This window comes from Ruditapes philippinarum, unplaced genomic scaffold (assembly GCF_026571515.1).
Source record: "Ruditapes philippinarum isolate M1 unplaced genomic scaffold, ASM2657151v2 ctg1385_1_1_1_1, whole genome shotgun sequence".
NCBI classification, from domain to species: Eukaryota; Metazoa; Mollusca; class Bivalvia; order Venerida; family Veneridae; genus Ruditapes; species Ruditapes philippinarum.
Window position 1 is genome coordinate 18,526 of NW_026854172.1, and position 64,212 is coordinate 82,737.

Genomic DNA, 64,212 nt, shown 5'->3' on the forward strand with positions numbered 1-64,212 from the left:
TTGTTTGGGTCTCAGATTGTCAGAAAGGTGAAGGTTGTGAGATTATAAACCAATTTGTTTTTGTATGGTGCCACCAATGCTTTCCAGCGTTTTAATTGTAGTAAATTGGCTATAAGACTAATTGCAACACTGATATTCAATTCAATATTTATTTGACTTAAACAATTTGAAAATAAAAATGAGTTGCCTTAACTGGGATTTGAACTCCAGACCTCTCGCTTCCTGGGCGAGCGCGCAAACCCTTCGGCCACGGTGAAGTTATAATTTATGTTAAAGACCTGAAGAAAACCATATTATTCTAAATTAGGGTTTGTAACAACGCTAACTGTTGTTTAATGCAGATGTATATAATCATGGAGTATACTATAAGCATGTATATCTATAAAGAATTAAACAATATTAGAAATCTTCGACTATTTTCCTTGAAAATTAATGCGCCTGTCATTTGACCATCTTTACGCAGTTATCTCCCCTGAATTTTTCGGCGTTAGTGTACATATAAAGGGAAGTAACCGCTTCAAAAAAAGCGGACTACTTTCGGCATTTGCAATTAACAGCATCAGGGTCTGAAATTTCGCTACCATTATTTGTTTGGTCAGACGACCCAAACAAATAAAAAACAGTATGAATTACGGAAACTAACGAAAAGGCTTCCGAAAACTCCTATCAATATTCCAATACAATATTTCAATTGTCGTGGCGTGTATATTCAACCGCAGGAGCTTGACATTCTATAAATGATTGAAAAATACAAGCGAACAATCAAGAAATAAAGGCAAATATGCCCATACTTCTAAAAAATAATTAAACCCGAGGAATGCAACGCCATTTCATTTTCAACTTTTAAACACAATACAAAATTAAACCTTAATTATTCGTTATATTTTGAATATCAAGCTCCTGTGGTTATATATACCCTAAAACCTACGCAATAACTACATGTAAAATGTATTAAACGTTATTTTTATGAAGTTCGCGCTTTCAGATAAGTAATTAAGACTAACATAGAATATAGAGTGAAATAAAGTCTTATGAAACCCTGAAGCGGAAACTATAAATACTGCGCAAGCGTAACAAAATTGAAAGTGCGTCGCAAACCTAGGATATATCTTAAAGGGACTCCACTGAGGTTTTTTCAAGATAAATATACCATTTGATGTAGGTTAAGACCACTAATCTGTGTGCAAAATTTCAGATCATTCGCGCACTTCGTTTTTCCAGAATAGTTACTCAAATTGTAAAATATGACCCAAAACGAAAAGCGTTTAAACACTTTTCACTTAAATCGGGCTAAGAAAATCATATAAATACGATTTTCAATTTATTTCTAAGTATATTTCTTACCTATCTTTGAAAACATTTCTGTTTAAAGTGCCCCAGCTCATTTATGTAAGAAATTCAAATGTTATGTTTTTAGGCTTTTAAATCTCAGTGGAGTCCCTTTAAGAGAAGAATTTTGACTTACGATTGGTTTAGTGAAAATTACGTATTGACATACTATTAAAGTAGACCAATCGATTATTTTGTATGTGTCAGGAGAATGACTGCCTTGATGTTATTTAATCTTTGGAAAGAATTAGTAGTAAAAACTAGAACCAATTTCCAAAATATGGAGGCTGGGCAGCACCGCCTGACTTCAAATCGAAATATTCTCGGGTAAAAAAAGAGCGTGTAAATGTTTAGTTAACACTATTTTTTAAAGTATTTTTATCTTTTTATATCTCAAATCCATATATACATTTAAACAACAAACTCTGATTTTTATTTACACCCAAAAACAAAGAACTTTTATCATTATTTACACCCAAAACAAACACACATCATTTATCAGCCTCTTATACGAAATATCTTTCCACGTATACGTCTTTTATACGAAACAATACTAGACACCTGGCGATCCCAAGCTCTAATAAAACAAAACAATAAAATCACCACAAAAAGAAGAACACAAAAATGAATATTTTATACAACTCTAAAATACAGTATAAACCACAAACATTCAACCAACAATATTAACTTCCCAAAATCTAACCCAGCATCAGAAAATATGATAAACAAGATCAACAAGGAAAGGCGGCGTTCAATGAACGCAAGCAAATATTTACAGATATCATCAAAAACAAAGCATCAACTAATATAACCTTGTCAAGACAAATCACAAATCAATCCAAACCTTCAACTAATATCAATCAACTTGAAGTAAATCTTGTCAAACATATATAACTCAACAACCAAATGAAATGCAACAACCAAAACAAGTAATTACACAAGTGCCTCCGTGGCCGAGTGTTTAAGGTCGCTGACTTGAGATCACAGGTCTCACCGCTGTAGATTCGATCTTAACTCGGGTCGAAATCTTTCATGTGAGGAAGCCATCCAGCTGGCTTACAGAAGGTCGTCGGTTCTACCCACCTGAAATAATGCCTGAAGGGGCACCTGGGGTCTTCTTCCTCCACCAATAAAAGCTGGAAAAATAATCGACGAAAAATCTCGGCGGGACGCTCTAGGATGGCCCGACTTGAGTGTACGGTCGCCCAGATGGGCTCTCCGGCGGCGACCTTAAATAAACGCATTAAAAAAGTAATTACAACCAATGAACCCTGATCAATTAAGATCACCACAATTATATTCAACCAACTTCAACAAATCAACAGCAAATTCTCTTCTCAACAAAACAAATAAACGCTACACACTACAAGTGTGCCTTTTCCCTAACTAATGTAAAATCTCTCCCAAAACTCGCATATTTGATACTCGAAATTCATATGTAGATAATTTTATACGCTTTAAACACGATATTTATACTACACCGATGTATCGCTGTAGAAATAAATTAACCTAGTTGTAAATAAAATATCTTCAGTGAAACTGTACGATTATTCTGACTGTGTGAAAATAACTATCGAAAACATTAGATCTCTAGGATTTGTTAACATTTTGTACTTTTGAATAAAAGATAATGGAATTTAGCTTTCTATCTGATATAAGTATGGATACAAGTTTGGATAAAGGGTTGAATATGGAACATGACAGGACTGTTTTTATCAAAGTTGGAATTGAAACGCTAGTCACACAAATAATTGAGAAGCTTGACAGTGAATTATCTGACTTGATAAGAAGTCTTCTTGATGAATTTAAATTAAAAAATCCAAACTACCAAAGTATTGATCGATCTGGAGAAAAAATATTAGAAGTTGGAAGTTTTTATGAAGATACAAAAATTATATTTCCAGATGAATTTGACTTTATCTATGTTATTGCGACATTTAGAGTTGTGGGATCATTGGCAGACTCAATGTGGAAGAAACATTACTTTACTCTCAATAAGTTTCACGACGACATTAAAAGAGTTATAACTGAACAGTTTATTGACAGAAAAATAGCATATGAATCCGAACAACATTTTCTTCAATTTGAATATTATGACAGAAGTCAAGGACCTTCATCTAAGCTCCTCTTTACGTATGTAGATAAAGCCAATGTCACAGATAAGAGATCAATATCAGTAGATGTCGTACCCGCTTTTAAAATATTTGACGACCACCACCTACAACAAAAATTAAAACGTGTTTGTAACGTAGAAGGATTTGTGGATGAAGTTATGCAGACGAAAACCTATTTAATCACCAACGAGATCTCTTTTACTGAGGCAGAATTACATTGTATGAAACATACATTGTCCAAAGAACACCTCAGCGTATATAGAGTACTAAAATTTATGATCAATGGTGATGGCGATGGAGAGGAACTTAGAAAAAATGTTCCATCAGCTGGTATTTCAACGTATATGCTGAAAGTGGTTACAATTAAACACCATTTCACATGTTCCGGATACCAGAAAGAATCACAATGTTTATTAGATATTTTAGGATACCTTTTAGTCTTTTTCAGTGAAGACATTGATAACAAAATATTATGCAAATTTAACGGGTCACCATTCAATATCGTTGAAGATGATCGTCCTGCAATTGTAACCTGGTTGCAAAACACAATTCTAAAATATAAAAAGAGGTTTCGACGGAAAGTGGGTCAGACTAAAGTCATTAGCCTCTCTTCTATAGAATTCTCAGACTATGGCATCGTCTCTTCTCTCAGCAGCTCAAGTGTAAGGTTAGTTACTCTTTCAAGGTGTGTCAAAGATGAAAGAGAAAGCTTGGCATCCAATTGTTCTATATTTGAACAAAGAGAAGAACAAGAAAATAAACCACCGGAGGAACAACTGCAACAGCATATCAAACAACTACAACAATGGGACAGGACATGTATCATTTTATGATAGGTGTATGATTATCAGGTTAATACTGTGAAATAAACATTGTTGACGGTAATCATTATGACATATTTAATTGTGGATGATCATATTCTCATCAATACCTAATAATACTAAAATATGCACATATACGCGTTTCTTATAAAACAAAATGTGTTAAATAGTGTTTGTATAAAATGTAAAATTAATCCTATACATATGTGTGAATTATAACAAAGACTAATGTAAGATAATTGAGCCTCAGCAATTCTTCTTGTTAGAACTTATTTTCTTAGTGTATGTACTTCATACTTGAAGTCATCAAATTGTGAAAATGGCGTCGACCCATTTATGCTATTCGATGATTTTAAAGTTGTGCCAGTAGTCTTGTCCAATGCATCCTTAAACAGTATTTCGAAAATCAAACAATGCGCATCCGACGAATCGTCTGCTCCAATTCACACCGTGTTTAAGCTACATTGTAAACCCGGTACAATAAAACACATTTATATGTTTTAAATTCATAACAGCATGACGTACAGTTCTAAATATATCAAACATGGCGGTTCCAAATCAAAGGTAAACAACTTTTAAATTGTTTTACATAACCGCCATATAAAGACATCTGCAGATGTTTCCAAATTCCAAATTTGACCGGTTGCGTGATTAAATGTTGTTGTCCTATATTTCACTACATACTATATTTTTAGATAACATACCACACTTATTTGGCCAGAGAGGATTTCTTGGTTATAGTGACTATTTGGAAACATATGCTGTCAAGGCCGCCATTTTTTTAAAACATTGCTTTTAAACAGCATGCTCGGTAAAAACAAGAATATTTTCAACAATAATAAAAAAAAACTACAAGACGAACCAACTGTTTAATTCTTTGTAATATTATAAATGTATAGGGAGTTGCTACAGCAGAGACAGTGTTTCTGTAGCCCGTGTATCTTTGCCAGAAGAACAAAATGTGTTGGTTTCAGACTCGGACTACAGTAGATTTTGGGCTTCAACGGAATGAATTTGAAAAGTATTAATTACCCTATCTGTAGCACATAGGACTATTTTATTATAGATTTGCTATGTTATGACATATATGTTCTTAATAAAATAAGTTTTCATTTTCGAGGTTTTGTAGTTTGGAATCAGAATTATAAGTTAATAAGACATTGCTTATAGGACTCTGACGGCAGCATAAATTTTGCATTATTTAAACTACATTGCCTATTGCCTATTTATGTGGTGGTTAGAACCTAAACGTGTACATGCGGTGATTTTTTCTCAGCACATAATAAAATGCTAAGTAGTTTTTGTTTTAGCTACTTTTATAGTTGCAGGAAGTATGCAAAGCCAGTGATTTAATTCTGAACCAGTATAACCTGCTCTCCGCTAATAAATGCCAAATTGACATAAATGGGTGAAGTCCACATTATTATTTCGTGCACACCGATTAAATGTTAGTGCTTCAAACTCATTACCTCGATCTATAGACCTATACTGCTACCTTCTACTAATCTAAAGCTTTATTTCTGTGTTGAATGTTGAATTTGAATTATGTAAAATGTAAATTAAAGATAAAGTATTCTACAATAAATAAATTATGACCACCCAAATACATGTTATATAAAAATGTATACATGTAATTTCAAATAAAGATTAAATTACGATATAGCGTGCCTAGATTTTTTAGGACAATTTTCAGAAAGGTGTGACAAGTTGATTGAACTCTGATGTTTATTGTTGCATAAACACGTTATGATTTTTAGTCGAAATGTATGTTTATATGAAAAACGCGCAAATTCCTTTTATAACTTTGAAACCATATATGATACATTGTAATGTCACAATGTAAACATTAAAAATCTGATCCACATAGTAATTTGAGACCGCGCCGAAGCGCGACGCCCTACATGGAATGAAATCAGATTTTGTGAAAGGGCAATTGCAACTCCTCGGACTTTTCGTTTGTCATAAAGCCGATAATTCCGATTGGTATGAGAGTTTGATTGTCAAAAATAAAATGTCGCGATATGTACAATGAATAGCAAACTGGAGAAATTCAAAATGAAAACTTATTAAAATGAAATTATCTTATCCGTCAATTAATCGCTTTGGTTTTTTTTTAATTAATGATATGGGTTATTATGTATGTAACTGCTGTACCTATAAATAGAATGATGACCTTAACATTGTGAAAGTCCGAAAATATATTTATAGAAGTAGTTTTAGGTTAACGGAACGGTCAATCGTGTCGCACTATGTACTGGAGAATTTTGCAGGAAATAAAATGCAAATATATTCAATTAATTGCACTCTTTATAAATCTATAGAAAACATTAAAGAAGGCCATTTTTACGAATTGTTATATCATAGTATTATCATTTTGTAATTGCCTTTTCCGTAGGTCCCTCCGGGTTTCTTTTTTACGGCCCTGATTGCACATGTATGACATTTTTACCGTAAATATTTAAATAGACCTAGTTCATAACCTTTAATATTTCTTTTATTTTGACGTTGTGCGAGAGTTAACAGGTCTAGCAGTAGTATACTATAGTTCAAGTCTCTTTAATAACTAACTGTTCTATATTTTGTTTGAAGGCAATCGATTTTATGGTAGTTTGAGTGGAATGTTCATTTGCCGAATATTGTGACATTTTAACAACAGAAACTTTCGTCTGCAGTTGTTATGGGTTAATAGATAGGAATGTAAACACACTGGTGGGTCAGACGAGGTTTTTGAAGTAATTCATTAAAATAGTAGATTGACCGCCCAATAAATCAATTAACAGACTTTGCTCATTTTGACTACTACAATGTATTTTGTATGTTCCAAAGAGAATACCACATGAACTTGAAATTCTATCAAATAACCAATATTAATGTTAATATCCAAAAATACCCCCTATTTATTTTATGCTTTTCAGTGGATTACTGATTTATCCGTGAAAATTATATTTGATAATTTCACAGTGAAAATTATCAAAATATAATTTCACACTTTTCAATGACGAAACTACTTTTTTAAGATTTTCCCCATGTGGTACCTCAATTTTATTTTTGCTGACAATTCTGACAATGTCAGGCTGTTTTAAGAAAAAGTAAAGCTGAAATTGATAAATAACTTAAATGTCAAAAGTAATAAAAAGAAGAAAACTTACTTCTATTCAATCAAATTCCAATCACCAAATTTTGTCTCTAATTTTTTTTTGTTTTCATTTTTACAGTCTGAAAAATACATTCCTTCCACATGCAAAACTGCTCTTGATGACATTTGGGCATATTAAAGTATCCTACGAGCAATAGCTGCCGTATGCTTTATGAAAAATTGAAAAGCAATGTCACAGCCATCACTCGAAGAACAAGTTAAAACAACCCAGCGTTCTTTAGCCAGCTTCCAAGTTTTCCATTTTCATAGCTGCTTTTTTGAATGTTTTCACATCTGTCAACACTTATTTTTTGTCTGTTGCAATCCTCAAATAAGTTTTCTTTCTTTTAAAAAGGTGTATGACTAACAAATCCAAATGACATTACTCTGAATCAAACACAATTATTTTCCTCCCGTGAAATACACAACTTTAAAAAATGGCTGCCGCTTACATTTTACAAAGCCATGTCTAATATAAATTCGCAGTAAGTAACAGAAATATGGATGGATGGTTGGACTTTTTCTCCTACAAGAATTGTTTGTTTTTATTAGTAAAACAAGCGATAATTCATATTTTTTTAATAAAATGAATAATATTACTGTCATTTAACGTCGATTGTCGGACTTATTTTTCAGCTCAAGACTTCTTGTTTTTGATGAGAAATTCCGACTAAATGGGGCTCTCAATGGGGAAAACAGATTTTAATATTTACGTTAATATTATGGAAATTTCGTTTTAACTTGTTTTTAAGCATAAAATAAAGTTTCCTTTTAAAAGGAAAGGCTTGCACTTGCGATTTGAAATTTATTCTCTATTGTATAAAACTAATAAAGAAAATGATCAATCGTAAAAATACTAACGTGATACTGAAGGAAAACAAGTGTGCACATTTCATTTCCCCTTTTTCGCAGCGAAATCATTCCTTTGCTTTATAGACAAGTAAATGCACTAAAATATGAACTATGTTACACGATCACAAATAGACGATATCAGCACCAAACTCCTCACAGCTGTTACGTCACGCTTTGCTACTTTAACTGTACAGATCAGGGGAAGTAACCGCTGCGAGGAGTGGGAAGGTTAATGATATGCATGGGCTATTTTTAGATTACCTCACCATTACGGTTTAAACCGATAAATCAAGTAAAAATAGAAATCCTATTTATATAAACAAACTGGGATTACCGAAGTAACTAAAATACCTTAGATTTCCGTAATATAACTTCGTCTGATTCCGCAGTATAACGGAATCGCCCGAATTGTCACGATTGCAATCGGAACTACATCGGCTATTAGCATTAATCCGAAGAGTGACGGAAAAGGCCAAAAAGTTGCGATTGGCACGATTGGAGCTGGTTTCCCGTTCAATCATGCACCAACAGATGTAAGCAGGAAACACCTAACCGGAACAAGTTTTCCATATGAAATGGCTTGCAGCCGTGGCTGCAAGCCAATAAAAAGAAAATTTGTTTGTTTGTTGTGTAAGATGTAATTTTATTTCATCTCGTGAACTTTAAAAACAGTATTCTCACTCGTGGCTACGCCACTCGTGAGAATACTGTTTTTAAAGCCCACTCGATGAAATAAAATTTCATCTTACACACAAACAAACAAATATCCTCTATATAATACAAATAAACTTATACTACATGTATATAGGGGGTATATTTTGAATATTATAGACTGTATATTTTGTATACTATCGTCATTATTGATAGCAATTCAAGTTCCTGTGAAAAAAAAAACAATTTAATATTGTAATCTCTAACATGCCTACCAAAGTTCATTATGAACAACGTCTTTTGTCTGCCCATTCATAAATGATATACAATTCTGGTAAAAACCAATTAACCACTGAAACGTTTATAAGAGTATCTGGTCATCAGATGTCTACTAGTTCATCTTCACTTGCTGCATTTCTTGCTTGGACGCCCTTTGATGATTTGCATCAATGCTTTTCTTGTTTCTATTTGTTACCATATATAAGTAACTATGTGTAACTACATTTTCATTTGTTTGTCATAGTTCGTTCTGAAAATCCTTAATAATGAGCTTATCATGTATCTTATCTAAGCTGACTAATCAAATAGCTTGTTAGTGCCTTTTTATATTCAAGTTAAACTTTTAGATTTCGTTAAATGTGTGAATACAAATGAAGATATGAGATTTTAATAGACTAATAAATAAATCAATAAATTGTGCAATTGTTAAAGTCTTATTTATACGTATTTACTTCTTTTTTAAAAAAATCGATAAAGAAATATATTGAATTATTTCAAATTACAAAAAAAAAACGATATCAGAATATTCAAATTTTTTAAAAATTGTTCACTTATATTAATAAAGTTATGTGGTAAAGCGATCATAATTACTGAAATGTTTGTTCAACATCAGTTGACGTCTTAAAAAGCATAGGAACTGATCAGCCTACAACATTTAAATCGGATACATTCAAATTATGATATTAAAACAATTCGTCATGTAGTATTGGAAATACTCTTTGTTAAACTTACAATAATTTTAACTCGCAATTATCATAACCGATATTAGAAATTTTGAAGCAAAAACGATTGAATATATGTTTTAAACTTCAGTCACGCTCCATGACTGTACCTAAAATATCTGCTTTTACCTCAATCTATCGCCAAGACATCGTTTACTTACTTGATGTAATGTTAGTTTATGTTTAAGCACTACTCGAAGGTCTGCTTCAAAATAACACCGCTCCTGTAAAAAACATAGTCAGTGCTTAAGAGAAGAGTGGTATAAAGAATTTAATCGCGATATTTGTAAACATTTCCAATTACAGACTTAATCGCTGTGTTACTACAAAGTTATAGTAGAATGATACTCTCTATGACATATATATCGCAGAACGCCAAATATTAATATCTTGTAGAACGTTTAACCTTTTAACTAATATAACTAAAACCACTTGGTAGAACTACTTTCAATCCGCATTAAATCCGAGGTTATTCTAAAGACTAGCCGAGATGTTCCAAATGGTTTTCTTTCCTTTTCGTTCTTAACGTGATTTTTCTGAATCAGGAGAATCATTTACAAATGGAAACAACTTAGATTGTTGGGACAATGCTAAATGGTCGATATACTCTGTTTATCGTTAACAATAGCGGGGGGGGGGGGACACCGTATTCAATTTTTAGGATGCGTGCTTCCTAAAGCACCAAATATTTACAGATATCACCAAAAACAAAGCATCAACTAATATAACCTTGACAAGACAAATCACTTGTAAATCAATCCAAACATTCAACCAATATCAACCAACTTGAAGTAAATCTTATCAAACATATATAACTCAACAACAAAATGAAATGCAACAACCAAAACAAGTAATTACACAAGGGCCTCCGTGGCCGAGTGTTTAAGGTCGCTGACTTGAGATCACAGGTCCCTCACCGCTGTAGATTCGATCTTAACTCGGGTCGAAATCTTTCATGTGAGGAAGCCATCCAGCTGGCTTACGGAAGGTCGGTGGTTCTACCCAGGTGCCCGCTGGTGCCTGAAATAATGCCCAGAGGGGCACCTGGGGTCTTCTTCCTCCACCAATAAAAGCTGGAAAAAAATCGACGAAAAATCTCGGCGGGACGCTCAAGGATGGCCCGACTTGAGTGTACGGTCGCCCATATGGGCTCTCCGGCGGCGACCTTAAATAAACGCATTAAAAAAGTAATTACAACCAATGAACCCTGATCAATTAAGATCACCACAATTATATTAAGCCAACTTCAACAAATCAACAGCAAATTCTCTTCTCAACAAAAAAAATAAACGCTACACACTACAAGTGTGCTTTTTCCCTAACTAATGTAAAATATCTCCCAACACTCGAATATTTGATACTTGAAATTCATATGTAGATAATTTTATACGCTTTAAACATGATATTTATAATAAACCGATGTATCACTGTAGAAATAAATTAGCTCGTTGTAAATAAAATATCTCCAGTGAAAACTGTAAGATTACTCTGACAGTGTGAAAATATCTATCGTCTAGGATTTGTTAACATTTTGTACTTTTGAATAAAAGATAATGGAATTTAGCTTTCTATCTGATATAAATATGGACACAAGTTTGGATAAAAGGTTGAATATGGAACATGACAGGACTGTTTTTATTAAAGTTGGAATTGAAACGCTAGTCACACAAATAATTGAGAAGCTTGACAGTGAATTATCTAATTTGATAAATTTATATTAAAAAATCCAAACTACCAAAGTATTGATCGATCTGGAGAAAAAAATATTAAATGTTGAAAGTTTTTATGAAGATACAAAAATTATATTTCCAGATGAATTTGACTTTATCTATGTTATTGCGACATTTATAGTTGTGGGATCATTAGCAGACTCAATGTGGAAGAAACATTACTTTACTCTCAATAAGTTTCACGATGACATTAAAAGAGTTATAACTGAACAGTTCATTGACAGAAAAATAGCATATGAATCCGAACAGCATTTTGTTCAATTTGAATATTATGACAGAAGTCAAGGACCTTCATCTAAGCTCCTCTTTACGTACGTAGATAAGGCCAATGTCACAGATAAAAGATCAAAACCAGTAGATGTCGTACCCGCTTTTAAAAAAATTGACTTCCACACTGAAGGCAAATTAAAACATGTTTGAAACGTAGAAGGATTTGTGGATTAAGTCATGCAGACGAAAACCTATTTAATCACCAATGAGATCTCTTTTACTGAAGCAGAATTATATTGTATGACAGTCTCGACTGTATGAACATTTTGAAGTGTCATTTCGTTTTCTCTCAACTATATAATCTTTTTGACGGGGGGGGGGGGTGAAATATTAGCAAGACGGCAGTTTTTCTGCTATCGTCTGGAGGTCAGCTACTTTAAATTATCGTGAAGCTTTGAATCTTAACATTTTTATATTAGCTGTACTACTTGCCACGTTCAACTGATATCCCTACATACTGAACTCTATCCCCCTTTTTTTCTTTTCTTTTTATTGAATGTTTTTCTTCTTCTTTCTCCTTGTGCATTTTTCCCTAATTGATCTACTACTAGTATCATACATTTTGGTTTGTAATTGTCTTATTATTATTAGATAATTCCATATATCAGGGAAGAACCGTTTGCTGATGTTGTAAGAACTCGTGGTTCAACCCTTTTGCTACTTTTGTATTTATATTATGGTAATATTAAGTTATAAATGTGTAAAAAGAGCAATAAAGTATGTTTAAATCAAATGGCGGAATTTTTGAAAAGAATAAGGATACTTTAAATAACTAAAGAATGTCAAGGTGGGTATCCCAAGGTAACAACGTTTGTGTGAATAAACGTGACAGTATAAAGTAATGGTAAACCATTCAATAAAAACCATTTACTGATCTATACTTATACATTAAACAATTGATTGTGAACTCAAGCGTTTTGGTTAATCAAAAAGCAAAACAACGGCGTATATATTTAAACGCACAAAAACACAAGTTTATCTTGCGAAATTATGCTTGAGGTTTATTTTAAATCTTATAGAGGATCAGAATATATATCAATATTTAAGAAGTTAATCTTATTTTTCCTTTATTTAATATGTTAAAAATGTACAGGGTTTCGTGCTATTTTTCAGTGTTTTCTTTTTGGTAACAGTAACTGGTTGGTTTGGACATTGTTAGATATATATACGTATACCATGAAACCTTTATTTAAATTCAACAATATTGTCCAACAACATTGACATTGGCACTCTTGAATTTGACCCTGTAGTCAATATATTCCGTAAACGTTACGATCTACTTGTAAATTGATATAAATGTAAATATCCAATTGTCACAATGGTGTAAATTAAAAGCCATCTTACCACAATTAGTAAAGGGGTTTCACTCGAAGAATGTAGACCTAAACTGGTAGGTTCGAATCCTTTTTCAGTGATTAACCTTTTATTTTAATTTAAAATTTCCATTCTCTGAAAGCTATTGCAAATATTTTTGTTGTGTATTCTATCAGCCTAGTATTTCTAATAACTGTCTTTGTAGCATGTATGCGCTAAAGCATATACAAATGCATAATGTCACAAAGAGAACCGTGGAAAGTTACTTAATGAAATAAAAATATAATTATATATAAAAAAACCACTTTAAATGTAGTCTAAAACCAGGTGAAATAAAACGATTGCAAATAAATTCTTGCACGTAAATTTTAAAAAAAAGGATTCATAGCGTGGTGTTGGTTTAGGAATCGAACCAGATACCTTCAGATCGGTAATCCAACATCTATACCAATACACCACATGTCACTGACGAGTGTATTCTATAGAAACTGGTCAGTGTTTATAAGAAAGTTCATGAAGTGCTAGGTCAATATTGTTGGACAATAAATAAAATGTATGTGATCATTCACTGAAACCAAGCGCAATGTAGACAGACGATATAAATGTTTATTTTACAAACGGTGCATCCCCAACCCCCAAAAAGAAAAATACTTTCCTTTTATTTAATTGTTTACTTTTACTAGTCGACTAGTCGATGGATGTCTGTATTCTAAGATTACGACATAGGGCAGTTACTTTTAAAAAATTGTGTAAAACTGCTATCTTATTTTTTTTGAAAAATAAAAGCATAGAGCAGAGCATATTTAAAGTATAATCACAAAACACACTAAAAGATATATGTGAACAAATTATTATTATATTTATGAAAAAACAAATATCTGTATACATTGTAAAAAAGTTATACACAGAAAAAATTTATAAATTTTTATAATTTCGATCACACTTGGATATAAGTCAATATTAATCGATATGTATTTGTAGACTAAAAACAGAACATTTACATGTTATTAGTTATTTATTATCTCTACATGAAAATGAAATGTGGTGTATTATCGATCCCACTGAAGAAGGCATGAACATACATGTATGTTAAATTACGCAATATTTACTTTTCATTGTCTTTTTATGTTATCAAAAAGTTGTTTCGGGGTTTAAATGTTTATACTTTCATAAGTTCACTTAATTTATGATAACGTCGACCTGTTTCCTATCAGATTTTGGCAAAATGTTGTACTAATGTTGTGATATATTTCTGGTCCATTGGGATCATCCAGTTTTAAAGATCGTATACCGCTAAAATAAAGAATTTATACAATATGATGATTGGAAATTAAAGTTAAATTGTAATTATTGATGGAAAAATAGCTTTTTACTACAATCCGGCGACTGTAGAACACTAATGGAGCATGAATATGATCACGTTATCGTTATTGCTTTTATCATTTAAAAAAAACGTTAACTAGAACATGAAATTATGGCAAATCATTAACAAGAGATTTTACTTTGTCTCCGTGCTATATAATATACCCGCAGTCAATTACCTTTGATAAACTGATAAACCAAAACTGGTTAAACAATTGCGTTCAACAATCGATATAAGGTATATGTCCTATATTTATATTGATCGGGATTCAATGGCCACAGTTCAGGTTTATTTTTAGGACTTTTGTAATTTCAGGTTACACAATGTCATGATATTTATAGTATCATTTCATACCATAAAACAAAATTGAGCACAAACCATGTATCGATTTATTAAAAGATCAAGTTACAATTTCGAATGATTTTCATGTTTACACTTCGTTTGTATATTTGCGTTAAATTGGGATATATTTCTTCTTTTTAACTCTCTGAAATTTCCAATATACTTTTTGTATTCAAGTTTTTGAACTTCAGAAGAAATAGTGTAATGGTCCGAAAAGAATACATGAAGGTTATCATTTTATATTAGTAATCTTTTTTTAAAGAATAAATTAAACAAGATTTTTTTATTTCAAAAGTTGAATGTATGTATCAGGATTTCAGTGCAAATTCTTGCCAAAGTCTATACATGCACATGCAAAATATAGTCAACATATAAATATAATAACATAGTCGAGTTTGGTTTCATTTATAACTCCTGCAGCATGAGTTTTTATTACCGGAATTAGGATTTTTATAAATACTCCCTATGACTGTTACCTCTTTATATTTGTAGTTTTACTTGATTTTTTTAACATGCTTTTGGACTCAATCTTGTGACAGAGAAAATAAGACCATGTTCAGCTTCAAAAATGTGACCTTGACCTTGGTGGAAGGGGTCTTGTGTTGCGCATGACAAATTATCTTATATGGTGAATATTTGTGCTAACTTATTTCAAAAACCTTTGATGAATTAACAAGCTGTGAACCGGACTTAAGAAAAGATCTTTTACAGACCATGTTAAGCATTTAATGGACCTTAGAGGTACGGTCTAGGTGTTTCGCATCACATGTCGTCTTACTAAAGTGAACATTTGTGCCAAGTTATTACAAATCGCATGATGGATGACAAAGTTATGGACCGGACACGAAATATACCATCACTCAGACAATGTTGACCTTTAATCTCCAGGTGTGTCCTGAACATTGTAGGTAGGGTTTTTATTATGGTGAACAGTAATTTGAAAATCCCTCGATAAACGGGTGTGTTATGGGCTGGATACAAGTAATGACGGTCAGACATATGGACAGACTTAATTAGTTCATTTCTATAACCTCCTTTTTCCTTTGAAAAGCCGGGGATAAAAAACGCAGCAAATCTAAAAAAAACATGTACAGTGCTTTAATAAAAAATACTTGAACCATCAAACAAATCCAATGACAAACTTAATGTTCATATAATATTTGTATATTGATATATTAAATGATGGTATAATATAAATGATATAAAAGCTAAGCATTTAAAAAAAGAAACCATGTCAAACTAGTATTTCAACATTTACACTGTTTCAAAGTATGTTATCTAAAATGTGTTTAAAACTGTTGAATAATTCTTTCCAGAATTATGCAGTCAATTTCAATGGATATTCTTTAACTGAAATATTATACATCTATGCTATTTAAATGTTAAATTAAAAAAAACTTATATTACTTTAAAAGCCATTTGATTTTGATAACATATTTCATCTTTTAAACGGTATAAGTATAAAATAAATACCAACCCGAGATAACAAAACATTTACAAACTTAACATTTATAAACTATTAATGAACAAGTTATTTACAGAGTATAATGTACAAGACATTTACAAACTAAACCTTCACTTTAAAGAAATCAGACCTTTTCACTTTATTTGACAGTGGTGCCAAAATTGAGTTATCATAATTAAGTTAAATATTTAAGATGCAAAATTATTGTGATTATTTATAATTATTGATTTTCTTGCACTTGGATATTCTCATCCCTGATTTCAGTGTTACACAATGGACACACTGTTCTAACTAGAAACCATTTCCTTAAGCAATCATAATGAAAGATATGATTACAAGGTAATTTCTTTGCGTTTGTCATTACAAGGTAGCATATGGCGCACTCATGTGTGTCATCTGCGTCACTTGATTCAGCATGAAATACCACATCTTGTAGGTTTCTAAGAAGTGTAAACATTTTTTGTCTACTTTTGTATCTGTTAAATTCATTTAATCCGAGGATTCCAGCCACTGCTACCAAACTGAACAAAGCAAGGCAGAGACGCATAAACCACCATCCTTTGAAAAATGGACAGATATATCTACAATAGCACTGTACACAGTTCAGTAAAAGTAGGACAAATGTTTTACAAGCCCTAGTATAATGTAGAAAGTCCTCGATTTTAGTAACATGATTTGATGTATACCACGTGCATTTCATTAAGACAGATTCTAACATTAAAGTGACTGCACGAACAACTAAAGTGGAATTTCCGGATGCAAAAAATAGGAGCCATGGACTTAAATTCAAATTTCTAGATACAACCAAAGTAGATAAGGATGGAATAGTGACAAGTAATCCGCTGAGAATAATCGCACGCATGTAGAATAATACTCCAGGGGAAGTTCCGTTATTAACTGCTTGGAAAATTTTCTGCTCAAGAACAGCAAGTGTTTGAAATACAATAGCATACATCGTCAAAAACGCTATAAGCGCCATAGCATCAACTTTTTCCTCATCTTCCAAAGCCAGCACATTTGCTTCAGTAAATGTAATAAGTGCAACAACTTGGACAACTCCACCAATATTAGCATTGAAGGCCTCAACGAGGTGGATTTCTGTTGTCAAGAACCAGTTACCTAGGGCAACAGTAACGTTGGACAATAAACCCAAGACGTAAGAAATGACGAGTACACTAACATGCGTAGTGCACCATCTTGCAAGAACTTTTAGGTAAGTGTTTAATGACATAAACGACAATATTGGTCTTTGATAGACTGTAACCTCAATTAATAACATAATTGCTAGATAAGCAATCCCAAAGAACAAAATGGAATCTCTTACAAACCATTTTCCTGGAAAACTAGCTATAATAGTTTGTCCTTTATTTCGGTTCTCTATACGACGGTTTACATCTGCAATTGCTGATTATATTTATTTTTTGTTTCAATTTCATTTGTTTGTGTATACTTGGCGATCAGAGACATAAGCTTCTTTCTGTCAACTGCTGCATCTATGTCCATCAGTGTGACAACCTCAAAAACAATTATTACAATCAGTAAAAAAATGTCAATCCAGTACGACAATTCTGACATAAAGGTAGGAAATATACTAAGAGTGCTCAAAATTTTGGGAACCAGTGTTGACAGTAATCCAATATATAACATTGATGGTCCATCGTCCTTCGATCTATGACTTAATTCTCCTGGTCTTGTGCAAAGATATATCAGTTGCAGTATAATTGAGCAAATCAATGGTAACCTTACATTGTCTGTCACATCTGACCACACTAGCACGCTCTTATCATGACACATTTCATAAGCTTCATCTTGGTATGTCCAGTAGTCGATGTATTTAATCCAGGCCATCGTTATGTCGAATGTAAGTGTAATGTAGACTTGAAGAAGAACTCCGCTGTTGTAAGCCCAAGATCCGGCCAAAATAAGAGCAACTGTAGAATATACAATTACATATTAATATTTACATATTTATCATAACTAGTTAAAAATACTATCTGCTCCAGTGTCGTGTGATTGGTACACGACTGTGACAAAGTCAACGTCATATATATTTCAAAACTTGTTTATATATATATATAAAATATTATCTCCGTCCGAGTACATGTATTTTCAGAGTATCACAAACTTTTAATGCACAGTCAGGCAAACACAAACAGTAGTTAATTATTTGTTGAATTGAAAGTGGAATTTCCAATTTAATTCTCACATTGCACGTAAAAATGACCACAATGCTAAGAATAAACTTTATTTATTTAAACTAAATGAATATCGAATACAACGCAATACAGTTTCTTCAAGTTATAACGCTGCTGATTAAAAAAAACAATTACAAAAAAAACAATATGAAATGTATCTAAAAGCACAGACGCTTGGGGGGTCAGACCCTGCCCCCAAAGGTGATACGCCCCTGTATTTGACAGTTTAAACACGAATGGGACATCTGTTACAACGATAAAACTGGTTTTCAAACAATTTAAATACATATATATGAAAAAATACCTCTAAATATTATTGAGACTTGAAGGTAACAGGGTGTAAAAACATAATTATATCCCATTCGTGTTTCAAAAAAAGAGTATTTACAGAGAAGTATCACGTTGGGGGGCAGGAGGGGCAGACCCCCAACTGTCTGTGTCTAAAATAGCACAAATAAGGAACAAACCTCCATATCTTACGATGAAAAGAACTATATCAATAATCCAGTAGTTAGAATATGGACTGACTAGTAACCACTGATGTATAATGAACAACAGGGGTAACCGTAGGAGCACTTCGCACCAGTATTTTCTCCTTGCTGATGTTATATACATAAAATTGTCACATTTATCACCAATATTTAGCGACATTTTCTCTATACATCCGTACAATCTCCGTGAATGACTCTCAACATACATAACTACGGAATGCCGTTAGGGCCATCGCCTATGAATGTGTTGATCTGAAACGCGATAGTCGATAGTACGATGGTGAAAACGCGAAATCACGAAACTACGATGGTGAAAACGCGAAACTACGATGATGAAAACGCGATAGTACGATGATGAAAACGCGACAGTACGATACTACGATGATGAAAACGCGATAAACTATCGTGTTTTCACCATCGTACTGTCGCGTTTTCACCATCGTAGTTTCGTGATTTCGCGTTTTCATCATCGTACTGTCGTGTTTTCATCATCGTACTATCGCGTTTTCACCATCGTGCTATCGCGTTTTCATCATCGCACTGTCGTGTTTTCATCATCGTACTATCGCGTTTTCACCATCGTACTGTCGTGTTTTCATCATCGTACTATCGCGTTTTCATCATCGTACTATCGCGTTTTCATCATCGTACTATCGCGTTTTCACCATCGTAGTTTCGTGATTTCGTGTTTTCACCATCGTACTATCGACTATCGCGTTTCAGATTAACACATTCATAGGCGATGGCCCTAACGGCATTCCGGAATGCCGTTAGGGCCATTGCCAACGAATGGTTTGATCTGAAACGCGATACTCGACAGTACGATGGTGAAAATGCGAAATCACGAAACTACGATAGTGAAAACGCGACAGTACGATGGTGAAAACACGATAGTTTATCGCGTTTTCATCATCGTAGTATCGTACTGTCGCGTTTTCATCATCGTACTATCGCGTTTTCATCATCGTGCTTTCGCGTTTTCACCATCGTAGTTTCGTGATTTCGCGTTTTCACCATCGTACTATCGACTATCGCGTTTTAGATCAACACATTCATAGGCGATGGCCCTAACGGCATTCCGTACATAACTCCTAATTTGAGAGATTCCATAATGAAATTGTATATCCAACCGTGTTCAGTACAAAATATCGAACGTATCGACCCATGAAAAAAATGGCTTTATAAATATTCATGATCGGCGGTAAATAGGAAAAACCAAAACATTTCTCGTTCTATAAATAGAAATCAGTAATGTCTATTTAAACAACATCTGTTGACATGTCTGTTTTAATCTTGTATTACATAGTTTATAACGTAGTTTATAATATGTCAACTTTAGGTATTGTCTACAATTAGGTCATACATTTTGATGAGTTGAAATTTGTATAGCCTACACGAATCTTATGTACATTTAAATCAGTAAAATTTTAATTCTTCAGAAAGGGCATGTATACATGTGTTTAATAATGTTTTAATAATGGATTTAGAACACATCTGAAGATAGTGGCGCTAAATGAAATGTGCAAAAACGTGTCATAAAGTCATAAAGGTTGCAAAATGTTTGACTTCCATACAAAATACTTGAGATTTTACACCTTTATGTGCATCTGTTGGCCGATAAGCAGAATAACTGTGCACTAGTATAGAAAACTAATTATATTAAGTTAATGCAAATTTATAATGCCATTAAAATAAATTAAGCAACATTGTGTGCCCATATCTGGCCGGAAGAAATCGCCATGACTATAACAATATGAAATACAAAATTAAAGTACAGTATAGACAACAATAAAAAACGTTAATAATTGTTACTATGAATAACGCTTTTGTCTGACATTTTCGATAATTTTAAGTAGGCATTTGTTATTTTGATTCTGACTGATTTACTTATATATTTTTCTGTAAATTATTATTAATTTGTTACATGTTTTATGCTCTTCAATATTGGAGGAGTAAAAGATATTATAATTACTGAAAAAAGCGACCAGGGGAGAGAACTAGAGCACTTTCATAAGTCTATATAGATTACTCGCCCCTCGGGAATATGGCAAAATTATTTATTTCGCAGATTCGGTTTTATTGTTGATGAGATATAATGTAAAGTGCAACATCTCTCACGACCCCTTTCACCGGTTTGAACGGCATTCAATTCTTAAACTGTATGTACTGGAATCCATTATTCCGAAGGAACATAAGAATAAAATGCCACTGAATAGAAGAAAGGGACAATTATTTACAACTTTTTGTGATTGTAAAATTATCCAACGAGAGATCCTTTGAAAGCCATAAAATAAAAAATAAAAATGTGGAAAATCCCAGACTCACTCTTATTTAGTCTGTTGATGTAGATTTAACGAAAAGTGCAATCTCATTGACGCCCTAAGGCACCGGCTTTATCATTAAATTTTACGCTCTCTAGCACCGGCTAAATCATTCACGCCCCCCCCAGCACCGGCTTAATCAGTAGTCAATCCTAAACACATAAAAATATTGGAATCAATGATCCTGACGGAAGAGAAATAAAACAAGGTGCAGAACTAGGCAACTTTAAACTGCAATCTGACTTAAGTTAAGATCTACTTATTCTTATTCTTTTATTCAGATTCCATGAAACATGTGCGACAGGATTATTCAACAAGTTGCTTCTTTGTCATAATTAAATTTATGACTTTTTTTGTTGTTTTTTTAAAGCATTAAGTTTTTTTATATAAGGGGAAAATAGCATTAGAAGTCAATGGCATGGAAATAAAAATGAACAGCGGTCTTAAATCAAAATATTTTTACTTTCATTTTTATATTAGTATAATATCACGATAAACAAAATACAAAACAATTTAAAAAGAAATTCACATCCGAAGACTAAGATACATGAACTTTTATTGTTACATTATAGGCATGACACAACGTTACGTGAAATGATAGCGAAACATTAAAAATAACTAAGTATATTAAAGGACTTCCACTGATTTTTTTCGGCATGACGGGTTTCCAAGATTTGAAAACCATTCGATGTAGGTCTATCAATTACTTGTGGGCAAATTTTCAGATCCTTCCCTCACCCCGTTTTCTTGTATATTCATTCTTATTGTGCAAAATGAAAAGCTTTGCAAGGCTTTCACTCAATTTGGGTTAAGAATCAAACAAAATAATTTCAAATAAATTCAAATACATTTCCTTATTATCCTTCGCAGTTTTTCTTTTCAATTTTAAGTGTCTCACTTGATCTATGCAAACATTTAAATTTAATAATGTTTAGGCTTTTTGACCTTAAAGGGACTCCACTGAGGTTTAAAAGTCTACAAACATAACATTTGAATTTCTTACATAAATGAGCTGGGGCACTTTAAACAGTAATATATGCAAAGATAGTTAAGAAATATACTTTGAAATAAATTAAAAATCGTATTTTTATGCTTTTTTTAGCCTAATTTGAGTGAAAAGCGTTTCAACGCTTTTCAGTTTGGGTCAGTTTTTTACAATTTGAATAATTATTCTGGAAAAACGGTGTGCGCGAATGATCTGAAATTGTGCACAAAGATTAGTGGTCTTAACCTACATCAAATGGTACAATTATCTGGAAAAAATATTTTCAGCCCAATCATGTCAAAAATCCTCAGTGGAGTCCCTTTAATGGAGTTCCTTTAACTAAGAATAATTATGTTATATTCGTTATCCTCTGTACGCTATGTGCATCTATCATGTCTATAAAACTGTTGAGTTATATAGTGGATTGAGATCAAAATAACTTCTTAGATTTCTATACATGTATAATGCATAGTTATTAGTGTATTATGCGATATGATCTATGTTGTAGTACCCTTTAATGCTACAATACATTGTCCAATTTTTGGACAATTTTGTTTTATGTTAAATCACATCTTAAACTATCTAACATTTACACAAAAACATCAAGCATGTAATATCACTGTAAAGAGATCTAAAATAATATGCTTAAAAAAACAATCATATAAAGATAACATATATATCTTACATTTCAATCTTTTCATTAAAATTGACCTATAGTGAACACGCAGAAATGGTATATCAATAAATATATACAATGTACCACTTACAAGGTGTTCTATAATAAATACATGTACACAACATGCTAAAAACAATACTCAAAGCACCAAATGACATAATTATCAATCATGTAACTTCATGTATAATATCACCCCCCACAAAGAATCGTCATGCAGTAAAGAAATTAAAATTGAAACCTGATTACAAACATTTATTTTTTCTGTTCAACTTATAATTTAATAAATGCTTAAGCAGAGAACATTCTTTTTTAAAAAATGTTTCGCATGACAGGGAAATACTATTGTCTTCCGTTTTTATCGTTAGTATTTCCATAGGCTTTACTGCTTTTAATTGTTGAAATATAGACCTTCAATAGTTCAAACTATCCATGTCAGTTCATTGTACATATACACGACTCATATTCCATTATATGTATTTTTTAAATAGGATACTATGACTATATTGAATGGTTTGCTATCTTTCGTCATCTGATTCCTGCAATATATCAAAAACTAAATATGTTAAAACATAAACTAAAAATAAATTTTATAGCACTGTAGTTTAAGATACATTAGGTTTTCTTTTTCAATTCTTTAAGCATCGTCTGAAATAATGTTTGTAGGAAAACAAAAATCATGTTGATAATCATAAAAGTTTGAAATGTTAAAGCTGATAATTAATCAATTTTTTTTTATCTTTTTTTAACTCATAACATCCATTTTAGAGAGTTGTCATTTTGTATATTGAACTTTTTAGTAGTACATTTTATTTAATTTATTGTGGTTATGTTTTATATTTAACATTTACTTCAGAATCATCTGCTATATCATTCAGCGCTTCCTGGACAGCTTCATTTGCAATATTTAGGTTTAGAGTCGAGCCACCTTTGAGGAACGTCACAAGTCTTTCAATTTGAATGTTATTTCTAAAATTGCAGATTAACGGAACTGGAAAAAATATAGATAAATAATTGTATTAAAGGCACAGGTTAATTAGTCAAAATAGCAAAATTACAGGTACCACAAAACCAATAAAACTATACTTCAAGTTATATTCAATAAAATAAAAGAAATTTCAACATACTTTGACAAGCTTAGACAACTATTGGTTTTCATAACCAAGAGTCACAACCTAGCGGGGCGCGCTCGACTTTTTCTTATTTCTAAAGTTAAAAAGGATATTAAACTCATTTAGAGGAAGGATGTTATAGCTAAAAGTACTCCTTGAAAATATAGTTTTCTTGTAAAAACTATAATTCAAATTTCATAATTGACCTTAAAGGTCAATGACACATTTTAATTAATTGTCATTTTAGTTTTGTCATTTAAGTGTTCTTTTGTAAATAAATAGTTAACAAAGTTATGACAATTTAATTTATTTCAATAAATTGAATCAAATCTGTTAGAAATACATGAAACACAGTTAAGACAACTGGATAGTAATAGGTATTGATAGTAATAGGTAATTTATTCCAAACGTCAATACTGAAGTAAGAAAATAATCCTTTAAATAAGTTTTATGAGGTATACTTTTCAGTACAAGATCTTTATGAGCGATTGAGCGTAAATTATGTAATTCATTTTGAGAGAAACTTAAAATTTCACTCATATATAACGGTGCCAGATTGTTTAGGATTTATACACCATTATTGCTGTGTGGTATTTCACTCTGAAATTGAATTTCAGCCATTTAAGTTTATTAAAAAGGGAACGTATCGGTCTATTAAGTATAATTCAAGTTCAGTCTGATTAAGTTGAAGGCTTTGTCCAATAATCATGGCAGTCAATTGAGAAATATATAAAAGCAAATGTGACTAGTGTTCAAGTTTTCGGTCGGCATTGGCAACAGCAACGGCAATGACAGCATGATTGTAGCAATAGCTCTTTTTTCTACGGAAAAAGTCGAGCTATAATGGTACAAATTTGAAATGTACTGCTTGAATGAATTTACAGAAGCTTCTCTAAATATGAATTTTATTTCATTTGACAAGTAGAAAATTGGTATATGCTATGATATCATACGCAGGTGTTGGAATATAGAAAATATTTTTCATTTAAAAAAAGATAAGATACTTTTGATAACTTAGTAAGACTAAATAAATATTATAATACTATACATACCTTTCTTAACAAGGACTATGACAGCAATCAAAAGAAGGACCAACACACCTATATAACGTATTAAATGATATCTATATCATTTTATTAAATTAAAAAGCAGTTTAGTTATGCGTACATTTATATATATCATTACAATCCATGTACTGCTTTTTCAAGTTAAATGTGCATTTGATATTTACATGATGATTTGAATAATAAGAATTGTAGTAAAAATGGATAAGTTATCTTATGTATCGATAAGAAAAACATCAAAGTATGATGCTTGAATGTAGTAAACAAAGATATGTTGCGAAAAGCTTTCTTAATATTAATGACTTGATCTTATTAATCTTTATCATCATGATTGTTTCAATCTAAATGATAGAAATGTAAAGGCTGTCCCTCATATTTTAACAACAGAAAATTTCGTTTCCGCTAGATCTATAATAATCTAATGAATAAGAAAATAAGAAAACAAATATGGCAAAATGACTAACAAACTATCATCAAAGTATTGAAAGCGATACAAAAGCCCACTACCCCGGTTATAACCCCGTAAGCTGTATGTGAGCAAATTCTAAAGAGCCATGGCCTTTCAATTATGCCATTATGGAAAACATGAATGAATGAAGTTTCCATGCATAGTAAAGAAAAATATGTTATACAGCATAATAAAAAGATCAAATTTTCTCAAGAACACTATTCATATGCAATCTATCAACATTGCTATGTTTTGATTTAGGGACGGACTGACAGGCGGAGGGCAAACCCCTATTGATGTCACCAGTAGGGGTCTAAAATGACAATTTTATTACCATCGTTTCCATATACTAGTACTATCTATTCGTATTTCATTTCTATGGTTCCGTTTTTAAAGGTTATAACAGAAGTTAATAACCTTCGTTAATATGACATTTACATGGATGAAAGTTATTTATTTATTAAATTACCATGTATATCTAGTAACACAGGAATGTGCAACGTTACTGTGCAAAAGTAACGCAAAGTCATGCAACTATATGACCGAATCGAGCACCACGGAAAGCAAATAAACCAATATTTTTATTGTTCATCAAATAGAAAGAAATGAAATAGTTCATACTGTATTCGAAACTTCATTAGAATAATTCTATCACCTATACTTTATTTTTCGAGAATGACGTATGGCTAGCGTATTGAATTCGAATTTAATTGTGTTTCGTCGATATCTTCAAATACAATACCGTAAATAACCTACCCACTATATATATTATCCACAAATGTTTTGATGTCTCAGGCAAATCTTCTTTTAAGCCAGGAACTAAAAGATACAAAAAAACACATTTTTTATGGTTTTATGGTTTTATATATAAAAAAATATGATGCTGAAATTAAAATTTATCAATATTGTAAGTTCCAAAAAGCAATATTTATAAAGATATTACCGAATTAAATATTTCATGTAAATAAAGGGAGGTCATTAAAAATTTGCTTTTCTATAAATTCTAAGTCAATTTTTCCAATTAGAAATGAATGCATATAATTTGATGATTATATTTAATATGTGCAAATATTTGCAGTACATATTTTACATATTCTTCTATGTTTGAAAATTGTTCTATAAGCATAATTATATACATATGTAATTTCACGTAAGAGTGGTATACAACCTAAATTACAAAACATACATGATCTTTAAACGTAATGTATAATGAATAAAGGTCTTAAAACTCAAAATAATGATAAAACTGTAATAAAAATAGTGCCAAATCTAACTAAAAACGCACTTTTTACTTCTGAATAAACAGGCAATGTTGACCGTACATCACCGACAACACCATAAACAAAGATGTTGTAAATGTATCCTCTCTGAACGTTAGCAAGGGAGGCAACTACTCGACCACCATGATCTGGATACGACACATCCATGTGATCCCCATCGCCATTACTAGTATTGTATGTCAAATACCATTTCTCTACATGACTTCGTGAATCATTTGTAAACCAAAATACATCCACATCTGTTGGCGACGGGAAATGTACATGAAGTTCTTGTGGTGGTAACGGGGCTGTGAATAAAATAAACAATGACCTGGTACAAAAAGAGATGTTAAATGAACAAAACGTATATTTAAAGGCACATTTTGCCTCAGAAATCCATATCTTTTGATTGATTAGAAATTTCAAACATGTGTTTAACAATGTTTTATTGATGGAGTTAGAGCATGTAAGATGTTTTAAAAACCGATGAACGTCAAGGTATGTGTCATAAAGGAAGCAAAATGTAAACAAAACTGTATTTTGACTTCCATATAAATATGCCAATTGCCAACAGAAAAGAGGAGGCAGCAAAAGATAGTACATCTATTTGCCAAATGGGTATACTGTAATAAGATAACAAAAATACAAAGTTGTTTTAGAAATAAAAATGATAGCATTTCTGAGGCATAATGGGCCTTTAACATTTATGACATCGTCACTTTTTTTTCCCTTTTTATAAAACACAAATATATCAACAGGATATCTCTTTAACAAAATTGAAGAAATTTATTAAAGATAAAGGCTTCAAAATAAAGTAGCAAACAACTAAAGATTGTATTCTATAGTCGATAATATGTGTAAATATGTATTTAATGTCAAACAAAAATGTTCTTAAGTCTTTTCAATAATATATCTCGTCTCTAGTACTAAGTATGGTGTTTAATTTTAGCGCATGCATTTGTATTATTAACTGTGAACTTCAATTAAAAAAAACTTGCTGATACATACGAATCACCAGGCATGTCGTACTCTCTAAACTGTTGATAGCATTACTTATAGAATAAACACGAAGCTCATATTCTTCTCCAGGGAAGGGATGGCTAATTGTAAAGTTACACTGCCTGGTTGTATTGTGTATCCAGCCAGGTTTACGATTCCTCCTCACCGGTCTATATTCCACACCATACCGGTCCTGCTCACTTTGATGTGGAATCTTCCACGACAGTTGGATGCTCTCACTGTTGTAACTACTTGTCAAATTCCTAACAGGATTCGGTTCTTAGATAAAAATAAAAAAAAATATTTTTACAACTTGATATTATGATTACTATTCGAAATACATAAATATCAATTTTACTTTTTTTCTTCTAATAACTAGCATAAATAACATGCATGACTTATATATTCATTTGTAAAATGTCGGAACAAAATAATAAATAAATTTATAAAAAAATAAATTTTTAATACTACACTTTTGTAACGTCGCTTTTCATTTGAGAATCATGACGTTTATAAACAAGTAGTTTTATAAACACGACTACTGTCAATTTATGAAAAATCACATTTTTGTTCTAAAAAAAGGAAGTTTGCTATATATTATAGATTCGTTACAAAGATTCCTGACAGTTTTTAAATACAATCGTTTATATATGACCTTATAACCTGTTAAAATCTTTATAACTTATAACACGTGATTAAGTTTAATTTCAAACGTCATTTAAGACCCATGAACAATTTGTATATATTGTGTACTAACGGGCTGTTCCAATCATTTGTATCGTGCGATTTTCCATATTGTCATTATGTTCATAAAACAAAGTAACTTTGAATAGATAAGATCGACCGGGGTGAAGTGGTTTAATATCAACATGTTGTGGAGAACCATCAGCGTCTAATACAATATCAGGTAATGCCATTGCTCTGTGTCCTTTCATCTTTCTGTATAGTATCTGTAAAAAATAAAAATATACAAAAAAACTCACAAACACAACAGACATAAAAAAGACTGTGATGAAAAGATTACTTTGCTTTCTAGAAAGTAGCTTGAATGTAAAACATGTTCTTTTAGCAAGACAACTTCCTCTGTTTGTTTGGTTATAGAGGTACTCGATTGTATGCTTCAAAATGATTGGCTTATACAGAATGTATTTCGGTTTGTTTGAGAACGAACACACTCCCAATCCAGCCTTGCACTAAGCAGTGAGGGTCAATAAAACAACGGCATGAAAACCGCCCGGCTTACTTATCCGAAGCATTAACTACACGCCGCATTAACTCCATAAAACATCAACATTGTTACAGTATATGATAAGATACCTTAAGAACTTTCATAAAACCTCAACATTGTTACAGTATATAATTAGATACCTTAAGAATAGAAACAAAGATGCCACGTTCAATAGAGTAACTGTATGATAACTGTAAACCGCCGGCAACTGGTTGTAATCTAACATTGACTGTCAGTAACTTTGAATTGGAGGGAGATATCAGTACTGTTGAATCTTTACGTGTACATACGAAATCTTTGTATGGATCTCTGGTATATCCACCATCATGACATGGTCTCTTACATGAACAGTCTGTAAACAAACGTACAAAATCGAACAGTCTTGAACACTGCCCATTATTTGTTCTGCTTACTACTATTGATAAGGTAACATTTATGATTTGTTTTCCAAATCTATTTCTTCCTGCATTGTCAATTTCATCTTTTATTTTAATTATTATTTATGAGCTTGGTAACTGTGTGATTTATGAAAGAATTAAACTTTTAAGATAAAAAGTACATTGAGCAGATTGTTTATTTTAAATCAACGGATAACCAAAAACAACCTGATAATCTTTCCAAACCACCAGGACATCGATCATATCTGTTATACGACAACACACACATATTTGGATCGTCTGTTAACTCAAATATATTTTCGGTTTTTCAGAATTGCAGTATCCCAAGTGATAATTGCAGTAAACAATTGCTCGTGAAGTCAGAGAACTTTTTTGAAGTACGATTATACTTTTGTCATGGTCACACTTGCCGAAACAAACAACATTTCGTGCATGATGATAACCATCCTCACACTTGTCTTGTCCGAGTTGATATATACTTGGTTTGTTACTATCGTAGTAAACGATGTTCCGAGCATCTGGAAACAATACAATAATATAATTATATATGAGCCGTGTCACGACAAAACCAACATAGTGCGTTTGCGACCAGCATGGATCCAGACCATCCGACGCATCCGCGCAGTCTGATCAGGATCCATGTTGTTCGCTATCAGTTTCTCTACTTGTTATAGAGTTGGTACCTGATCAGACTGCGCGGATGCGCAGGCTGGTCTGGATCCATGCTGGTCGCAAACGCACTATGTTGGTTTTGTCGTGACGCGGCTCATATACATAATACACTCGTTCTTCTACATAATTATATGAAATTAAACTCTGTTGTTTTAGAGATACAATTAGTTCAATGCTATTAATAGAGGAAACATGCAAGTTTGAATTTCTTGAATTTGGTTGTTAATACTATTACTTAATGAAATTGACTTGTACCAACAACGAATTGACTGTCCAAAAATCATTTTATATTAATCTCAACAAGTTCTAAAAAAAGTTGAATTTCTTTAACTGACGTTTCCCCGTTTTATAAACAAAAATGATAAAAATTGATAATATTACTTGGATTACAGTTTCCTTTAGGTGCACAGACCAACAGCACATGTTTAAACTGGTTCCCCGAGTTCTCTACACATTGAGCGTCAGTCCCATTCGGACATAGACTAGACAGTTTACAATGCTCTTCAAAAGTTTCCCAGAAAAATGCTTCCGATCTGCAGTTTTGAAGTGGAAAAAATGGGCAAGTTTGAGTGGACAGGTTGACCACTGGATATATATGATTGCTGGGATCATATGATATACCCTCCACTTCTTTGCCCTCTAAAGTCTTGTAATATATTTGTTGAAAACAATGTACATGTTCTTTGATCAGAACTAAATTAAGTAAAATTGCGCCGAACCTTGGTGGAAGCATTCCAAATATTTATCTGAAATGGAAAGAATGGAAATAAGAAAAGCATGGTTATGAGACTAGCTATATGAGAAAACATGGTAAACAGACTAGCTATATGAGAAACAATGGTAAACAGACTAGTTATATGAGAAACCATGGTAAACAGACTGGCTATATGAGACACCATGGTAAACATACTAGTTATATGAGAAACCATGGTAAACAGACTGGCTATATGAGAAACCATGGTAAACAGACTAGTAATATTAGAAACCATGGTAAACAGACTAGTAATATGAGAAACCATGGTAAACAGACTGGCTATATGAGACACCATGGTAAACATACTAGTTATATGAGAAACCATGGTAAACAGACTAGTTATATGAAAAACCATGATACACCGACTTGTTGTATAAGAAAACATGGTAAACATACTAGTTATATGAGAACACGTGGTAAACAGACTAATCATATAAGACAACATGGTAAACAGACTAGTTTTATGAGAAAACATGGTAAACAGACTAATCATATAAGAAAACATGATAAACAGACTTGTTATATGTGAAAATAGTGTAGACAGACTAATCATATAAGAAAACATTGTAAACAGACTAATTATATAAGAAAACATGGTAAACAGTCTTGTTATAAGAGAAAAAATGGTAAACAGACTAATTATATAAGAAAACATGGTAAACAGACTAGTTTATGAGAAACAATGGTCAACCGACTTGTTATGTAATAAAACATGGAAACAGACTAGTTATATGAGAACACGTGTTCAACAGACTAGTTTTATAGTAAAACATAGTAAACAGACTAATTATATAAGAAAACACCGTAAACATACTAGTTATATAAGAAAACATGGTAAACAGACTTGTTATATGAGAAAAATGGTAAACAGACTAGTAATGTTAGAAAACATGGTAAACAGACTAGTTATATGAGATAAAAATGGTAAACAGACTAGTTATATGAGAACACGTGGTAAAAGGACTTGTTATATAAGAAAGCATGGTAAACAGACTAATTATATAAGAAAACATGGTAAAAAGACTAGTTATATGAGAACATATGGTAAACAGACTAGTTATATGAAAACACGTGGTAAACAGACTTGTTATATGAGAACACGCGGTTAACAGAAAATTATATAAGATAACATGGTAAACAGACTCAGATAAGAAAACATGGTAAACAGACTTGTTATATGAGAAAACGTGGTAAACAGACTTGTTATATGAGAAAACGTGGTAAACAGACTAATTATATAAGAAAACGTGGTAAACAGACTAATAATTTAAGGAAACATGGTAAATAAACTAGTTATATGAGAAAAAATGGTTAACAGACTAGTTATATGAGAACACGTGGTAAACAGACTTGTTATATAAGAAAACATGGTCTTTGTTTTTACGGTGTCCTTAACAAATCATGTAAGACATGTCACGTTTGAGCGATAGTCTACTATTTATTCAATTTATGTAGAGCATACCTGACTAAGCTATAATTATTTGGCCTTTATATACTCTTTTGTTATTTCCGAAGAAATTCTTATATTTTTTAACAAAGTTGCCTATCAATACTAGTCTAACCCAGGTCCATGATTTACATACATTAAGTAGAGGTCCAAAAGATATTGCTGTATTCTCATTTTTTCCATTTAGAAAACTTTTCCATGTTGTTTTTTTTTGTAGTTTATGAGACAAAATGTGGAGGACGAGTCTATTTTTCATGCAGTTAACTTTTGTAAAGGAATATTGTTTTTTTTTTGTTTGTGTGTTTTTGTTTGTTTGTTTATTTTTGTTTGTTTTGTTTTTGTTTTTTTTTTTTTTTTATTTTTTTTTTTGTTATTTTCACGTTATATTCTTCGATGTATAAGCATGATCACTTTTATGAAAGTATAAATCATACATTTATATCTCATCATAGTGCTTAATGAGAGTTTAATTCATAGTTGCAATTACCTTTCAGTTTAAGTATTTTGATTGTATCTCAATTTGTGTGTAAATTATCAAACATACATTTTGGGAACCCATTTTACACTTAAATAAAAAAAAACAAAGAAAAATAAATTTTGAACATTTAACTCAAATGAAGCAACTAAATCTACATGATTTCAGTAATTGAGCACATACCTGAAAAAATATAAACTTGTTAATCAAAAATATTAAAACAGAAAGTACAAATTAATTGCTTAAATTACGGATTTAAAATGTACTTCTTTCACCCAAAAAGATAGAATAAAAGTTAACATTCCAATCAAAATTATAATTTAAACCTTTATCACTTATATATTTACCCAGATTAATTAATTTACATACCTGTAATGTTTTGTAATGTCCTAAAGTTTTAAGTTAATCCAGACAGGAAGTATGAGTTAACACTCCGTGATTTATCATACAGGTAGATAATAAAGATATATTAATCTATTCAATTGGCATATATATAGCGTAACATGTACTATTGACTAACCGGTTTTGGGCGCTCTTTAATGAATCGTTTGTTGGCACGGCAGTAAAGGTTTATATTATAATTAAAATTAACAAAATAATAATAATAAAGACATTATTTAACGAGATAACCTATTATCTTCCACGAGGCCCTTTTATCTATGGTATTATTGTGTAGCAGTTACTGCGATATGTTTAAAGCATTTAATTATTTTAATGTTTTGAAAAAAAAATATTTTAGAATACTTAACCTTTCATTGAACAAGTCGGGTGATGATTGTTTTCATTTTAGATATATAGTTTTCTGTTTCATATATTTTATGACTTGATTTTTTTTAAATAAAACGTAATTTGTTCTTGATATGTTGCCTTTGTCTAACTTCATCTTAACTTTTCTATATTTTGTCTATGTTTATAAGATTACAACTTAAAGGCATATTCTAGAGTAACATACATGTACAAACAAAAGTGTAGTTTTATCCGGTTTATTTTAAGAATGGAAATTCCCACCACAAGCTATTTATATGTAACTAACTTCTGTTCGTAAAGTAGTCTATAAATAGTTGTATCATAGTTTGGGGACCTTTCTGTTGAAAATGTGTCAGAGTTAAATCGTATACATGTACATGCACAGTGCGTTAACTGGAGTGCAGAAGTTACCCACACTCTAGAGCATGCCCGCCCGTTGATTGGCTCATATTTGCTGTGGTTTACTTATTGTGACGACAGAGAAGTGGATAGGGATAGCGACAGAAATGCTCGTTCATTGGTTACTTGTTTCTGGGGTTTCATATTGTGACAACAGGGAACGTGTTTTTATGTTTGACTATGATACAAAAGAGAAAGATCAAAACACTCTGCAATCTGATTAATACTCGGTGGCTACGCCCCCTCGTACAAATCGGATAGCCTCCTGTTTCGATGCTCTTTATATTACATGGAGCTTAGAACTTAATATAGACAGGACCAATGTGGTTGCTTTTTGTAAACGTTTCGGGTTACTGCTAAATGAAGATTTGTGTATGATGTAAAACTGGATGTTGTAAATGATTTTAATTACCTCCATGTTATTTCTAACTAAAAAGGTACTTTTTATTGAGAGCAGTTAGCTATGAAGGCATTGAATATTTTACATTTTAATTTAAAAAAGTACCATTTAAATCTTAAAATATTATACCAGCTATTTAATTCTGTTTTAAGTTCGATTCTTTGTTATAACGTTGAAATATGGGTTAATAGTTAGTCATAAGAAATAGAAATAGCCATTATTTGTCATTATTTGTGACATGATATGTAAGAATTATTGGGTAAAGTTACTGCAATCTTATAAATATCATTTTTTTTAAAAAATAAATATATTGCAGGCCGTATATTGATAATTGCATTTTCTCGGCCATTTCCGGCAAACTTCGAACACAGTAGTAAGAATACACAAATCGGATACGGTATTCCGATATTACATATTCTAAGAAACTAAACATGTAAATAAGTAGTGATTTAATTCTTAGTTTATTCCAATATATCGGGTAAAAGTTCGCATAAATTGCAGAACAGTATCTATATACTTATTTCATTCATAGTAACAACATTTGTCTCGAACTTTATGGATACAATGTAATAGATGCTGACATTGTCTCTACCGGGATTGCAAGTATTATTGACACATGAATTAATTCTTACAATTATATATTTGAATGTAGAATCTCTAAAAAAGTAAATAACTTGTAAAATAGATACTTAATCAATGGTAACCATAAATAATGAAAGAAAAGAAATACTTGCAGTCACGTCATCTTGCTATGTAATTAGTAATTTACTTATGCATACATGTAATTGTATATATCATGAATGCTTGTATATGGCTCTTTTGAGAATCTATATTTAACATCATATTATTTATTATATTATCATATTTTATGGTCCATATTATCACATTATAGTTATACAATACATTATCATAAATATTATCACAAATCCTTTTTATGGTCCATATTATTAAATTATATACAATATTATATCATAAATATTATCATAAATACTATTTTATGGTCCATATTATTATATTATATAAAATATTATATCATAAATATTATCATAAATACTATGTTATGGTCCATATTATCATATTTTATACAATATAATATCATAAATATTATCATAAATCCATTTTTTATGATCCATATTATCATATTATATACAATAAAATATAATGTATATTATCATAAATCCTATTTTATGGTCCATATTATTATATTAGATATAATATAATATCATAAATATTATCATTAATCCTTTTTATGGTCCATATTATCTTATTATATACAATATAATATCATAAATATTATCATAAATCCTATTTTATGATACATATTATCATATTATATACAATTTAATATCATAAATATTGTCATAAATCCTATTTTATGGTCCATATTATCATATTATATACAATGCATTATCATAAATATTATCATGAATCCTATCATTTCATGAAATTTTATTTCTTATCATATCATATGATACTTAATCAGATACATATAAACAAAACAATTTATCCTTGATTGTTTTGATTTATATGTATCCAAATTTCTAACATTACCGTTAAACATAAGTCTCACGTTGACATATATATTCATTTATATGTATTATACTAGATGATGTTCTATGTCAATCTGAATAAATTATCTGCTCTGCTCTGTTCTAGGAATATCATTTTATATATTATATATCATATAATGTTATCATTGCTAATTTAGTTATAATTATATTACTTTGTCAGGCCAGACCCAGTAGATTCAAAAAGATTTAAGCATTCTCTAGTGATGAAGATGTTGTTTCTTAAAGCAACACGCCTCCAGATGCATGCTTATTTTCATTAAAATTTTGAAATTGAAATTGTATAGTAACCAAAAGGAAGCAATTTACACATTATAAATGGCAATAATAACCTACTATAATTACAAAAAGAGGTTAAAATATGCAAAAATGTTCTTACTGCTTTAGTAACGCAGTACAAATATAGTGTTACACATAATGAAAAATTCACAACTGATTGCTCATAACATGACTTTTGAATCTTTCTTCTTTTACTAAAATCTTTGTACATTTTTCACCAGTTTGATTTATTGAAATATTTTCACTCATTTGAAGGCATGCTGCTTTAATTAATTCAATTGGAATGATTATATAAATTCGTTCAATAAGATCATTATAATTGTTTACCTCACTACTTTCTGTTGTACTTTCAGGAGGAATGTTATCATCGGTGTTGTTAATGTTTGCTGTCACATGCTTTGATCTTATCTTCGTAATATTCCCGTACTTTTTATTTACAATATGAACTTTCTCTGGAACTAATTTAGATGTAATTTATTTAAATACACATCATGAAACTAAACACGTTATTCTTTATTTATACACTCTATTTTATTTATTTACTTATTGATTGATTGATTGATTGATTGATTTATTTATTTATTTATTTATTGATTAATTTATTTATTTATTTATTTATTTATTTATTTATTTATTTATTTATTTATTTATTAAATTAATATAAACTAAAGCTATAAAGTTATACTTCTAATTCTTTATATTTGACTGCTGTCACTATTTATCTTAATATATTAACATAATAAATTATCTACAAATAAACATCAAAACTAATGACAACTACCTTTGTTGTTGTTGTTGTTGTTGTTGTTGTTGTTATTGTTGCTGACGAGTGCATGTTTTGCCAGGTCATATTGTTTGACAAGTAAATACAGTAGGAGACCTGAAAGTAAATGACATATAACGTGTTTTGAACTCTTATGAGTGAAATAAAATATTTCCAGGACTATATTTACAACAGTCATTCAAATATACACGGTAATCGTTCATGATTTATTCTACAACACAACTGACCAAATTATTGGAGAGGTCATCAGACCTCTCCACAGTGTTGAGTTTGATTGCTGGCGGCATCTATTTTTGCGTATCAAATTGAGTTTAATGAATCTCATTTACAGCCTAAAACATTAGAACCAGCCTATAAACATTGTTATGCGCATGTCCCGATTCAAAATACGACTTTACTTAAACGAAAAATCAACATCGACTGTAGTAAATTGTTTATTGTTTTGTGAGCAACGAATTCGAAAAAAAAGAGACTTTTTTTAAACCCCATTTTTTATAATTTTTTTATTTTTACAATTTTACTGTTGAAAATTTTAAAAAAGAAAAGTTAAAATTGTTTTATGGTGCGTAACATCTTGGTAAAAACATTTTTCTTTAAAAAATAACTAAATCCGGGGGGTTTTTTTGGCATTTGTCTCGAAGCCTCGTATCCTTTAACGGACGCTTTCGTAACACTAAACGAAAAGACCATCATAGCATTTTTTCTGATTGTCTCGAACAGTTCGTAATTTACGAATCATTGTCAACATCTCGTAAAGTTACGGTAAAAAAATCGAATAGTTTATCAAATGTAAAAAGCCGATATGTTGCTATTGTTCGACTCATCAAAAGTTCTTACTTTCCCGCCAAACGAACAATTAAATAAATTTCAACAGCTGTAAAAAGACCTGTGGCATGCTTCGTTTTAAAGAAGCAAACTTGCTGTCTTGCCAATGAAATTTTCGCTTTGATTTTTTAGCAACAAAAAAAAAAGTTAATTAAATGTGCTCATCGCATATGTCACATATTTTGTTGATCTTACCAATCATAAATACCAGCGTAAATATCATTAATACCAGCGTGATTATCAGTATATCTTTAACATCGTCGTCATATGGGACTGAAAAACATTATAGTAAAATAGTAATATTAAATTGTATCAAACGAATAATATGTTCCATAATCTAGAACTATAAGAAAAATGCAATTCCTTTATTACTTTGTATAATGACAATATAAATGTTTATTTATTTATATGTTCATCTCTCCTACTTCATTGCAGATTTGCATTCCCGTAATGCAAAGGTGCATGCATTGTTGTGGTCATGATGTTATTAAATTAATACATCAAGCTTATTAACTAAATGTCTAACTCAAGTGTTAACATGCGGGACATAAAATCCTTTCAGCTACCATTATCAAGGGGCAGGACGTGAAGTGGTTGCACACTTGGTTCAAGCGAGCGAATTGGTTGCAAACTTGACAAAATGGCAAACACGGCGTGATTTTTTGAAACGGGTGAACGAATTTTTGCCAGGCAAGTGGGTTTCTTTGTTATTTTGAAGTTCATTATTATGTCTATTCCATAATGCAATATATATATATACCACACTCGGTTTAAGGTTTCAGCATCCTAGATTCTGTTTTGACGAAGTTATTGAAGATATAAACTGATCATGTAGATATTTTGAAATTTGACTGTTCTGGTCGATTTTTCTCCTAATTTATTCGAATTTGTAAGTTTTGAACTGCATTTAACAATAACAAAATATGTTTCTGCCAATGCAGTACAAATGGTTTAGTTCGCAAGTCCGAAGATAACGTTCAATACACAAAAATATCTTGTTCAAGCAGATTAGATAATGAATGCTATTGAGCCGTTGTGTTGGATATGTTGAATTCACACCGTCCACTTGACTAATTACTGTAATATCGTATTGCATGCCAGGTTTAAGGTCTACCAACTGATACCTTATTTTATTTTGAGCATATGGAACAGCTACATATATATCCCTCCTACTAATTCCTGCAGCTGTAGAATTATAGCTTACATAATAACAGTCAACTCTACTCATTGCGTCGTTTTTGAACCAGATTATTTCCCTCTCAGAATCCAGATCACGTCCCCGCACTAAGACCTCGAGTAACTCATCAGGTGGAAGCGATGCTATAATGTACATAGCCTTCAATATTTATATTAAATAATAATTTTTATGGCTTTACATCAAAATGCAATAAAAATATGAATATATAAGAAAGTTTTTAGTTTTACTGTTCCATTTTTTGTGATTCATTGTCGTTAATAATGGTTACTGTGTTTAATCGGTTATCATTACCAGCGTCACAAAACGTATCACGAGTCACGGTCACAAAACGGATCACAATTCCCAAAACCAAGCCACGGGCCATCAAACGGATAATAACCCATGGGTCACAACACGGAAGAAAGACACGCGCAACAACACGGATCACGAATAGCGAAACCAAGCCAAAGAACAAAAACCTATCACGAGTCATGAAACCAAGTCACGGGTCACAAAACGGGTCACGGGTTACGAATATATATAAATAATTATACATCTGCCGTATTTTCTTAATTTAAGGATTTGTTATTCATAACAAAATAAAAATTATCAAACGTAAAAGGGTATTTATCTTGATAGATTTCTCAATTTGAGCGCACGCGCGTCTGGATTTATTTATTATCATTATTTATTTATTTTTATTTTTTGTTAATTCATTTATTTATTTTTATTTATTCATTTTTTATTATTGATTTATTCTATTTATATATATATATATATATATATATATATATATATATATATATATATATATATATATATATATTATATATATATTATATATATATATATATATATATATATATATATAATATATATATATATATATATATACATGTATTAGCATATATATAGCAAAAGAGCTGAAGCATCTGTCTCTTAAGACAAAAATGTAAATATAATTTGCAGTAAATGACCAGAGCTAAGTTATAAAAGATAAAAATGCTATTAGATAATGCATAATGTTGAATGGGTAACCTTCTATAATAATATATATCAATAATACGAATACGTACATCACGGTACATGTATATCAATAACATTATAGTATGAGAATCAGTATGTCTTCTATCAAAAAACGCAAATATAATTTGTAATTATGACCAATGCTAAATTAAAATATTTTAATATTGAAGCAAATGACCAATTATTTTGTATAGAGTAGGAGTATGCGTGTCCTGTTGCAATTTAGGCTTAAATTAATTTCCTTCGAGAAATTTTGACACAGAGTATAATTGTTTCAATTGTACTCTTATGATAGATAAAGGTAGAATTCTAAATTTATCATATACAAGTATACTCAATTAATAGTAATTTATCTGTTTTCATAACGAAAATTTTCTTGCAAAATCAATGAAGTAAGATATATTGTTATAAGAACATATAATTCTAAACAGTTTACTCACATAACTCTAATCGTGAATGATGGTCAAGTATCTGGAAATTAGGAAGTTCAAATCATGTTGTCTGGGAGGATTCGCCATCATTTCGGCTATGTTTGATTGTCTGTGTACATTATACAATCATGTCTATATATAAATCCAACCAGGAATAATCTTTCAGCATGTAGTAATTCATTTATCTTGTAATCTTGTTTTAAAGATTTAATTTTTTACAGAGTAAATCCAAACGTTAATGTTGAACAACGTAAAATGAGTATTTTAAAGTTCAAAAGTTAATTGGATATTTCATAAATGATCAGTGATGGCTGTATATCTCGATAATCAAAATTCCTATAAAAATGTCAGTAAAATTTATATAACGATATATATCCACTTTTGCACTTTCAGTGTAAAGAAAAAGAATATAATATATATAAGTATTGCAGTATTTAACTACAAATGTTATTCCAGTTCAAAGAAAATGGTACTGTATAAAATTTGTCAATAGCGCGCATTTCAAAGAATAAAAGGGTTTTGCGTGATTCATTACAACTTGATCAAACCAAGCCATCTCCCTTCCCATGTGAAAGTGTACAATTTGCGCGCCTCCTGCTGTTATTGTGCAGTCATTGCTGTTATTGTGCAGTCAAAAGATGATCAAACAAATATACAGTTGTAAATTCCAGACATATGGAACAGATTAATTAACGTTACAGTATAGTCTTGAAATACATATTTTAAAGAAATTGGTGATTGTTACTAATAAAACATAAACGAATTTATATGCGATATAAATTACAATTTCACCTTTATGTGCATCTGTTGGCCGATAAGCAGAATAACTGTGTACTAGTATAGGGGACTAATTATATTTAGTTAATGCAAATTTATAATGCCATTAGAATAAATTAAGCAAAATTGTGTGCCCATATCTGGCCGAAAGAAATCGCCATGACTATAACAATATGAAATACAAAATTAAAGTACAGTACAGACAACAATAAAAAACGTTCAAAATAATAGCCAAAACAGTAACATAATGTTATATGATCGAAGAGAAGGTGGAAAGGGAGGTGGTTATGGTTGCTGATTTGGTACACTTTGCTCGTTGCGCTGTCAATAGCGACAACACAACCTATATACTTATCGCCTTTTCGTCTTGTCGCTAGCGAAACGCGCCAAATGGCGCGTTGTCGCACTGTCGTCCTGTCTCTAGCGAAGCACGCAAAACGGCGCGTTGTCGTGAGGCGCGTTGTCTCGATGTCGTCCTGTCGCTTGACTTATAAGCCAACTTCGATTTGAGCCGAGCGACAATGCTACATCGCAACAACACGCAGCACGACAACGAGCCGTTTGGCGTGCATCGTTAGCGACAGGACGACAAGATGAAAGTCCGAAAACGCACCAGTTGGCGCTTTGTCTTGTTTTCGCTAGCGACAACACGACAATCAGAAACGTTCCAAATCAGCCATCATAGCTAGTGGATAAGAAACGGTTAAAACATTGGAAAATGTAAAGTGATAAGAAACAAGCAAGTACGTTTTGTAAAAAAAATGTTATGAAGAAGCTAAACGCTGCTTGGTTGAAATTGATCACCTGTAAGCAAATCACTGTGAACAGCAGAATAAATTAACAGATAAGCAAAAGTGGTGTATAATTACCGAACTGATTACTGATAAATTATTCAAAATGACATAAAAGATTTTATCTAGCTATAAAATATTTTTATGGCTAATGAATATTTTTTGCGGAAACCAAGAATATAAAGTTTTTGAGAAATAAAGTTGATAGTTGATAGTCTGGGGGCTTAATAAGGGGCTTAATTCCGAGAAGATCCAAATAATATAGGTTTAAAAAATTGAGTACAAGTGTAAAATAATCAAAATACACTAGAATGACAAGCTTTCCCCCACGCAACTTCGTTTGAAATGAAGGCTCTAATATTTTCAATTTTAATATTTTTCTTGAAGTATTCAGGAACAAATTCCATTGTAAATTGGCTAGTTGTTCGTGTTCGTACCTAGTTGATTTGTACCAGTGGACATTATTTTTGTCATTTGTTCATGCTTAATAATTGTTACTATGAATAACGCTTTTGTCTAATATGTTCGATGATTTTAAGTAGGCATTTGTTATTTTGATTCTGGCTGATTTGTACATATATTTGTCTGTAAATTATTATTAAATTGTTACATGTTTTATGCTCTTCAATATTGGAGGAATAAAAGATATTATAATTACTTTATGCCAAAATGTTTTAATAACAAATATTGAACCATCCAGGCACGCAGAGCAGAGCGACCAGGGGAGAGAACTAGAGCATTACGTTTTCATAAGTCTATATAGATTGCTTGCCCCTGGGGAATATTGCAAAAATTATTGACCATAATCACAGATTCGGTTTTATTGTTGATGAGATAATGTAAAGTGCAACATCTCTAATGTGCCCTTTCACCGGTTTGAACGGTTATCAATTCTTAAAAGTGATGTACTGGAATCCATTACCCCGAAGGAACATAAGAATAAAATACCACTGAATAGAAAAAAGGGACAATTATTTACAACTGTTTTTGTGATTATAGAATTATCCAACGAGCCATAAAATAAAAACTACAAAAAGTGCCAAATCGCAGACTCGGTCTTATTGATTCTGTTGATGAGATGTAACGGAAAGTGAAATCTCATTGACGCCCTCTGGCACCGGCTTTATCATTAAGTTTTACACTCTCAAGCAGATTGCTTGAAACATGTGCGACAGTAATACAAGTTGTTCCTTTGTCATAATCAAATTTATGACGTTTTTTAAAGCATTAAGTTTTTTATATAAGGGGAAACATCTTATGAAGTCGATGACATGGAAATAGAAATGAAAAGCGGGCTTAAATTAAAATATTTTTTCTTTCATTTTTATATAAATATAATATCATGATAAACAAAATACAAAACAATTTTCAAAAAATCACATCCGAAGACTAAGATACATATGAACTTTTAGTGTAGCCTTATAGGCATGACAGAACGTTACTTAAAATGTTAAGGAAACATTTATAATAACCCAAGTAGATTGAAGGAAATCACGGGGCTGGAAATATTTTTCCAAGATTTGAAAACCATTCGATGTAGGTCTAACAATTTCATGTGGGCAAATTTTCAAATCCTTCCCTCACCCGTTGTTTTGTATATCCATTCTTATTGTGAAAAATGAAAAGCGTTATAACGTTTTTCACTCACTTTGGGCTAAGACTCACACAAAAAGTTCAATTCAATTCAAATATATTTCCTTATTATCCTTTGTAGTTTTTTTTCCAAATTTTAGTGTCTCACTTGATCTATGCAAACATTTAAATTTAATAATGTTTAGGCTTTTTGACCTAAAGTGAGTTCCTTAAACTAAGGCAAAAATAGGTTTTATTATGGAACACCATAGCTGCCTCATGTTGTTACCGTCGTGAATTACACGATTTTGTTTTACTCCTAATCATGAGAATTATGTCTGTTTGTATTTGGCGGGAAAATATTATATTTCTTTTACTCCAAAACTTATGAATTGTGTATTTTGGTATTGGCGGGAATTTATTTCACTTATGAATTACTCCATATCATGACATTCATGACTCTTTAAATTGGCGGGAAGAAACACTATATAAGTAAAAATGTAGTAGTGTAAAAGTGTAAAAAAAGCGAAGTGTAGATGTGTTAAAAATGTCGTTAAAAGGTGATTAAAAAGTATAGTTGAATGTAAAAGTGAAAATAAAATCTGAATTTAAAAGTAAATTTTGTTGTCTTAAATGTAGTAAAAGTTAAAAGGAAATTAAAAGGAAAAAGTTTAGAAAATCTGCTACAGTTACATTCCGTTTTATTTTTCCTTAACAGCGTCTTATTATGTATAATATAAGTGTTGGCTTGCCAGCATTTTATGGAAACCTGTCTTAACGAAGTCTTATTAGGTCAAATATTAATTTTATCTTGTCAAAACGTAGTGCTGACTTGTCTAAACACTGTATTTTCATTTCAAAACGTCATGTTATCATGTGCAAATCGTATGTAAACATGCCGAATGGAAGTCTTTATATGTCTAACATGCACGCCATCTTTTGGAATTAAGATTTCATTATGTCTGAAGAAAGACTTGTTTCAATGTGGTGTTGAATTGTCTTGAAATTATCTTATCATGTGAAACAGCCTATAATTACTATCTTTTTGTCAAAGTGTCATTTTATATTGTCAAGTTTCTGTGTTATTTTTCTAAACATCGTCCTTTAATGGCGAAGTATCTTTTTTTTTCAAATGTGGTGTTTACTTGTTGAAACACAGTATCATTATGTAATACAGTGGCGTTGACTTGCCAGTTTATGACGTTAACATGACTAAATGCCGTCTCATTATGTCAGTTAATCGTGTTATCCTGTCCAGATGCGATGTTGTCAAAATTAAGTATCACGTGACCAGAGCGACTAAAAGATAGAGCAAAAAAGATAACGGGACAGTTTAGCAAAATCAGACAGCGCTTTCACAAGAGTGAAGAAATATACACAATTATTAGACATAATAAGACTGTTTCTGTGTTTTACAAGAAAACATCAAATTTCGACAATATAACACTTCTGTTTTACATTATAAGAAAGAGTTTAGACAAGTCATTACCACATTTCGACAAGATACCGCATTTTTTTTTACTTTTTTGACTGAGTTTAAACCAGTCAAAACTGGTTATTGACAAAATAATAATAAGGCATGATTTAGCCCAGTCAACACCCCATTTCGGCAAGATAATTCGGATATTTGATATAAAAAGACATATCAGTAGTGTACGTTGATAAATTAATACAGTTGTTTTACAATAAAAATATGGAGACAAAGTGATCCCTCGGAAGCATTAATCACAACAAAATTACAAGAAAATCGCAGACTCGGCAATGTTTAGACATTTAAACACCGTATTTTGACAAAATAACATGGCAGTTTGATAAAATAAAGCTGTGCTTTTACAAGTCAACATCAAATTTCGACAAGAGAACACTACTGTTTCAAATGATCAGACAGTCTTTTGAAAAAAACAGCTCCATAATTTAACCAAAAAGCGCGACTAGTTGACATAATATGACACATTTCAGACAAGCCAAAACGACATTTTTGACATGATAACACTACTGTTTGAAATAATTAAACAATTTTAACACAAGTCAACATCACATTTTAAAGATAAGACTATTGTTAGGTATAATAAAGCAATTTTTAGACAAGTCGACAAATTCCAAAGGCATTACAACGTTTATAGTTGACATAATAAGACGTTTTCTGGGCAAGATAAAAAGAAATGTAATAACATGAGGCAGCTATGGCGTTCCATATTATATTCTCTATCCTCAGTACGTTATGTGTATGTCTATAACACACTGAACTGCCGGGTTGAGATCAAAATAACTTCTTAAATTTATAAACATGTATAATGCATGGTTATTAGTGAATTATGCGATATGATCTATGTTGTGGTACCCTTTTACACTTTTTGGACAATTTTGTTTGATGTAAAATAACATCTTAAACTATCTAACATTTACACAAAAATATGAAGCACGTGATATCACTGTAAAATCAGCTTCAAAAAAATCATATACATTTATCTTACATTTCAATCCTTTCATAAAAAACACAGAAATGGAATATCAGTAAATATAAACCACTTAAAAGGTGTTCTAAAACAAATATACTACATGCCAAAAACAATACTCAAAGCACCAAATCACAGTATTATCAATTATATAACCTCATGTATAATATTACAGAAAAAAGAGTCGTCATACAATAAAGTAATTATAATTGAAACCTGATTACAATCATTTATTTATTTTTTTTTTTTTTTTTTGCAACTTTTAATTTAATAAATGCTTAGGCAGAGACCATTTTTTTTTAAAAGATGTTTCGCATGACAGGGAAATACTTGTCTTCCGTTTTATCGTTAGTATTTTCATAGGCTTTACTGCTTTTAATTGTTGAAATATAAACCTTCAATAGTTCAAACTATCCATGTCAGTTCATTGTTCATATAAACGACTCATATTCCATTACATGTATACGTATTTTTTTAAATAGGAAACTATGGCTATATTGAATGGTTTGGTATCTTTCGTCATCTGATTCCTGCAATATATCAAACAAGTTTAAACATAAAGTAAAAGTAAATTTTATAGATACATTAAGTTTTTTCCGAATTTAGAGAAATTTGTATATACTTGTATTTTGACAAGATACAAATAATGCTCTTTGGAAAAATAAAACGTGGATAGCAAACCATTTTTGACAACTTTTGATATCTTTACACATTCAAATAATAATTAAGTTTTTATAAAAATAAGCCCAAAATGTAAGAGTATAAATGAAGATATTAATGATGCCTATTTGAAAGAATATAAATTTTTCTCATTTGGAAAGTGGAAAATTTAGATATCTGCAATGATACATAATTATCTACGGTGGCACAAAGGTGACATGTGTGTATTTTTATTTATCTCGTTGCCATGAGATACTATGTCGTGGCCACGAGTTACTAAGGCGTGGCCACGAGATAGCTAAGTCGTGGCCACGAAATGCTATGTCGTGGCCTAGAGTTACTAAGTCGTGGCCCCGAGATAACTAAGTCGTGGCCACGAGATACTATGTCGTGGCCACGAGTTACTAAGTCGTGGCCACGAGATAACTAAGTGGTGGCCACGAGATAATTAACCAATCAGAATACACTATATATATTATGAATTTTTTAAACTTAACTTACTTTTACATGCAACATTAATCTTTGAAAATAGTGAAGATATTCACTTTGAGCTTGTCTTTGTGATCATATTAGAAAGTCACCTTCCAAGATCCATCAGAAAATAATTGTGACTGCATAGCTCTTTATTGGGCAAATTTTGTGATCGAATTGGTCAGTTTGTACGTACTACAGCCTGTTAACCATGTTTATACGATAACATGAGATGGAATAAGTCCTTGTTTTTTTTATTTGGAAGGGACTTTGCCCATGGACAGTAGATAGCCTATAAGGTAAATTCCTTTTCTGATGAATAATTTAGAAGAAATAAGCCATGGTTTATATAACCCAGAAAGATGATTGCACCTGATCAGTAGATGACATATAATAACTTCGATGTCATTGGGTCAAAAATCAGGGTCACAGTGACGCTAAATGTAAAATTATTGACCAGTCAATAAGTTGTATAAATGGCACTTTTACAGTCTGGTGAAGTAGGGGCATCCTTGTACTATAGCACATGTCTAATTAGTAAGGTAAATTCATATTAATAGTGTAATATGATTGGTTATTTATCTCGTGGCCACGACTTACTAACTCGTGGCCACGACATAGTATCTCGTGGCCACGACTTAGCTATCTCGTGGCCACGACTTAATAACTCGTGGCCACGACATAGTATCTCGTGGCCACGACTTAGCTATATCGTGGTCACGACTTAGTAACTCGAGGCCACGACTTAGTAACTCGTGGCCACGATATAGTATCTCGTGGCCGCGACTTAGCTATCTCGTGACCACAACTTAGCTATCTCGTGGCCACGACAAAGTATCTCGTGGCCCCGACTTAGCTATCTCGTTGCCACGACACAGTATCTCGTACGCACGAGATAAATAAAAACACAAACATGTCATCTTTGTACATATCGCAGGGAGTGGTGTATAGAATTTTTTTTATTATTTTTTTTTATAAATAGGTATGATATTTGTGATAACTTAATGTAATCATAATGGAATACTATAATAATATACATACCTTTCTTAAACACTTGTAATAATAACCAGAGTATGACAGCAATGAGGATAAAAACAAATAAACCTGAAATAAATTAATTATTCATATCATTTTAAAATACAGTTTAATTCGAAATGCATAAATTCAATACTGCAATATCAAGTTCAATGTGCATTTTTACTTTATGCTTTTCAGTGGATTACTGATTTATCCGTGAAAATTATATTTGATAATTTCACAGTGAAAATTATCAAAATATAATTTCACACTTTTCAATGACGAAACTACTTTTTAAGATTTTCCCCATGTGGTATCTCAATTTTATTTTTGCTGACTATTTTGACAATGTCAGGCTGTTTAGAGAAAAGCAAACCTGAAATTGATTAATAACTTAAATGTCAAAAGTGATAAAAAGAAGAAAACTTACTTCTATTCATTCAAATTACCAATCACCAAATATCGTCTCTTAATTTCTTTGTTTAATTTTTACAGTCTGAAAAATACTGTGGTGCTCACGGACATTTGTACGAGATAGGTTGAGTACGTGAGTATATGTTTGATAACCTTGATTGGCTGTAACCCCTAACGGCAAAGGGCCCATTGGGATTCTGGGTGATTCCTCTAGAAGCAGCTATTGGTGCTACATACAACATTAGCTAGGTGAAACTAATCCGTTCATTAGACGGGCATATTAGTGCATCCAGACCTGGTACACAGACAACTAGATAGCACGTCATTTACTTATCGTATTGAAGGTTCTACAATGGTGGCAGCGGTTATTTGAGAACCAGTTTTGCCAGTACAAATCGCTACCTGCAAAACAGCAGATTTTAGGTGAGGCAATTTTTTGTAACCTAAAATAATCGAACCATGTGTCTGTTTACGGGTGTAATTGGTCTAAAGACAATTGCATTTATTTCATAAGGCACTTTTACGTGTAATTTTCGGGTAATTGAGATTATTATTCGAATTTGGCGGATTTTTTCCGTGGAGACACCAAAGGAAATAGCCACCCGGTGTTCAGTGTGAAATCACCTAGTCAGTTTTGTGCTTTTGGTCTTCCATCGTATTTTATTAAATTTAACATTAATTTAATAGAGTAATTTGTTTATTTTTTGATAAATAAGTTTTTTGTTGTTTTCTTGTAATTTGTACACAAGTAATCGAACCATGTCAATGCAAGATGACTTGACAGGTGTGGCAGACGCTTCATCAATAAAGGATGGGCCTGTCGCAGGGCTCCATAGCCTTGTAGCAGTTAATTTTTGTGATATTGGCCAGTTAATGCTAATTCCTGGAATCGGTAAGAAATTAGCTGTAGCCCTTTTAGCAGTTAGGGAAAATAGCGGCAATATCACACCAGAGATTTTGTCAGTTATTTGCCGTAAAAAAGTTTACGGAGGATGAGCTAGCGCTTATTGATTTTACGTCCAATAAGTGTTGGCCAGCTGAAGAGAAAGAGGATCAGTTGATAGAAGCCAGTAAAGGGCTTTCTCTAAAGCGTGAAATGGATGTGGCTTCTCGGCTTACGGCAAAAGGTCCACAAATGGATAGCCAAGGTTAGGAACCTACATCGGGTGAGGATGCATCTTGTGGGGATCCTTATCTGATTAGTAGGTATACCCCAAAGGTCATTGATTTCTCTTTTAGGAGGGGACGAAATCCTTGGCACGATCTAGAGGAACAGAAAACCCAACATGTGGGTTGTCATGGTGAGGCCGACATTGGTAAACCATCATACTCAAGGGAGTTTGGGGCATAGCACAGTCAGCCTATGGCTGCCGAAAAATGTGGGTCCAGTTTGGTTATGAATACTTTGAATTCATTACCAGATAATCTGACCTTTAATGGTAAGGGCTCCTGGAAGGCTTTCTTTTTAAAGTTTAGCAGGTATGTCAAGTCTTGTAATTGGTCGGATGGGGATAAGTTAAATGGTCTTTGCTGGTGTTTGACTGGGAAGGACATGGAGTACTTTGTCATTTTGAATGACAATGAAGAGGTAGACTCATATAGGAGTCTATGCTTATTGCTGGAAGCGCGGTATGGGCATCATGATTTATCTGCTGCGTTTCAAGCACAATTCCAGCAGGCTTGCCAAAACCCTGATGAGTCTTTGGAAGATTTTGGAGAACGACTGTTGGTTCTGGCGGTAAAAGCATTCAAGGGATTGCCAGTCTCATTTATTGATGAGCAAGTTATTAGTCGTTTCTGCCAAGGACTGCTTGACAAAGGTGCAGGGCATCATGTTTGTATGCAGTCACCGTCTAGTATTCAAGGGGCAATTGAAGTTGTCAGAAAATACCAACAGGTAAACAAGGCCATGTATGGTAAAGGTAGAAAGGATACTAGGCAGTATGATGGGGAAAACTGCAGTGTATACGCAATTGAAGCTACATCGGTTAGCTCATCTTCCACCCTGGATAACCTTACTTTAATGAGGGCGATCCAACAGTTGGAACAGAAGTTTGATAAGGCTATTGGTTTAGGAAACCATAAGAAAGGGCCTTATGTGTGTTTCAATTGTGGGAAGGAGCGGCATTTTAGAACAAATTGTCCTGATCTAGGGTCTGGGAAATAGACTGTTTGTGGTACGGAATGACCATTCTATTTTGAGGTGGCTTATGGGGTTCCGGGAGCCACAAGGGCAATTGGGGAGATGGCTGAAGGAGCTGTCTCGGTATAATAATGTGTTGCAACACTTCCAGGTTGTGATCATGGGAAAGGGGTGCAGTGGCTACAAGTCCGGACGTAGGTCATTGTATCGAGTTCCATGTGGGAACACATCTGGATGAATTGCTTTGTGGTAGGTGTATATATTAATAACAGAGCCAAGGATAATTGGGGGTCCTTCTTGAGGAGGAAGATGATACTGTGCATCTAGTCAAGGAATACAGACCAGAAATTGACATTAAATCGTATTCTGGGGGGGACTAGACGAAGCACAACTGACTACGTGTCTGAAGGGCTAAAGGGGGCTATTTCTCATTATCATAGCCTGCCATCTTCAGGGCATCAGGCTGTCACATGTATTAAGGATCAAGTTAAAGAGGAGTATACCTGGTATGGTTTTGGCCATGATGTGAAACTGCTTGTTTCATAGTGTAAGGTCGGTAAGTCGGTAAGTGTACAGCCGGTAAGTCGAGTGGCAGGAGAAGTGCCATTTGACAATTGATTACCAGGCAGAATCCCCAATGGAACGGGTACATGGGATTGTACTTGTGATGGTGGATCAATTCACTAGGTGAGTTGGATGTATACCTCTTGCGATCAGTCAGTGGTGGCTGGAGAAGTTCCAGAACATGTGTGTGGGGTTCACTGCTGTGAGCTGTCGGTCAAACGACCATTTGGAGACGGTCATTGAGGTGAGTATTCCAGACTCCTGGAGACCAATGCTCCATGTTTCAGTCCGCCGAAAGGTAGTAGTTCTACTTCAGATATGATCGGTGGGGTCACGTTGCGCGTTTTCCATCTGACTGGTTATCGCTCAGAGGCTGTGTATTGAGAAGAGGCTGTTGCTCTCAGTGGACAGGTCTGATTAAACCATAGGTGCTTACTTGGGATCAATGGTTAGAGGCCTCGAAACATCTTAGATTTAAATGTTTCATTGGTATAGGACCTGTGATCTGCAAATTGTGGTATTGGTAGAATAGGCACCAAAATCAAAAGTAACTTATCGTAACTTATAGTGCTAATTGAAAAAGCAAGTAGTTGCAATACCAGTACTGTTAGAACCAGGAAAGGTATCCCAGAAATAAGAGCCTGTTTGGTTAGGTCGTCGGGGTGGACCAACACCTTCAAATAGGATGGGGAGGAGTGTGGTGCTCACGGACATTGGTACGAGATAGGTTGAGTACGTGAGTATATGTTTGATAACCTTGATTGGCTGTAACCCCTAACGGCAAAGGGCCCATTGGGATTCTGGGTGATTCCTCTAGAAGCAGCCATTGGTGCTACATACAACATTAGCTAGGTGAAACTAATCCGTTCATTAGACGAGCATATTAGTGCATTCAGACCTGGTACACAGACAACTAGATAGCAAGTCATTTACTTATCTTATTGAAGGTTCTACAATACATTCCTTCCACACGCAAAACTGTTCTTGATGACATTTGGGCACATTGCAGTATCCTTCGAGCAATAACTGCCGTATGCTTTATGAAAACTTGAAAAGCGATGACAGCCATCAACCCGAAGAATAAGTTAACAACCCAGCGTTCGTAAGGCCGCCTTTCAACAAATCCAAGTTTCCAATTTCCTAGCAGGTATTTTGTTAATATTTACACATCTGTCAACACATATATTATCTGTTACAATCCTCAAATAAGTTTTCTTTCTTTTAAAAAGGTGTATGACTAACAAATCCAGATGATTTCCCTCTGAATCAAACACAATTATTCTCCTCCCGTGAAATACACAACTTTTAAAAATGGCGGCCGTTTACATTTAACAGAGCCAGGACTAATATAAATTCGCAGTAAGTAACAGAAATATGGATGGACGGTTGGACTTTTTTTCCTTATAGAACTGTTTGTTTTAATTATTAAAACAAGCGATCATTCATATTTTTTTAACACAATCAATAATATCACCGCCATTTAACGTTGATTATCGAACTTATTTTTCAGCCCAAGACTTCTTGTACTTTATGAGAAATTCGACTAATACATGTCGATGTTTATTGAAGGCCTTGTTGAAAATAAGATTTTGCATTATATGTGTCTAATGCTTTGATGTATTGTCTTAATAAGTTACCCTCGTTAAATAAAGAGTTTATTATTATTATTATTATTATTATTATTATTATTATTATTATTATGTACATAATATAAGCTAACAGTGGGGAAAACATATTTTAATTTTAATGTAACATAAAGTTAATGTAAAGGAAATTTCATGATGTTTACTAACGGGCTGTTCCAATCATTTGTATCGTTCGATTTTCCATATTGTCATTATGTTTATCAAACAAAGTAACTGTGAATAGATAGGATCGACCGGGATAAAGTGGTTTAATACCAACATGTTGTGGAGAACCATCATCGTCTAATACAATATTAGGTAATGCCATTGCTCTGTGTATATTCAACCTTCTGTATAGTATCTGCAAATAGTAAAACAATACAAAAAAACTCACAAGCACAACAGACATAAAAAAGACTGTGATGAAAAGATCACTTTGCTTTCAAGAAGTTAGCTTGAATGTAAAAAAAAATCTTTCGGCAAGAAGACTTTCTCTGTTTGTTTATGGAGGTACTCGAATGTATGCTTCAAAACGATTGGTTGATACAGAATGTACTTTAGTTTGTCTGAGAAGCTGTAAGCATATAAACACACTCCCAATCCAGCCTGCACTAAGCAGTGAGGGTAAATTTTCTTGCTCAAGAAAACAACGGCATGAAAACCGCCCGACTTTTTAATCCAAAGATTTAACTACACGCCGCAAAGATGAAAAGTGGATAAATAGTATTTACGGGTACAAAATGGCCAAAAGTAATCGGGACTGAATTATTACTAGTTTCTAAACAAACCACATTAATTCTTAAGAACTTTCATAGAACATCAACATTGTTACAGTATAAAATTAGATACCTTAAGAATAGAAACAGAGATGTCACGTTCAATAGAGTAACTGTATGATAACTGTAAACCGTCGGCAGCTGGTTGTAATCTAACATTGACTGTCAGTAACTTTGAATTGGAGGGAGATATAAGTACTGTTGAATCTTTACGTGTACATACGAAATCTCTGTATGGATCTCTGGTATATCCACCATCATGACATGGTCTCTTACACGAACAGTCTGTAAACAAACGTACAAAATCAAACAAAATCTTGAACACTGCCAATTATTTGTTCTACTTACTACTATTAATAAGGTAACATTTATGATTTGTTTTCAAAATCTATTTCTTCCTGCAATGTCAATTTCGTCTTTTATTTTAATTATTATATATGAGCGTGGTAACTGTGTGATTCATGAAAGAATTTATCTTTGAATTAAGATAAAAATTACATTAAGCAGATTGTTCATTTTAAAGCAATGGATAACAAAAAACAACCTGATAATCTTTCCAAACCATGAGGACATCGTTTATATCTGTTATACGACAACACACAAATATTTGGATCGTCTGTTAACTCAAATATTTTCGGCTTTTCAGAATTGCAATATCCCATGTGATAATTGCAGTAAACAATTGCCCGTGAAGTTAGAGAACTTTTTTGAAGTACGATTATACTTTTGTCATGGTCACACTTGCCGAAACAAACAACATTTCGTGCATGATGATAACCATCCTCACACTTGTCTTGTCCGAGTTGATAAATGTCTTGTTTGTTAGCATCGTAGTAAACGATGTTCCGAGCATCTTGAAACAATACAATATAATTATATATGAGCCGTGTAATGACAAAACCAACATAGTGCGTTTGCGACAAGCATGGATCCAGACCAGCCTACGGATCCGCGCAGTCTGATCAGGATCCATGTTGTTCGCTATCAGTTTCTCTACTTGTTATAGAGTTGGTAAGCGAACATCATGGATCCTGATCTAACCTATGTTGGTTTTGTCGTGACGCGGTTCATATACATAATACACTCGTTCTTCTACATAATTATATGAAATTAAACTCTGTTGTTTTAGAGATACAATAAGTTCAATGCTATTAATAGAGGAAACATGCAAGTTCGAATTTCTTAAATTTGGTTGTTAATACTATTGAAATTGACTTGTACCAACAACGAATTGACTGTCCAGAGTTTCCCCGTTTTGTAAAAAAAGAAAGAATCAAATTGATAACATTACTTGGATTACAGTTTCCTTTCGGTGCACAGACCAACAGCACATGTTTAAACTGGTTCCCCGAGTTCTCTACACATTGAGCGTCCGTCCCATTCGGACATAGACTAGTCAGTTTACAATGCTCCTCAAAAGTTGTCCAGAAAAATGCTTCCGATCTGCAGTTTTGAAGTGGAAAAATGGGCAAGTTTCGGAGGTCAGGTTGATAACTGGATATATATGATTGCTGGGATCATATGATATACCCTCCACTTCTTTGTCCTCTAAAGTCTTGTAATATATTTGTTGTAAACAATGTACATGTTCTTTGATAAGAACTAAATTAAGTAAAATTGCGCCGAACCTTGGTGGAAGCATTCCAAATATTTATCTGAAATGGAAAGAATGAAAATTAGAAAAGCATGGTTATGAGACTAGCTATATGAGAAAACATGGTTATGAGACTAGCTATATGAAAAACCATGGTAAACAGACTAGCTATATGAGAAACCATGGTAAACAGACTAGTTATATGAGAAAACATGGCAAACAGACTAGCTATATGAGAAACCATGGTAAACAGACTAGTTATATGAGAAACAATGGTAAACAGACTAGCTATATGAGAAACCATGGTAAACAGACTAGTTATATGAGAAACCATGGTAAACAGACTAGTTATATGAGAAACCATGGTAAACAGACTGGCTATATGAGACACCATGGTAAACATACTAGTTATATGAGAAACCATGGTAAACAGACTAGTTATATGAAAAACCATGATACACCGACTTGTTATATAAGAAAACATGGTAAACAGACTAGTTTTATGAGAACACGCGCTAAACAGACTAATCATATAAGACAACATGGTAAACAGACTAGTTTTATGAGAAAACATTGTTAACAGACTAATTATATAAGAAAACATGGTAAACAGACTTATCATATAAGAAAACATGGTAAACAGACTTGTTATATGTGAAAATATTGTAGACAGACTAATCATATAAGAAAACATTGTAAACAGACTAATTATATAAGAAAACATGGTAAACAGTCTTGTTATAAGAGAAAAAATGGTAAACAGACTAATTATATAAGAAAACATGGTAAACAGACTAGTTTTATGAGAAACAATGGTCAACCGACTTGTTATGTAATAAAACATGGAAACAGACTAGTTATATGAGAACACGTGGTCAACAGACTAGTTATATAGTAAAACATAGTAAACTGACTAATTATATAAGAAAACACCGTAAACATACTAGTTATATAAGAAAACATGGTAAACAGACTTGTTATATGAGAAAAATGGTAAACAGACTAGTAATGTTAGAAAACATGGTAAACAGACTAGTTATATGAGATAAAAATGGTAAACAGACTAGTTATATGAGAACACGTGGTAAAAGGACTTGTTATATAAGAAAGCATGGTTAACAGACTAATTATATAAGAAAACATGGTAAACAGACTAGTTATATGAGAACATATGGAAAACAGACTAGTTATATGAAAACACGTGGTAAACAGACTTGTTATATCAGAACACGCGGTAAACAGAAAATTATAAGATAACATGGTAAACAGACTCAGATAAGAAAACATGGTAAACAGACTTTTTACATGAGAAAACGTGGTTAACAGACTTCTTATATGAGATCACGTGGTAAACAGACTAATTATATAAGAAAACGTGGTAAACAGACTAATCATTTAAGGAAACATGGTAAATAGACTAGTTATATGGGAAAAAAATGGTTAACAGACTAGTTATATGAGAACACGTGGTAAACAGACTTGTTATATAAGAAAACATGGTCTTTGTTTTTACGGTGTCCTTAACAAATCATGTAAGACAGGTCACGTTTGAGCGATAGTCTACTATTTATTCAATTTATGTAGAGCATACCTGACTAAGCTATAATTATTTGGCCTTTATATACTCTTTTGTTTTTTCCGAAGAAATTCTTATATCTTTTAACAAAGTTGCCTATCAATACCAATCTAATTCAGGTCCATGATTTACATACATTTGTTAGAGGCTGTATTCTCATTTCTTCCATTTGGAAGACTAATCAATGTCACTTTTTGTAGTCTATGAGATAAAATATGAACACATGGACGGGTCTATTTTTCATGTAGATAACTTTTGTAAAGGAATGTTGTTGTTGTTGTTGCTGTTTTTTGTTGTTGTTTTTGTTTTGTTAACAAGACTTCTGTATAATTTAGTGTTTCATTTCAACAATTCATTAGAGCTACTGTGTTGGTTTTTTCAGTTATTTTCAGTTATTTTCAAGTTATATTCTTTGATGTATAATAAAAGAATAATACATATAATATATATATATATATTTAAATCTTATCCTAGTACTTACTGAGAGTTTATATCATATTTGCAGACCTTTCACTGTAAGTATATTGGTTGTACCTATTTATGTGTAAATGACATATATTTTGGGAACCCATTTTACATATCAAGTAAAACAAAGATAATTGGCGTTTAAGCATTTAACTCAAATCAAGCAACTAAATCTACATGCTTACATTAATTGAGTACATATCTGAAAAAAATATTAATTTGTTCATCAAAAATATTAAAACAGAAAGTACAAATTAATTGCTAAAAAGTAGGATTTAAAATGTACTTACTGTAACCCGAAATACATTAATTCTTAAGATAAAATAAAAGTTAACCTTCCAATTAAAATAATAATTTAAAAGCTTATTACATAATATATTTACCCTGTTTAATTTATGTACCTGTAATCCTAAAGTTTTTAAGTTAATCAACACAGGAAGTATGACTTTACGCTCCGTGATTTATCATATAGGTAAATAATAAAGTATATGTATATATATAGATTAATCTATTCAATTGGTGTATATAGCGTAACATGTACTATTGACTTAGCGATTTTGGCACACTTTATTGCATCTCGTAAGATCAAAGATATTGAATCGTTTGTTGGCAAGACACTAAAGGTTTAAAGTATAATTAAATGTAACAAACATAATAATAATAATAAAAATAATAATCATAATGACTTTATTTAACAAGATAACACATTTGAACAACATATCAATCTTCTATGAACCCTCAAATCTATGGTATAAGTAAGTGGGAGTTATTGCGATATGTTTAAATTATCTTATTATGAAAAGGTATTGTAGGGTGTTTTTATATAACGCTGATGATCTTTTTATTTAACATGTCGGGTGATCATACTTTTCATTTTAGATATAACATTTTCTGTTTCAAATATTTTATGAGTTGAGAGATTAAATTTTTTTAGAAATAAAACGAAATTTGTACTGGATATTGTGCCTTAATCTGATTCGTTTACCTTGACCTTTACATGCAGTATAATTCCATGAATGCTTGAATGGGCAGTTCTTATTTAAGACAGGAGATTCTTGCCACTAACAAGTTCTAAGTTTAAGAATCATAAGTTTACAGTTGTGTTGTTCTATTTTATTTATACACATTTGTGAATAACAGAACTCCCTATCATTACACTATAGTATATATATGTACATACAAATAATACATACTTAACGATTAACGCAAATATAAGAGGATGTCGTGCTTTGAGGGTACCCCTGTGTGTTAAAAAAATGATAGGGTACCTGTGATATAAAAATTCAAAAGCGGAGAGGTAGCCCGTGCCGCTGCAAAACCGAAAGTATGGTGTTTTATGAATGTTACATTTATTTTTGACAACATTTGTCCGAAGATGATATATAAATGAACATAATTATGAAATATGTATGCATATATAATCAAGCCACAGGTACATTTCAGCCAGGTGATGGGCGAGGCAAGACATGTCGATTTTTTGTAGCTTATTTTTAGCAGAGACTGACCTGTGCATGTGCAGAGAGGGTACCGTTTCAGCAATTTCGCAAATAGAGTACCGATATGGATATGCACCGTGGTATTACATGTAATTCTGCGTATATTTTTCTTGCGTGAATAACGCTTAAAACGTGAAAGATTGTCAGACAAAAAGTGCGTGTTGAGTTCATAAATTCATAAAAAAAAAGTCAAACGTTGAAAATTGAATGTTCGTGAAGTTGGCAGCCTAGCAGCCTAGCAGCCTAGCAGCCTGAAGTTGGCAGCCTAGCAGCCTAGCAGCCTGGCAGCCTGAAGTTGGCAGCCTAGCAGCCTAGCAGCCTGGCAGCCTAGCAGCCTAGCAGCCTAGCAGCCTAAAGAAAACTAAGAATAGTACATACATGAAAACCGTCTGAAATATATAAGTAGCACTTCTTTAGATCATTCCACGCCTTTTTCAATATCGTGATCTTTATTTTTTAAGATGTTGAACTTTATCGTAACATATTTTTTTCATTCTGACGCTTCGAAATTTGAAGTAAGCAGCCTAGCAGCCTAGCAGCCTGGCAGCCTAGCAGCCTAGCAGCCTGGCAGCCTAACAGCCTAAAGAAAACTACGGATAATACAAACATGAAAACCGACGGAAATGAGTCGGTAGCACATACTTAGACTATTCCACGTCTTTTTTCAGTATCGCGAACTTAATTTTTTTAAATATTGAACTTTGCTTTTTTTTTTCTTTATTTCCTCTTCGAAATTTGAGCAGCCTAGCAGCCTAGGCTGCCTGGCAGCCTAAATAAAACTAAGAATAGTACAAACATGAAAACCGTCGGAAATACATTAGCAGCACTTCTTTAGATCATTCCACGCCTTTTTCAATATCGTGATCTTTATTTTTTAAGATGTTGAACTTTATCGTAACATATTTTTTTCATTCTGACGCTTCGAAATTTGAAGTTAGCAGCCTAACAGCCTGGCAGCCTAGCAGCCTAGCAGCCTGGCAGCCTAGCAGCCTGGCAGCCTAACAGCCTAAAGAAAACTACGGATAATTCAAACATGAAAACCGACGGAAATGATTCGGTAGCACATACTTAGACTATTCCACGTCTTTTTTCAGTATCGCCAACTTATTTTTTTTAAATATTGAACTTTGCTTTTTTTTCTTTACTCTTCGAAATTTGTGAAGCTATCAGCCTAACAGCCTGGCAGCCTAGCAGCCTGGCAGCCTAGCAGCCTAGCAGCCTAGCAGCCTGGCAGCCTAGCAGCCTTAAGAAAACTAAGAATAGTACAAACATGAAAACCGTCGGAAATACATTAGTAGCACTTCTTTAGATCATTCCACGCCTTTTTCAATATCGTGATCTAATTTTTTAAGATGTTGAACTTTATCGTAACATATTTTTTTCATTCTGACGCTTCGAAATTTGAAGTTAGCAGCCTAGCAGTCTAGCAGCCTGGCAGCCTAGCAGCCTGGCAGCCTGGCAGCCTAACAGCCTAAAGAAAACTACGGATAATACAAACATGAAAACCGACGGAAATGAGTCGGTAGCACATACTTAGACTATTCCACGTCTTTTTTCAGTATCGCCAACTTAATTTTTTTAAATATTGAACTTTGCTTTTTTTTCTTTTTTTTTTATTTACTCTTCGAAATTTGAGCAGCCTAGCAGCCTAGCAGCCTGGCAGCCTAAATAAAACTAAGAATAGTACAAACATGAAAACCGTCGGAAATACATTAGCAGCACTTCTTTAGATCATTCCACGCCTTTTCAATATCGTGATCTTTATTTTTTAAGATGTTGAACTTTATCGTAACATATTTTTTTCATTCTGACGCTTCGAAATTTGAAGTTAGCAGCCTAGCAGCCTAGCAACCTAAAGAAAACTACGGATAATACAAACATGAAAACCGACGGAAATGAGTCGGTAGCACATACTTAGACTATTCCACGTCTTTTTTCAGTATCGCCAACTTAATTTTTTTAAATATTGAACTTTGCTTTTTTTTTTTTTTTTTTATTTACTCTTCGAAATTTGAGCAGCCTAGCAGCCTAGCAGCCTGGCAGCCTAAATAAAACTAAGAATAGTACAAACATGAAAACCGTCGGAAATATATTAGCAGCACTTCTTTAGATCATTCCACGCCTTTTTCAATATCGTGATCTTTATTTTTTAAGATGTTGAACTTTATCGTAACATATTTTTTTCATTCTGACGCTAAGAAATTTGAAGTTAGCAGCCTAGCAGCCTAGCAGCCTGGCAGCCTAGCAGCCTAGCAGCCTAGCAGCCTGGCAGCCTAGCAGCCTGGCAGCCTAACAGCCTAAAGAAAACTAAGGATAATACAAACATGAAAACCGACGGAAATGAGTCGGTAGCACATACTTAGACTATTCCACGTCTTTTTTTCAGTATCGCGAACTTAATTCTTTTAAATATTGAACTTTGTTGTTTTTTTTTGCTTTTTGTTACTCTTCGAAATTTGTGAAGCTAGCAGCCTAACAGCCTAGCAGCCTGGCAGCCTCGCAGCCTGGCAGCCTATCAGCCTGGTAGCCTTGCAGCCTAGCAGCCTGGCAGCCTAGCAGCCTGTTAGCCTAACAGCTTAGCAGCCTAACAGCCTAAAGGAAACTAAGGATAATACAAACATGAAAACCGTCGGAAATGAATCGGTAGAACATACTGAGACCATTTCACGTTTTATTTCAGTATCGCGATCTTCATTCTTTTAAATATTGAACTTTATTTTTTTTTCATTCTGATGCTTTGTAATTTGCGGGATTTAACATGATTTCGAATAACGTAGGAAGTAGTCTAAGTCTTGGAACATTTTCTCGGCTACTAATGTCGCTGTCTATGGACAATAAGTGACGTCATTATCATTATTTATGATATGCTATTTTGTATGGATATGTTTATAATGAAGTTGACGATGTTTAAAGCATATTTATTTAAGGTCTGTTAAGATAAAAATGTGTTGAAATGTAAAGAGATATATAATGCATATGTTTAAACGAACACAAAAATGAACATAAAGATTATCTGAACTTAAGAACAATACCCGTACGACACATCAAAATAATGGGGCGGTGTTGCATGCCTCTGTAATTGTTATGCTGATAATTTCACATCATATTATACATGTATATAATTTTCATTTTCCTCGATAAATGTTACTCACGTAAGTGCGTTACGCAAACTACGCACCGGGTTAGGCTCTCGTGTTTTCAGCAAAAACGTGAAAGAAAAAAAACAACAAAAAAAAAACAAACAAAAAAAAAACATGTATTAAAAGCAGGCTGCCAGGCTGCTAGGCTGCCAGGCTGCTAGGCTGTTAGGCTGCCAGGCTTCTAGGCTGCTAGGCTGCCAGGCTGCTAGGCTGCTAGGCTGCCAGGTTGTTAGGCTGATAGCTTCACAAATTTCGAAGAGTAAAGAAAAAAAGCAAAGTTCAATATTTAAAAAAAATAAGTTGGCGATACTGAAAAAAGACGTGGAATAGTCTAAGTATGTGCTACCGACTCATTTCCGTCGGTTTTCATGTTTGAATTATCCGTACTTTTCTTTAGGCTGTTAGGCTGCCAGGCTGCTAGGCTGCTAGGCTGCTAGGCTGCTAGGCTGCTAACTTCAAATTTCGAAGCGTCAGAATGAAAAAAATATGTTACGATAAAGTTCAACATCTTAAAAAATAAAGATCACGATATTGAAAAAGGCGTGGAATGATCTAAAGAAGTGCTGCTAATGTATTTCCGACGGTTTTCATGTTTGTACTATTCTTAGTTTTATTTAGGCTGCCAGGCAGCCTAGGCTGCTAGGCTGCTCAAATTTCGAAGAGGAAATTAAAAAAAAAAAGGCAAAGTTCAATATTTAAAAAAATAAAGTTCGCGATACTGGAAAAAGACGTGGAATAGTCTAAGTATGTGCTACCGACTCATTTCCGTCGGTTTTCATGTTTGTATTATCCGTAGTTTTCTTTAGGCTGTTAGGCTGCCAGGCTGCTAGGCTGCCAGGCTGCTAGGCTGCTAGGCTGCTAGGCTGCTAGGCTGCTAACTTCAAATTTCGAAGCGTCAGAATGAAAAAAATATGTTACGATAAAGTTCAACATCTTAAAAAATAAAGATCACGATATTGAAAAAGGCGTGGAATGATCTAAAGAAGTGCTACTAATGTATTTCAGACGGTTTTCATGTATGTACTATTCTTAGTTTTCTTTAGGCTGCTAGGCTGCTAGGCTGCTAGGCTGCCAGGCTGCTAGGCTGCTAGGCTGCTAGGCTGCCAACTTCAGGCTGCCAGGCTGCTAGGCTGCTAGGCTGCCAACTTCAGGCTGCTAGGCTGCTAGGCTGCTAGGCTGCCAACTTCACGAACATAAAAATTGAATATTTTTTCCAATTCTAAAGATAAAACATTGCAACATTATATAATGCAGTTGTATAAATGTTAAAACATGCTTTTATCAAAACGTATGTTAGATTTGTTAGATTTAGCCTTATTGATTGTTTTTTTTCACAGCGTTGTTTAATATTGATTGCTTTTCCAGTCGTAGTATAATCGTTTAAAAACTTTTGAAAGTGAAAATAAATGGTGTAGGTTTAAAATGAATCAGTTAAAGCTAAACACACTGTAATATTGTCTTTGATTTATAGATTACCTGATTTATTTTATCTTATTTCATTTTAACAGTCATGTATAAAACAATCTTTTTATTTATTATCTCTCCATCTTTGTATTAGTAAAGGCTATTAATAGTTAAATTATCGACAAGGTTATTCATTTACCAAAGGATGATATTTGATTTCCACGAAACTATTCATTAACTTATTGTTCATGATTATGATATTGAAATATTTTTATCTTCTTTATCAACAGAAATTTTATAAAATGATCCATTTACGCGGTTTATTTTAAGAATGGAAATTCCCACCACAAGCTATTTATGTAACTAACTTCTGTTCGTAAAGTTTGCAAATAGTTAAATATTGAAACGTCATCTTACAAAACATAGATTTTAAATACATGTAGTATATAATAGCAACGGCTCTTTTTGTGTTTATAATTGTAGAAAAATATTAAGAGGATATTTTTTCGTTTGCGTGAAATATGGAATATATTTTCACGAAACATGATAAAATGCCACATATTTTCACGAGCCGGTACGGCGAGTGAAAATATGTGGCATTTTATCATGTTGAGTGAAAATATATACCATATTTCACGAAAAACGAAAAAATAATCTTTTTATTTAATTTCATTATCAAAGAAAATTGTAACGAATCCCCTTCCTTGCTACCAACTGCAATTGTAC

General features: G+C 32.5%; 2 protein-coding genes across 9 annotated transcripts; both read right to left on the reverse strand.

Annotated features, from left to right (window-relative positions):
• Positions 1 to 15,992: 15,992 nt before the first annotated feature.
• On the reverse strand, positions 15,993 to 20,958 carry LOC132739253 (RING finger protein 145-like). 2 transcript variants are annotated; one of them, XM_060726920.1, is made up of 3 exons: positions 20,156 to 20,958; positions 19,051 to 19,277; positions 15,993 to 18,319 (listed from the first exon to the last, which is right to left on the reverse strand). In XM_060726920.1, exons 1-3 carry the CDS (start codon positions 20,182 to 20,184, stop codon positions 17,778 to 17,780), a joined length of 798 nt encoding a protein of 265 aa, XP_060582903.1. In that variant the 5' UTR covers positions 20,185 to 20,958; the 3' UTR covers positions 15,993 to 17,777. The 2 variants fall into 2 exon arrangements, with proteins under 2 accessions (XP_060582903.1, XP_060582902.1); XM_060726919.1 differs by lacking the exon at positions 20,156 to 20,958.
• Positions 20,959 to 23,247: 2,289 nt separating this feature from the next.
• LOC132739256 (uncharacterized) lies at positions 23,248 to 57,929 on the reverse strand. 7 transcript variants are annotated; one of them, XM_060726928.1, is made up of 11 exons: positions 57,830 to 57,929; positions 55,103 to 55,466; positions 29,769 to 30,079; positions 29,304 to 29,515; positions 28,693 to 28,885; positions 27,945 to 28,214; positions 26,963 to 27,244; positions 26,434 to 26,496; positions 25,218 to 25,265; positions 23,905 to 24,044; positions 23,248 to 23,592 (listed from the first exon to the last, which is right to left on the reverse strand). In XM_060726928.1, the coding sequence occupies exons 3-11, from the start codon at positions 29,827 to 29,829 to the stop codon at positions 23,572 to 23,574; spliced, it is 1,290 nt and encodes a 429-aa protein (XP_060582911.1). In that variant the 5' UTR covers positions 29,830 to 30,079; positions 55,103 to 55,466; positions 57,830 to 57,929; the 3' UTR covers positions 23,248 to 23,571. The 7 variants fall into 7 exon arrangements, with proteins under 7 accessions (XP_060582911.1, XP_060582906.1, XP_060582905.1 ...); XM_060726923.1 differs by lacking the exon at positions 29,769 to 30,079 and adding an exon at positions 54,356 to 54,664; XM_060726922.1 differs by lacking the exons at positions 29,304 to 29,515; positions 29,769 to 30,079 and adding exons at positions 53,885 to 54,096; positions 54,356 to 54,664.
• Between the last annotated feature and the right edge of the window lie 6,283 nt (positions 57,930 to 64,212).

Excerpts from the sequence above, each read along its gene's own strand:
- LOC132739256 (XM_060726923.1), bottom strand. The coding sequence starts at position 54,473 with ATGGGATATTGCAATTCTGAAAAGCCGAAAATATTTGAGTTAACAGAC. Across the intron at positions 28,886-29,303 it reads TCTTTGTTTCTATTCTTAAG|ATACTATACAGAAAGATGAA; the intron begins GTATCTAATTAT and ends TATTTTTTACAG. Across the intron at positions 24,045-25,217 it reads CATAGTCCTTGTTAAGAAAG|TTCCGTTAATCTGCAATTTT; the intron begins GTATGTATAGTA and ends TATTTTTTCCAG.
- LOC132739253 (XM_060726919.1), bottom strand. The coding sequence starts at position 17,667 with ATGTTATTAATTGAGGTTACAGTCTATCAAAGACCAATATTGTCGTTT.